The sequence below is a fragment of the Netta rufina genome, assembly GCF_964035555.1.
Source record: "Netta rufina genome assembly, chromosome: 12".
Classification (NCBI taxonomy): Eukaryota; Metazoa; Chordata; class Aves; order Anseriformes; family Anatidae; genus Netta; species Netta rufina.
This window is the reverse complement of record NC_140135.1, coordinates 6,166,761-6,238,849: the sequence shown is the minus strand read 5'-3', so window position 1 is coordinate 6,238,849 and position 72,089 is coordinate 6,166,761. Positions and strand designations below refer to the sequence as shown.

At 42.6% G+C, this 72,089-nt stretch overlaps 1 protein-coding gene across 1 annotated transcript; it reads right to left on the bottom strand.

Moving 5' to 3' along the window:
- Positions 1-28,664: 28,664 nt before the first annotated feature.
- LOC311213988 (uncharacterized protein C8orf48) lies at positions 28,665-63,691 on the bottom strand. Its single transcript, XM_084294343.1, has 9 exons — positions 63,661-63,691; positions 63,104-63,313; positions 61,337-61,595; positions 59,011-59,136; positions 53,270-53,502; positions 51,213-51,365; positions 49,748-49,838; positions 38,736-38,810; positions 28,665-28,785 (listed from the first exon to the last, which is right to left on the bottom strand). The coding sequence occupies exons 3-8, from the start codon at positions 61,584-61,586 to the stop codon at positions 38,752-38,754; spliced, it is 912 nt and encodes a 303-aa protein (XP_084150469.1). The 5' UTR covers positions 61,587-61,595; positions 63,104-63,313; positions 63,661-63,691; the 3' UTR covers positions 28,665-28,785; positions 38,736-38,751.
- Between the last annotated feature and the right edge of the window lie 8,398 nt (positions 63,692-72,089).

Genomic DNA, 72,089 nt, shown 5'->3' with positions numbered 1-72,089 from the left:
CAGAAATATCCATAGGAAATATCCAGGGACAAGCATGGAGATCAATTGTTTTTTCATGAACTGAAGGAAAGACAGTGTGAACAAGGCTGCTTGCTTCCTGAACAAGTACCAGCAATTCATTACATGCTTTAGAAGCTCCACCCTGCGTGAATTCTGACTTTAATGTTTTTATCTGCCTTCTGATTAAACTTTAAGATACTCACCACTATTGTTTTTTGTTTTTGTTTTTTATCAGATTCCCCTACAAGTATCTGGGAAGCTCCCTCAGGTCTGAGAGGTTGCCCTAACACGGTCAGGGTGAAACACTCCTTTTTAAAAGGAGCATGGTGCAGTCCAGAAGCTTGGAAGTCTCATGTAATCTACTAAGCAGGCAGAGGAATAAGGTACCTAGAAGGCCCTTGCCCACTGATTCCCAACCTCTCTTCTCATATCTTTATCTTCCTTCATCATCCTGCTACATTCTAATATCTCCACTGAATCATTAAAACTTCCTAACACATGGATGGGAGGTAAGAAGCAAGAGATACCTCAACTTGTGAGAAAAGTCACAGGTACTCATGAAAGCTCTTACACTCTTCAGAATTAAGACTAGTGGTCTTGGATTAGCTCGAAGAGAGCAGATTCAGAAGGAAAAGAAGGAAAGGAAAAATAAAAAGGCAGGGAGAGGCTTACTTTGAGAGCCTACTTTTTGCCTCACCTGAAGAGCCTGATCGTTCGTCTGAGCTTAATAGAAGTACTCTTTACAGGGCAGCAAGAAGAGAACCTAGCACTAAATAGGCTGAAATCTGGGTTCTAGGTATGGCTACATGGTGAAAGGAGGATAAGATGACATAGTAGAACTTACCATGTGAGGTAATTAGGATGAAATGCTAACAGCATTCTCACATGTGTTGTGACTGCAGCCAAGCAGCGCTTGGTCCAATGCGAGCTGCAGCAGAGTGCAGTGGAGCAGCAGCTGCAATTCACTTTGATGGCTGCCTGAAAGGAGAAACCTTTAATTGCCAATGAATTAGTCACCTTTCCTCTATTATTTTAGTGCACTGTGTAAGTTCTGCAAGAAATACACATGAGAAAAGTTTAACACACCTTTTGCGTCACGACTGGTGCTAGCTAAAGATAACAGACAGAGATGCCACTTCCTTCTGTCCCCATGTTTCAGGGTGGTGGCAGCCACTGGCAGGCAGAGGGCTGATGCAGACGTCTGTGTCGTTTTTCTGATAAGACCTGACAACATTAACAAGATTCAGGAACCACTAGTCACGGCGAAAGATCAGAAATGGCTTCGCTTTACTCCTGAATCCTGACAGGAAAAAAAATGTTTAAGTACTGAGAGTGGCATATCAGAATGGGAGGAGGAAAGAGGAAAAAAAAAAGGCAGGGGAAAAAGCTAATTACAATCTGCAGCCAATTTGAAACACGTCTCAGGGCCTCACTATCAGCGCTGTGATCAGACATTTCACCCAGCCCACAGTGCCTGATAAACACCAATATTCTGTTATTAACATACTGCCTTCCAGTATCTGTTAATGCTTGTTAATGCTCCTTCAGAGGCTAGGAGAGCCCTCCCTGTGATAGTATTTTCCCCGGTATCTTCATCTTTTCTTTTTCTTTTCTTTTTTTTTTTTTTTTTTTTTTTTTTCTTCTTCTGTGGCCCCATGGGAATCAAACAGCAAGAGTTTCTTGCCAGCTCCTTTTGACATCTCTGATAAGGTTATCTGGGATCCTAACGGTACATCCTAAACTTAGATTCAAAAAAGCAGAAAATCATTAATGGCCTCCTGTGAGCAGTGGAGATTCTGCTCTTTTTAAGGCTTTAAAGTTCCCTGCCGTGGATTGAGCCAGTCTGGTCTTCTGACATGGCACAGCTGCCAATCATCACAGTCAGTGCCCTCACTAAGCAAGGCATTTCAGAAGCCGCACGACCCAGCCAGACAAGACACCGAGCAGGGAAAGGCAACAAGTTGCTCAGATCTGCACGGCGTTATTAGGCACAGAGCTGGCAGCCTGCATGCTCTCAGACACAGGCTACTTTTCCCCCTACTCTTCACCTCTGCCTGAAAGGGAATATATCAACAAAGGGAAACTTTAGCAAGAGTTTAATCAAAGCTCCAGGCAAAAGGGCCAGAAGCCTGCCCATGTCTGTTGAAAGGCTGAGAAAACTTTAAGGTCTGCTGTCTGGCAGTGCTGGCACTCATTATACCGCCTTCTGGACTCGTTGTTGGGCTAAAATGGAAGGTCCATTTCTCCGAAGTGGAGGACTGGGAAGGAGAAGAGGATCAGGCCCAGTGACCTGCACACACCAGCTGTCCTTGCCTGCCCTTGGCTGTGTCGCTCCCCACACGTATCCCGGCTGCTCTGCTTGCGTCTGGCTCTTCGACAGCGGAGACACAGCACATTTCTCCTTTTTTGTCTGCAAAAGCGATCATCAAAGGAAAGGCAGCGTTCCTCCTGACAGGGTATCTGTAAGGATCAAAGGCAGACAGTTGATTTTCTCAAGCTGGCGTTTGAAGCAGAGAAAAAGCAAACAATCCTCGAGCAAAGTCGCTCTGCCTTCCACTCCTACCCCTCAGCTGGGATGAGGGCTGAGATCAGGGAGGTGAAAGGGCTCCTGCTGCTGAGAAGGCTGCTGTCCTGCTCAGCAGCTGCTTGGCACTTCGCATGCATGGCACGAGAAGCAGAACAGCACAGCAGCTGTTCTGAAGGACCCCGTGTCTATTTAGTGGCAAAAAAAAGTAGGTGGCCAGTCTCTGACCAGCCTGCAGAGAACACCATCCCCAGTCACATCTCACACCGTGGGTTCACCTTCACTGCTCGCATGCTCACTCAGGTAGCACCCACAGGAGGTACGGAGCGGTTTCTGATGAGGAAGATTTTTACAGAAGGTATTTTTAAAGGCCTCTTCTTCTCCCATCAGGTCTTGGCAGTCCCAGTGGGGAAGGGAGCAAGAGAGGAACGTGGAAAATGGAGAGGCAGGTAGCTTGAGACGTGCTAAAACTGTAAGCAAGTAACTGTGAGGAAATAAAAGCTCTAACTAAACGGAATTGTCTTGCAGGATTTGATGAGTTCTTGTCTGTGAATCTGACCGAATCTATTTAAAAAATCAACTTCCATCCCAGTATATGAATTTCAGAGTTCGTAGGAGCTACTTCAGTGTACACCATTGGTAAACACAGCTCGTTAGGGCTGTAGGACTGGAAATGCCCAAGCACAGAAGTAATTGCACAGTAACTTTCCTTATAATGAGCAAATCAGGTTCCTTGACGAGACCACTGGTATCATGAAACCTTCCTTGCCAGTAAATTAAAGAAAGCCATACTTACTCTGCTAGACTTGTGGGAAGCTGTAGGATGGGGTTCTTCGTGTATGGTGTGCACTCTGGTATTCCCTGCAGCCTTGCACTGTAAGAACAGTTCACCACAGCAGATAAGTGAGAGGAAAGCCATCACTACACTCAGTTTGTGTGCTCTGCTAAAAAGTAAGCTAATGAAATATAAAGCTGGCAACAATACCTAACCTCCAGACAAGAGTCCTCTGGAAAAAGATGTGATCAGGTAATTAATGGGTGTATCATAGTGTAAATGGGCAAAAGGGCTAATTACATTTGTAAAAACCAACCTCCATTCTGCTATTTTCTGATTGCCGAGTTCTTCAATTTGCAGCCTTTGTAACACCAGTTTAATGTAACTTTTTGTGTACAATAAAGAGCTTTCTTATTAGCTGTGCCTTGTCTAGTCTCTTACTTGCATGCCTGCCTGGATTGAGTCACAGTACAATGAGTCTCTTGCCTCCTGAAGTCATGTAATTATCTCAGGATCTTAAATTAAAAAATAGGGCTCTTGTAAACCTCTCTGCTCTAAAGAAAATATAAGTAGGCGCAGTCAGTATAACCAGTGTATTTGTGTCTTTGGAGAGCCTGGAACAACAGTTTTGAGAGACATCAAACGTCTTGTGTATCCTAATAGAAAACTAATTATTCTGGCAACTCTTTCAACACCACCCCATTAGGGAACTCTGTCATCCCAGCGGATATTTATGGGAGTAAGTACTTGGAGAAATCTTGCTGATGACCCTGCTGTTATTACTTCTGCTTCTCCTAAAGATAAATCTCCCCAATCTTCTTGGGAGAATAAACGAACCCAATGCTCAGAAGCACTCATGATCCTTGCCTTAATCCCCTGGCACACTCTTCTGGGTCTGGATTTCCAGATACCAGCTGCTAATTTATGCCCCGGCTCCTCTGTCCTTGCCGTAAGCTTTGTGGATACGAAGGGACTGAGGAACTACTTCAACTCCTGCAGTCGGAGTGTGCCTATTTGTAGAAGATGACACAACTAACTGCAGTGTGCTTGGGTAGCTCCTACCTCCAGGATTGTCCTCTGGAGTGTCAAGTGTGCTCAGCAGCACTGAGAGCAGAGAACCGCACAGAGAGAGGCTGCAGATGAGAGACTTCCAGTTATTTTTAAGCCATCTCTGACACACAGGCAGTTCATGTTTATGGAATATAGTGCAGGAGATAGCTTAAAACCAAAATGCTACTCCTGCTATGCATATCCAGGACAAACCTGAAGTGAATGATACCCTCTAACTTCCTTCCAGGGCCGTTTCAGTGGCAATCAGAGCAAACATTTCCTGCAGAAACAGTTCATATGAAATTTATAAGCCTTCCCTTGGGGAGGAAACATCCATTTCCTCTTCTACCTGTCATTCTTCTTCGTTTATTGAATCAATAAGGCATGAAATTTGGCAGGCTTTAAGTAAAAAATGAGCTGTTCATATCAAAGAGAGCCTGGATGGATTAAAAAAAAAAAAAAAAAAAAAGCTGCTAGAATCTACATCCAGTTAATAGGAATAAAAATAAATAGAAACAGAATCTAAATGTAAATGAACATTACATCACCACTGGCATTTAAGCTCATTTTCAAATACAGAATTAGAAACAGATTTAACTAGCTGAAACTTGCTGTGTGTTCATACACACAGAGCTGCTTTGGGGGGGACACAGGGCTGAACATTTTGTCTCTAAGTCCTGTTCCCCAAACAACGTGTAACTGGAAATTCTTACTGGCAAGGAGGAAGAGGGATTATGCAGAAGGAGCAAATCCCTACTTTCTGGTCAAAGGGATAGCTGAGAGGTTAAGAGGATTGTAATGAACGAGCTCTTGTTTCCCTCTTCCTTTGTAAGCTGCTGCAAGATGTCAGCCAGTGTGCCCTAAGTGAGCCTCACTGCTTCTGGATGGGGTCTGACCGTCTGCTGTGCAGCACCTTCTGTGCCTCCAGCCACTAAGAGAGGTTCTCCACCAGCTCTGATGAGGGAGACCCATTACTGCCATGCATTTGCATGATGAAGCTCCATCTGTTGAGGGCAATTTCCCTGAAATTGGTAGCAGGAGGGCAGTGCCCTTTCTGTGGGGCCATCCTTGTGTAATCAAAGGCAGGCAGGGGGTCTGCAGCTGAGACAAAACCTTCCAGCTTCATGGTGAGGTACTCTTCTGCCTGAAAGGGGCAGTTGAGTATCACACCACTGTGTCCTGCCCTCAGGGATGACAGCTGAGTCCTTGCTTGGCTTGCCTCTCTGCACCCTGAAAGTTCTTGCCTTTTACCTCTGGAGATCACTGTTCAAATACCTGTGTTTCCCTCCTTCCATAAGGGAAGAAATTGCTGGTAGTTGCTCTAAGCTAATATTATCAGTGGGTCACTGCAGCTTTTCCGAGCATCTTTGAGCTCCAAGGGCATTTTTCAAAGATACCCATCCAGTTCTGTGCTCTAACTGCCAACCTGATGAATATAATTTTCCCCTACTCAAAGATGAGCCATTCTGTTCAACTACAAGCATGGGGTCCATCATTTAGATGAAGATGCAGTGATAACATCTGAGTCTGGTTCTTCTGAGCGTGACTGTGTCCCACACTGCCTATTAAAGAGCAAAGTTTAACGTTCCTCTCACTCCCACTAATCCTTTTGTGTAATGTCACATTACGTATTCACTTCTACAGCTATTTTTGTAGTTCAAGGTCTTAAAACTTGCATCTTCCAGCTTCAATTTCCTTTGCAACTGCATCACATTCAGCAGTACAGATTTGTTCTTCTTTACTAACACATAAATACACAGAATTAATTTTTTGTCCCACTGAAATTACAACAACTACACATTTCTTTTCTTGGAGACACATTTGGTTAGAGATCTTTCAAGTTCAGGCAGACATGGCATAACAAGGGGGATATAATTTCTCCCTCCAGTCACTGCTACAGTAATAAGGCTGCAGACAGACCCCATACAGGTCCTAGAACTCTGTGAAGTTCTTTTACTAGCCTTTATTCTGCCTGGTTGATTTTATTAGGATGTTAGCACAGAGTCACGCTGTAATCAGCGGGAAGGTCTTGTTTATTGCTAGCTTGTTTGAAGACAAGCAGAGCATATAGTCCCAATGAGGTAGGATCTAATTACTAAGGTTTTAAAGAAAAACCAGCAGTGATGAGATGGGGTATAAGGTACGGAAAACCACACGCAAGAAATCAAGACTTTGCTGGCTGTGCTGTTATTCATATAGAATCGCCGTATTTGGTTGAAATACAGGACTAATTTTAACCTATTTTGTATTCTGATCAATTATCTTTGAAAACCTACAGCTTACTGTGATGACTGGAGAATACCTATTTATGAGTTGTTAATCTCTACTGACACAGAGATTTGTTCCTAGCACTCCACAGCTGCTCTTACCAGTCTTCAAACTCACTCCTGAAGTGTGGGAAATGTATTCAATTGTCAGGTTCACCTCAAATGGCAGATGCACATCGAGAGGCTTCCTACATTTACTGTTAAAACAGGTATGTTTCCTCTGGAGAAGAAGTCTGTTTTGTGTCTGCTAGCTTCAGTTCAATTTACTCAGCATCAAGCAGATTAAAGGTGAAAGCGTATAATTTAATTCTAGCAAAGAAAAAGGTTAAACCTTAATTATTAAATAAGAAAGAAGATTATAAAAAAAAATAAATAAACAAAAAAAGTAATTTTAGCATCAAATTTCTTTCCCAGCTGACATCTCAAACCCTTGAGGCATGCACCAGCCATACAAACTCAAGGCACAATTTTGCAAACTGAATATACACCATGAAAACTCTCTCTTAGAGTAAGATCATAAAAGTTCATGCACATGGACACCTCTGCAAAGGAGAAACCTGCTTAATTTCTTCTCCCTTCTCTTGTTAAAAATAGCATTCACACCCATTTACCCTGTCAACCTGGTGCATCTTTCCATTTGCTGGGGCAGAACGGCCCCTCCTGTACAGGATGTTTGGGGTGAAGCTTCTCCTAGTTACCATTCAATGGCTTTCTTCTCATTTAGGCTGATTTCTTCTACCTTAAATGGTCTTTTGGCAGACCACTATGTTTTGAAGACTGCAATGATAGAAATCATGAAAAGCACAACTCTGCTAACATTGAACAATTCCACTAATCCCACATGACAATTCTGCCAAAATTGCAGCCCAGCAGGATTTTGATTTCTCAGGAAGACTGCAGGATAAAACACGAATAAGATGGAAGACAAAGCAGGTTTTTCTCCCTCCTTTGGTCACTTTTGGGAGCTCACGCCACCACATTCATCTTTCACAGACCTGGACCTCATGGGTCAAAACCCTTTCCTTACAAATGGAAAAACCTTTTCCTTACAAAACCCTTTCCTTACCTGGGAAACAAGTCAACTTCATCTGAGGGAAAGCAAGTGTCTAACAGAAAAGGGTGACAGGAAATGATTCACTAAATGAGCTCACAGCTCATCTCCAGTGTTTTGTCCAGATGCTTGTCTCCAGCACCCTGTCTTCAGCAACAGAGCACTGACAGATGCTTCAGAAGTTGAAAAATTTGGAATAATCTGCCTAGGCGTTAGTCATTTCACTAAGCCCTAACCAGGAATAATCACCGTGTCCTCCCCAGGAGGAGACTCTTCTCCTGGGACACTGGATGCCTTCCTCTGTGATCATCATTGTCTTTCATCACATCTTTTGATTTTGCTGCCTGACTTAACAGCTGTGTCTCTTTATCACTCTGCGGAACAATGCTCAGGACACTGAATCGTTTGGACTTATGGATACTGTGCTCCACAGAGAGGAACACTGCATGTCCCTAAATTCAGATCAGCTTCTACAGATGCTGAGAGTTACACCGTGACTGCAGATCAGCAGCAGCCGTGGTTAAACTGGCTGGATTTCTGGGCAGACAGTAGCTGTGCAGCCTAACAGTGAGGCAAAGATATGTTGGTGATACATCAGGGGATTAATCAATTATTTTTAAAAGGGCAAGCAATAAAATTGATGTCTATATGGATTTTTATCTTACTTTGCTCTTCCTCATGTCACTATCCTGGATCACCTCGAACTGGAAAGTCAAATCTTGCAGAGCTGGAACTATCCACAGAAACACCTGTGATAACAACTGTACAAATCACTATCTGTTTAAAGATCCTCCAGTATATTTGGGTACAACCTAATTCGTAACACAGTAATATTAATACAAAACTACTGAATCTATAAAGATCTTAAGGAAAAACTTCTTGTTCCCAAGTTCTTACTGGGGAAGGAGGAATAAATCATCTGATTTCAAGAAAGACTCCTGACAGTTGACAAAAGGCAAATCTACGCAGAGCAGACTTCAGAAAAAAAAATGAGAAAGCCAATAAATGTTTCTTCTCTTTCTATGAAGAGAATTCGGAACAACTATATTTAGATTCGTAACCAGAAAACAACACTCAGTTTTCTGAAAAAGAACCGTGTCCATGAAGACTTCGCTTTGGTCTAATGTAATACAGGGTCAGTGCTGTTATCAGTTATCTCTAATTTCCACCTTTCTGAATAGATCTTTTTTCTGCCCAAGAAGTCCATTAGAAGATCAGTCAAATGCTGCTTTCAGCCTGAAATCATTATCTTGTTGCAAAGGACCTGAAACTTCAAAACCAAAGATTTTCTTCCTTTCTTATATACCCACCCACACACGCACAAATGCACACAAATGCACAAGCTACTGCTGGTATCGTAGGAAGCTTTTATCAGTGCTGGGCTTCTCACTTGATTTGAGATCATTCAGGCTTTCCTTCCCTTTGTTTCCATATGAATTGTCATTTCACCACGGAAATGTGTCCTCGTTGCAAAGGAAAGCCATCCAAAGCACAAGATGGAAGGGAGCAAGCAGGGAAAAAGGTAAACCTCATTATGGCAAACAGCAACATCTGCATTCAGCCTTCAGTGCACAGTGACACGCAGCAATTTCAATCTCAGCTGTGGAGCCTGCATGTCACATATTTAGCAACACAACAGGCACAGACCACCACTGATGCTGCTGCAAGCAGAGCCAACATCACTACAGGCGGGATTGCACAAGTGGGAGCGCACATTTCTGCAGACACTCTGGCAGGCAGCGTCACGGCAGGCCCGGCAATCTGCAAAGCAGAAGCAGGCAAAAGCACCAGGGACCTCTGCAAACGCTTCCCAGCGCTGATGTCACACAGACACTTAAGAAAGGCTTTGCCAGCTCCTCCAGACACTGAATTTTGGTGCTTGTCTGCCTTGCCTCTGTATTAAGGCACAAAGAAATGTTTTTCCATCCCCCACTGCTCCATGCAATATATCAGTAAGTGCCTTATATGGCGTTGCGTTCCAGCTGACCGCCGAGCAGGGTGCCTGTGCAGCTGGCCACCCTGCACCGAGAGCTCTGGGGCAGATTTATAGTGACACGTCTGGTGAGGAGAAGTCCTGAGTCTCCTGAGGGCTGCGTGCCTGTTTGCTTTTAACGATGAATAACTTGTTCAGGGAAAAACGGGGAAGTTGAGAAGATAGATTTTGTAGGAGCAGCACTCTCTGCAGCACTTGGTAACCTGTGAGATGCGTTGGGGTTGGAAACCAGGCTTGTGCAAGCACAGAAAATGATCTGTCAGATGGTTTTCCCTCTGCAAGGTGCTGGTGCTGGATGTGCTCGCTTCCTGAGGAAGTTCTACATGAAGACAGGAAGAATTATAAGGCCTCTTATTAAACGCGGTGCCTCTCACTTTGCATCACTGTAGGTAGTAGCAACTTCAAATTCATTACACAGACTACATGGGTGGCCAAGGGATATTTGAGGTGACTGTCCCTTATTCTTACATACCTTAGGCATTCAAATGATTTTGTTGGGACTAGGACTGGTACCTAAGCTGCTTGGGTTCCAAACAGAATTATTAGAGGTGGGAAGAAGAGGAGAGAGGGGCCCTTGTCTCTCATTTTGTCTCTCATTGTTGCGATAGATGGTTACAGGCTCTTCAGGAGGGACAGGCAGGGAAGGCGAGGTGGTGGGGTGGCGATGTATGTGAAGCAGGGGCTGGACTGTGTGGAACTTCAGGTCGGCGATGGCAAAGTTGAGAGCCTCTGGGTAAGGATCAAGGGACGAACGAATAAAGGGGATGTCGTTGTGGGAGTCTATTACAGACCGCCTGGCCAGGACGATAGCGCCGATAAATTATTCTTTACAGAACTAAGAGAGGCCTCGAGATTAACTCCCCTTGTCCTTATGGGGGACTTCAACTTGCCGGACGTTAACTGGGAGTGCCACACAGCTGACACAAGCAAGTCCAGGAGGTTCATGAAGCACCTAGATGATAACTTCTTGGTGCAGGTGCTAACGGAGCCAACTAGGAAAGGTGCCCTCCTAGACCTGTTGCTAGTAAACAGAGAGGGTCTGGTGGGAGATGTGGTGATTGGTGGCCGCCTCGGCCATAGCGACCATGAAGTGGTTGAGTTCAATATTTATGGTGACAGAAGGAAAAGTGCCACCAAAACCTCATCCCTAGATATGGGGAAAGCGGACTTCAGGCTGCTCAGGGAACTAGTCAGCAAGGTCCCCTGGGAAACTGCTCTTGAAGGCCTCGATGTCCACCAGTGCTGGTCACTCTTTAAGCGATGCCTCCTAGAAGCACAAGATCAGGCAATTCCAAAATATCGCAAGTCAGGCAGGCGGGGAAGGAGGCCGGCGTGGCTGACCAGGAATGTTCTAATGGAGATTAGGCGGAAACAGAGAGTGTTTTGCTACTGGAAGAAGGGCCAGGCGTCATGGAAAGAATACAGGGATGCTGTTCGTGTTTGTAGGGAGAAAGTTCGAGTGGCCAAAGCACAGCTAGAGTTGAAGCTGGCTGTGTCTGTGAGAGAAAATAAAAAGGGTTTTTTTAGATATGTAAATGGAAAAAGGAGAACTAAAGAATACATAGGGCCGCTCCTTGATAGGGAAGGTCTCCTCACAGACGATGACATAGGCAAAGCAGAGACGCTTAACGCCTTCTTTGCCTCTGTCTTCAATGCCGATGATGGGCTTCGGGACCGAGGGTGCCCTGAGCTGGAGGACCGGGACGGTGGGGATGACAAACTCCCAACTGACCCTGAACGTGTGCGGGATTTGCTACTCCACCTGGATCCCTACAAGTCCATGGGTCCGGATGGGATTCATCCCCGGGTGCTGAAAGAGCTGGCGGATGTCATCGCGGAACCTCTTTCAATTATTTTTCAACGATCCTGGGAATTTGGAGAGGTCCCGGTAGACTGGAAGCTGGCAAATGTTGTGCCAATTTTCAAGAAGGGTCAGAAAGAAGACCCTAGCAATTACAGGCCTGTCAGTCTCACGTCAGTGCCTGGTAAAATCATGGAGAAGTTGGTTCTCGGACTTATTGAGGCGCACCTGGGGGACAGAGCAGTCATTGGTCCCAGCCAGCATGGGTTTGTGAAGGGTAGGTCCTGCCTAACTAACCTGATTTCCTTTTATGATAAGATCACCCGTATGGTGGACCAAGGGAAACCAGCTGATGTGATTTTTTTGGACTTCAGCAAGGCTTTTGACACGGTTTCCCATAGGATCCTACTGGACAAAATGTCCACCATACAGCTAAATAAAAACATCATACGATGGGTGAGCAATTGGCTAACGGGCAGGGCCCAAAGGGTTATGGTAAATGGGGCTGCCTCAGGCTGGCGGGCGGTCACCAGTGGGGTCCCTCAAGGCTCCATTTTAGGGCCGGTACTTTTCAATATTTTTATAAACGATCTGGATGTAGGAATAGAGGGTATTTTGAGCAAGTTTGCTGATGACACCAAACTTGGAGGAGTTGTGGACTCAAATGAGGGCGTAAAGGCCTTACAGAGGGATCTGGACAGGTTGGAGAGCTGGGCGATCACCAACCGCATGAAGTTCAATAAGAGCAAGTGCCGGGTCCTGCACCTGGGACGGGGAAACCCTGGCTGCATGTACAGACTGGGCGATGAGACGCTGGAGAGCAGCCTGGAAGAGAGGGATCTGGGGGTCGTGGTAGACAGAAAGTTGAATATGAGCCAGCAGTGTGCCCTGGCAGCCAGGAGGGCCAACCGTGTCCTGGGGTGCATCAAGCATGGCATCGCTAGTAGGTCAAGGGAGGTGATTGTCCCGCTCTACTCTGCGCTGGTGCGGCCTCACCTCGAGTACTGTGTGCAGTTCTGGGCACCACAGTATAAAAAGGACATGAAACTGTTGGAAAGTGTCCAGAGGAGGGCTACGAAGATGGTGAAAGGCCTGGAGGGGAAGACGTACGAGGAACGGCTGAGGTCACTGGGCCTGTTCAGCCTGGAGAAGAGGAGACTGAGGGGAGACCTCATCACAGTCTACAACTTCCTCGTAAGGGGGTGTCGAGAGGCAGGAGACCTTTTCTCCATTAACACTAGTGACAGGACCCGCGGGAACGGGGTTAAGCTGAGGCAGGGGAAATTTAGGCTGGACGTCAGGAGGGGGTTCTTCACAGAGAGGGTGGTTGCACACTGGAACAGGCTCCCCAGGGAAGTGGTCACTGCACCGAGCCTGGCTGAATTTAAGAAGAGATTGGACTGTGCACTTAGTCACATGGTCTGAACTTTTGGGTAGACCTGTGCGGTGTCAAGAGTTGGACTTGATGATCCTTAAGGGTCCCTTCCAACTCAGGATATTCTATGATTCTATGATTCTATTTGCCAGAAGCAAGAATGACAGAGGAAAGGGAAGTTAATTTAACGTCTGACTGAAAGAAGGATGGCACACTGAAATTTAATTCTGCCTGACATGGCATACATATTTTTAAAAAAGGAGGGGGGGGAAAAATCAACATTTCACAACATATGCATTCTCTATGATTATCTGTAAAGCATCATAGAGGTGCTTGGCACTTCACTGACAGAAACATTGGCAGGTCTCTGCCTCAAGGCATCTATAATTAGAGCATAGCAAGGGAAGATGATGGATGAGAGTATAGGGGAGGACAGGGATACAACAGTGAAAGATCATGAAGAGCTTTAGAAATACTTCTCCAAGTTGGTTTCTGTTGTTGTTGTTGTTATTGTTGCTGTTCTTTTCATTTAAATGTGATATATTAAAAATCTAGGACTGAAAAATAGAAGTTGAGGACTGAGAAATGACTGAACTTCAGAATTTCTGTTCCGCAGACTTTCTTCTGTCCCAGACTGGAAGAGAAAACTGAAGTTTTGAAGTGTCTCATGCAACAAATACATTCAAAACAGGTGATCTGGAAATGGACTCACTGAACTGCCTTACTTTGCTAAGTGCAGGCATTTCATTCTGGCTTTATCGTTTTCAGAAACATCACCAAGAAGGAAAAACCAGTCTCTAACTGTGCCAGGGTGAAACAGCTGTACCCACAGCACAAGGAATTCAATGTCCGAACATTGGTTTGTTTGCTACAAAGTTTTGGAGAAGTAGATGTCCCTGTGAAGCAGTTTGGTGCAGCTGAATCAACAGTTCCTAGAGGAGAACAGCTTCTTGGGCAGGAATTTTTCCAAGTCCATGCTTCCATCAGGACGGAGAGTCAAGGAGAAAATCCTGGGTGTAGGACCATGCTTTTCATTAGAGGAAGAATGAAGAAAAAAGGTGACTCCAGAACAAGTACCCCGTCAGGGAGGACAAGAGCATCAGAGGGCTCCACTTTTTTCCAGGATTTGAAGCCATTTTCATAACTGAAGCAACTCTGTTAGCAGATGAGACAGCAAGGAACTGGCCTGTGGGGTCAGGGGGCTGTGAAAGCAGTCCTATGAGTGTCTTGAAGAGCAAGTATTAACGTGGCACTAAGCCCTCAGAAACCCCTCTCTGTGCAAGCACAGCAAGGGATGGCACATCAAACGTGTCTGTGGCACTGTTATTGCTGTGGTACTGAGGGAAGCCAGATACTAAGCAGGGGAGCTGGCATTTCATCGCCCCCCTTTAAAACATCAGAGGAGCAGAAATTGCTCGGCTTTGCCTTCAGAGGACGTCCCAAAGCCAAAATGTCCAGCAGACTGCAGTTCTGTGCTGAGCTTGGGGATGGTCAGCTCATCCTCTGCTACCAAGAAGCTGAGCCAAAATTCCGAGAGTTCCAGAATGCCTGAATCCAAGAGCTACACGCAGGATACTTGGATCCAGTCTTTCATTAAACGCCCTTACTGATTTTTAGAACTAGCTAGGGGAGTACATTGAATGCTGCTGCCTTCCTCTGCCTACATGTACAGTATGTTCCCACTTCTCAAATGAGCTGGCCTGTCCTTCCCAGTCCAGAGGGACGAGCATGTGTCATCTCCTCTAAACTGGTCATACGGAGTGACATCTGAAACCCTATCTAGTCAGTCCTGGAAGGAAATAAATAAATAAATAAATAAATAAAAAGAGAGGGAGCCACCTTTCTTTCAGATTCTGGCTCTTCTGTGGTTACAAAAGAGAGTAACAGCGATGAACCCACAGGTCCTCTGGGAGCCAAACAGCTCAGCTACTGACTTCCCAGAGGATACCACCAGCCTGGAGGTATTGCCAACTTCTGGTAACCAGCCACATGTAGGAAAATGGACCAGACCACACATTCCAGACCTTTTCAATTCTCTTAATACAGCTCTGAAGCATGCAGCTTTCCCTCAGACCCGTAACTGGGACTTGGAAGCCTCTGTCTGTGTCTTGCACATCAGTGAGTCACTCTGTATTTCCCTTCTGCCTAAGAAACAATCTGACACTGCAGGAATGGGAAAGGGAAAACAATTTTTGATCTTGCATCTAGATTCTCAGTCGAATATAACCTAGGTTAAGCATTTACTCGATTTGCACTCACTAGGATAACCCCTTGGGTGGTCCAATGTCACTGCTGGGGAGGGGGAAAGTGCCCAGCTCCAGGCAGCAAAGACAACTGCAGTCACACAAATACCTCCAGTAGATCAGTAAAACATACTCTGCTACAGATAAATCAAACCCTTCCTAAATGAGATGACAATAACTTCCCCTTGGAGAATAAATACATAATAGTTGTGAGGTACTAATGGGAGAGAATTATAGTTGTGCAGTAAATGCAAGAAATTATTTGAGAAAATATGTGGAGAAAGCTGAAGCAAGGGTGTGGAGAAAGGGAGGAAGTGTTTTGGGCAATCGTAATGAGCCCGATCTTTTTATAGAGCCGCGCTCATTCTCTCTGCTCAGTGTGCTAACTCTCTTAAACCTCCCCATTTTCCCTGCTTCCCCCCCGCCCTGCGGTTGTCACCGTGGAAGTAGTGGCTGCAGAGGATGCAGAGGAAGGGGCTGTTAACAAGAGGACTGGAGAAGAAGCTGGGAAAGTATTTAGCTCTCTGGCTCTGCATAAAGGTAACAACGACCTCCTAAAGCCCAGAAAAAAGAAAAACTGAATAAAATACATGTTTCATGCAGTGATCTCAAAGCTCTCTGTACACAAAGCAGTGTGCTTTCTGCACATCAACACACTCAGCCTCGTGACACCTCTGTAAAGGCAGGCAAGGCAAGCTAGGAGCAAAGCAGCAAACAGCCCTGACACTCTCCCTGTGCTGTAATCAGAGAGAGCACCCCGCGCCCAGCACCACGAACACTAATGGAGTATCCAGAAATCAGGAAAGTGGCAATGAATTACTCTCAGCAGGGTAAACTGCGTGTCTGCAGAGAAAGAATTGTGTTCTGTGCCATTCATGATACAAACAGTATCGAGTCAAAGGTTAGCAGGTGGCTGTTTCCCTCGGAGCTGTAATTAATATTATCTGAGCAATGCAAAGAGATCCAGAGAGTGCCAGGTGTCTCCTCTCAGCAACCATCTGTGAAAAAGCAGGATACTGGTCCTGGTATTAGAAGCTTTTCCCCATGAAGCAGGAAATAGCAAAGTTAGGAGGATAAGGGAAGCAGAGAATTTGAAGGAGCATCAGTTACTCATGTGATCCCGTAGCACATCTCCAAGTAGGAAAGGTGTCAGCAAAAGTAACCAACAATCAAACCTGACCTTTCAGCATCTGCTGCCATTCTTTCTGTAGATGGCAGACAGTTGCTGCGGGGATGCAGGGAATGGTTCTCATGCCACCAAAGAAATGTAATCAGCAGACCTGCCGACTGGGAGGTTGGGGTGTACCACTGTCTCGCATAATTTCCACTAAGACTTCTCATCTGTCCAAGGGCTGATGCATAGAAAGCCACCTGCTTCCCTGACAATTCCTTTATTTCACCCTGCTTCTGCCCAAACACACCAGAGCACCCTTTTATATCTGCTCTTGGAAACGGCCCAGCCTCTGCTGCTGTCGCTGACATGAAGCTGAATGCAAACCACCTACCTGCAGACTTCGGTGGCACCTACGTTACACAGAATAAAGGCGCTTCAGACTGTGTAACAGAGGGGACGGGTAGGAGAGCTTTTCACATTGCTTTTTTATATTTGCCTACCTTGGGTGTTCTTTCTGCCCTTCTCTGTTGCCTGTATGGAGACGAGACCCGGTGCTACAGGACAAGCCGAGATCTGCACCAACCAGCGTAGCAGTGGGGCTAAGCCAGAGGCTTCCCCGCACCAGCGGAAAGCCCCCTTTGATGCACTGACAGCAAAACTGCTTTGCAGAGAGACTGGAAGAATGAGAGACGAGTATGTTACTGTCTCAGATAAAAGTGAACAGATCAAAAAATGAAAATGTTCTGTGGATCTGACACTACCAAGCTGGAGTTCCTGCTTTGCACTGCTTGAGTAAACAAGCTCTGTATAAAAGTCACATTTTGATCCCATGCTGGTTTCCCCTACAACAAAATGCTTGAAGGTGAACCAAAAGGCTTTTAACTTACCTTCTCAACGTGTCTGCATTGTTTGTGTCTTGCTGCTGCTAACATCTAAAACAGTTCAGGGAGCGATTCTCCTTCCTTTGAAAGCGTTCCTTTCAGTTCCACTTATTTGCTCTGTGGATATAGAGACGTAATCCTGCTAATGGCCAGTTTGCAACGAGGCTCAGTGGAATGCTTTTCTTAGGAACTTTGGAACAGGTTTCACAAGATCAAACTTTTACCATCTCTTCCCTCTGAGCAACCACCTGCCACTGCTTGACATTTCTGCCTCATTCCCTCGCTCCCCAAGGGGCAATGGATTGTATTAAGGGCTGCAGTGGCACCACTTACGGAACATCAGTCCTGTAACATGGGCTCTGCAGCGCTCTGCCCAGAACCACTTACTGTCCTCATCCCACCCGATTCCAGGGATTGCAGCAAAGCTGCAGCTAGACATTTGACAGAAGAAAAATGCTTTTCATATGGGATCAAACTTCAAGGCTCAGGGGAGCAAAAATATTGATCTTGTGAACTATCAGCATTCAGAGTAACTGTAGTGAGCAGCACTCAGCAGCTCTTGAGACCATACTCCACAATTAATCAGCAACAGCAGCAACAAGACTTACCAAACTGAGAATATTGTGCTCAGCTGTCTTGGGAATGGAAGACCCAAGTTCTGCAAATTCCATGGCTGGACTGTGACCGTAAGGAACCTGTTCCTCTCCATTTCTCTTCTGAGTCCTGATTCACTGAACTTGAGCCTCACTCTAGATCAATACAGCTTCTTCTACTATTTACCTGTTGTCAAGTTCAGATGGCAGAAAATAGTGCCAAATTCACAGTATTGTAATTTTATTCTGTTTAAAGAAGAAGAAACCTATTTTAAACAAGTCTGATTTCCCTTTCTCTGTGAAGAGCTGGTATTTGGCAGACCCTGTAAGAGGAAACACTAAGTTAATAAAAAAAATAACTTCATACAGCTTCCCTCTATGCAGCTCCTTTCTTCTGTGCTATTTTCAAGAAGCAGATGAGAAAGGAAAAACGTAAATATTGGTTTACCCACCGCTTCCGCACTTTCCTGCAACCTCCTATAGGTTTTCTAGAGCCCAAGCTGTGTATCCATAGGTATGACGTGCTTATCCTGGGTGCGATCCTAAACTTTCTCAGAGCTCAAAATACTCAGTGAGCAATGACAATATTTTTCAAGGAATGAGTGAATAAAGGGAAACAGCAAGGGTCCTCTTTTCTGGATGGGCCTGCTTGATCTATGGCTCCCCCAGCTGCCATCATACTGGTTCACTCAGAGCTTCCAGTCAGAGTTCCAGTTATACCAGTTCAGGTTTATTCTTTCTAGCATCCTTTGGGTGCAGTAGGGGAGCTAGGGTACACCTTTCCTCACAAGTACCACCACAAAGCCAGCAGCAGCCATTCTGACCGACTGCTGCTGCATCACAACGCTGACTTCAGCTCCTTACCCACCACCATCCCGTGCCACGGTGGCTACGCTTGTCCTGCCAGAGCTAGCATGATGCACAAGCCACAAGGCCCTCAGCCAGTTGTTGAAGGAGGATTGATCCCATTAAGATCTTTCTGCAAGTGGTCAAACCCAGCATTGTTTAGCACACACGCAAAAAAAAAAACCAAAACTGTATATAATTTATAACAGATGTGCCTTATTAAAGAACCCAAAGCTCTGCAGTGCAGATTCCTAACGTGCCTGCCTCGGTACTTGTTAAAATCGTTAATTATAACTTTATGCAACAACAAATTATGTAGGACAGCTGTGCTAGCTGTATAGTAATTTGTGTCAAACCCCTATGGTCACATTGCAAAAAGTGTTCTAGGAATGCATATGCCAAAAAAAAAAAAAGGCACTGATTTTCTACTGGCACGTCTCACGGAAGGTACCATTAGCATGGCCAATGATTGGTATCATTTGGGTAGAACAAAAGGAGCAGCACTTCTGCTGCCTTTCATTCCTGTTGCCAGGGTTCTGCAATCATATCTCAATAATGTCATTTTGCTGGCGCCATCAGCACTGCTGAAAATGCCCCCCCTGACCTCGTAAGGCACCTCGTATTTAGCCATGTTCTTCAAGGGTACAGCAATGAGAGGAAAATATGCATTACTGCTGATCAGATAATGAGACGCTCCCGGATTATGACTGTCACTCCAGGCTTCAGCAGGTGCCACTTCACCACGTGCTTCTTTCTGTAAGCCAGCTGTTGGGAAGCAGAGGGCACGGACCATTATTGGCAAAATGCACGTTATTTCAGCTCGAGCACAAACCCACGTGTGCTGCACAATCAGGCCTGTAGCAGACACTGTCCTCGCTGCAATCGGGACTGCCTGCTCTTCCACAACCTGCCCAAAATATCACAGAGCCACCCCAGAGGAAAGAGAGTTTCCACTGAAAAAGCAAACGGTGTACTCAGCACCACCATGCAGTTTACACGTGCCACGGAGCCTCTCTGCAGTGTACGACCACGTGCACACTGCAGCAGTTAAAATAATCCAGTCTGCACCTACGTAACCAGTTAGATAATTTCACCAAATAGGCATGAGTAGTTTGGCTTTCCTCACACTTCAGCTGTGTAAATTAGGAGGGACTCTGGAGAACAGGCACTGCTGTAAAAACCCTGTGAAAGGAGAACAAAGGACTGGAATTTTTCTTTACCCACCTGCTGACATCAGGAATCCAGAGCAGCTTGCTCCCAGCAGCTCTTCTTCCCAGGCCAGGCCATGGGAACAGCTCTGGGTCACTGTTGGTATTTCTGTACTCTGACATGAGAGTCCCTCTCACCTTCTGGCCTGCTGCAACGTGTCTTCAGGTCATCCTGGAGACACCCACAAAAAATGGGGTCACCAGGAACGGGCTGCTTTACCCGACACAGCTGATTAGGAATAACATTCCCACACAGATCATCACAGCTGGGCTCTTACTCTCAGGGTACTCATCTGATACACAGCCTCTAAGGAGTTGTGTAATGTCTGCTTTTCTCTTAAGCACAGATGAAACACTTCCCATGCCCCGTAACAACTCCATTTCTACACTACAGATCCCAGAGCGACACCTTTAACGTAACACAGGAAGCCAGACAGAAGTGGATGCTGCAAGTTTACTCCTATCTTAGGGCGCCATATGCCATACGGTAATATTTTGGGCTTTTAGCAAAAGTGTTGGTTTTCTCCTTTCTTTGTGTGTGAGAGGAAGTGTCTACCACCCGGTAAGATTACTCCATTGAGCTAGAAGGAATAGGCCCAAGTATCCCTGGAGGATGATCGTTTTGGTCAAAATTGGGGTATTGCATCGCTTATTCTACTCCCTCATGATGCAGGGGGCACCCAGCAGCCAGCTCTGCAACCAGCTGGTGGTACAACATGGAAGATGGGCTGGAGGCAGCCTGATGACTTAAATTCCCCCATACCCATGGCACGTCCCAAGGTGCAGTGTCCCACGGACAGCAGGACCAATTCGGCTGCACTGCAGAGTGAGACAAAAACGCAAACTCCCTGAAATAGATTTCAGGAAATCGCTCGTTGGAAGGGGGAGCGGAGGAAGGTGGTGATCAGCAGACGTGCAGCTCACCATGGACTCGGTGCTCAGCTGTCACTCACCCACTCATACACTCCTGGGAACTCGAGGGAGACGTTCCCGTCTCTTGGAGATCGCATCCCTCCACATAACGTGCAAACAGGCATCTGGGAAGGAAACTCTTCTGCTTTGGTGGTCCTGTAAAAGCAGAGGGCTCCTCATCCCTAGCCAACTGCCTCCAAATCTACCCAGCGTCAGGAGGGATTTCTCCTCATGGTTACAAACCTGAATCCCCACCAAAGATCACGCCAGAATTCAACACACAGGTGCTGAGGGGTCCGTGAAGAGGACCGTGACATCTGATGATTTTTGCTGGACTTTTTTAAAACATTTGACTATAACCTACATTTATTTATTCATTTATTACTAAATTTAGTTCTATCGAGAGAACTGTATGCCAGTCTAATTCAAAACATTTATTGCTGTAGTACCAGGGATACACAGACTACACTTATGCTACAGTAATTCAGGCTCTTCTCTTTGCCTTGCTTATCTTATATAGTACAGATAAGCAATGGATCATTCCTAAACTAAAAGACAAAAGCTCAGTTTTGCTCTTTTGAGGACTTTTTAAGAGGGCTGTTTGAAATGTTCCAGCTTTATTTCTTAAATACCGACTAAAAAGCCCTGAATTCGAAAGACTTTAGTCTCTCTAGTCTAGATCTGGATTCCTTGTTAAAAAGGAGACCTCAATATATTTTCTCATCTTTGAAATATGTATGTGCACAAAGAAGTATGCAGACACTCTCATGTAATGAGATATACACGAAAGTAACACACATTTGTACAGCATATAAAACAGTTACGTTTCAGTTAAAAGTCTGTACAGAATCTTTCAACGTGGTGCAAAGAGGAGGCCCCGTTCTTAATTACACATTCTCTCTACAGCAGTGATCTACTGACACAGAGATCTCGAGTTCCCTTTCATATTTCCCAATTTTTGACTAATAAGCAGGATGGTACATCTCATCACTAAGAAAGCTCTTGCAGCTAGAGTAAATCAAAGTCTGGAGTGAACTAGCACAACATCTGGGTGCAATGATTGTTGCTGTAAAGTTACCAGATCTGGTGGCTCTAAATCCCAGATGTCACACCCTACGGTATTCCTAATATCTCAGCTCCTTGAATCTGAAAGAAAATTTTAGAAGAAATACCAAAACCATGAACTGAGAATATATTAAAGGCTTAGAAATCATCAAAAAGACACAGGCTTATTTTTTAAAATCTAATGAATTTTAAGTGGGCCTTCAGGTTTGTGAAAGGCTGGCAGTGGCAGGCTGCTATGGTGATACAAGGAGGTGAAGTAAGGTTGCAGGGACTAAGTGCTATTTTTCTTTTTGAAGGGCATGACAGGTGGGGTGATGTCATTCTCACGTTATGCGAAGTGCAGGGAAAATAAACCAGTTTCATACTAAATCTCCTGGCCTAGAGCAGAACAAAACAGCATCAACATGAGAACACTAGAGGGAGCAAGGACAAGAAAGCAGATGAAGAAGAATAAAGGTAGGAAAGGAAAACCCACACCAGTTTGTGAGACAGCCGTGAAGAGGAGAGGGATGGACAGAAAGGTTTTGTGTGTCTTGTGCCTTGAGCACTGTATCAAATCTACTGAGAAAATAAGAAGAGGATGCTCCTTTCTAAACGGGTAGGACAAAGGAACCAGCTGGATTCTCATTTTGCACATACTGTTAAGGATTCGAGTTGTTCAGGTCAAGCCGAGTCCTCATGCACAGCCAGGCAAACCCGCTGCTGGCAGTGGCTCTGCCCAAGTTCAGCTGCTCTTCGGGGAAGGTCAGATCCAATCTCGTTCCCCCGGTGCTGCACCTTGAGGGCAACCAGGCATTTAGAAAAGCACAACACATTTCATTGTCTCTCAGGGAGCTATGCAGAGAACATAGATCCATCCTAACTGGTTCTTCTCTTTCATCCCTGAACACCTTTAAAGCACACATGCTAGTCTGATGCTTTCTCACTAGCTTCCTCCAGTCAAAATACAAACAGCAATGCGTCCCAACCATGCTCCTCTTTAGATCATCAGAATATGTCAGAGTCAACCTTCCCACAATTTAATTCTCTCTCTTTTAAAGTTATTAGGAGTTATTAGCACTTCAGGACTCATTTTACAGTTTCATGCTTTGATCCCCAGCTTTCCCAAGTCAGTTCCCACTGAGCTGCTTCATAACTTGCTTAATAGCTAATTTGTTTGGACATCATTAAAAGCGTTAAGGCTTCAGGCAGTGAGGACACACCAATTACTGTGCCAAGCGATTTAATTCTGAGGGGCCAGTAGGAAGCAGCAGTTGAAACTGCTAAGGCTCGTACCTCTTGCCACTGAGCAACACAGCGAGAGCCCTAGCTGCTGAGGGAGCCTGCTGCTTTGGGTTCAGAGAGGTGTGCTTCTGGGGCGTTCAGGTTGGGTGCTCAGCAGATGCTGAGGCACAAACTGCGCGTGTGAAATACCAGCCTAAGCAGCTCTGCCACGCCGAAGCCTGCCTTAGCTCTACCACAGCTTTAAGCCACTACAACAGAAGGCTGGAACACCAGCCTTCGGAGAAGAGGCATTCCGACAGGATCTTTTTAAACTGTTGTTTGCTGGAGTTTTCCTTGACAAGGCTTTACTCCAGTGCTACACTTTATTATTTACATTCATTTTTGTGTCGACTCTTACCAGAAATCTTTCCTCAGAACAATGCGATACCTTACGTACCGACAGCCAGAACTATTCATTAAACCTCACACCCTTCCAGGGAGGCGATGCTGACAGCAGCCAATTGCATCCTTTGGTGGGGCTCTTAGGGCAATCCCCAGCTGTCCAGGGCTCCTTTTGCTGGTGCTAATTCCACCTCTGGCAGAACTTGGCAGCTTGGCAATATTAAAGAAAGCAAACAGATCCATTCTTCAGGTTCAGATTCAAGTACAGATTCATTTCTCAGGTTTAAATACGCATCCACTAGGGAGCCCTCGTAAGGTCAGGCCCACATTAGCACTACCTCACCGCAGTAGGACTGCGGTCTTCCTCGCTGGAGAGCTCCAAAGCGAATGAAACTGCCCCAGGAAAGCTGTACAAATAAAATAAAACTATCTGCTTGAGGAAAATACACACCACAAAAGCCTAGGTTTGCTGACAAACGGGCTTCTGCATCACACATCTTCTCATGTTCTTGGATGACACAGTTACCAGAAATCTCCTGTGCAGTCCTGACGTAGCTATTCCTGTATAAACCCTGTTGTTCCAGCACAAATGCAACTGCAGTAAGAGCTTCTATTAGCAAAATAAAAAGAAAAAAATCGTACCATGGAATGACACGGCACACAAATACCACTTTTCAGTTAGCTGCACGTAACAGCTATACAAAAGACTTTGACAGGTTTTGAGTGGAGAGTTCAGACATCCAGAAAATACAGTAGCATCTGGTGTGTGGATCAGCAGGAACAAAGCTTTTCAGAATAAATCAGAAAGGGGGAGAAACGCTAGGGTCTGTGAAATGTAACAAGTGATAGATACGCAAATGAGCCAGCAACACTTTTCACAAGTTACCACCACCAGCATAGGTTTGAAGTTACTTTTTTTTTCCTCATGTCAAGAGGAAATTGTGAATACACAGACTGAGCCACATGCAAACACAAATTCAAAGGCTTATGCAGATATAAGGTATATCTAGCACTTGGCTATAAAAATCCATCAAAGCTCCATACCTAAACAGCTTCAGATCAACTGCTGGGGAAAAAAAAAATAAATACAAAGAAAACAGAAACAGATCAAAAACTCATCACACTTGCTGTGTTCACAGGTAGATAGATACTACTGTCAATTAAAACCTGAATTTCCTGCTGCAGCACACCACACACCATGTAACAAACCTCAACACAACTGGCCACAATTTCAACTTTAACTATGCTCACTTATCATGTAGTAGAAGGAGCGCGGAGGTTCAGAGCTGAGATAAACTAGAGCCCAGGATTCAGACTTCCTCCCCTCTCGCTCCTACAAACAGCGAGGCTTAGTCCAAACATTTTGTATTTGTAGTCCTGTTTCCTTCGGCGATGACATGTCCACCTAGAACTGTCCCACTGATAAGAACTTCTGAAGTCACTGGCCAATTTAAATCCAGTTTCAGAAGGATTCAGAGAAAAATGACATTTCACGAGAACAAGAGGCTAGATAGGGCAAAGAGGCAGTAACTCACCTTATAGCAACCTCTTATAGAAAGGAGCTTCTGGACCAGGAAAGCAAACTCAGTGTTAGCTCATTTGCTCTACACCTAAGGACTGATGGAAGACAGTGATGAAAATGCACCCCTTGTCAAAAAAAATATCAACAGAAATGTGGTGTAAGATTGTATTGTGGCTTAAATGACCTTTAATACAAATATGGCATTGCTAACAGAACCCAATAAAAGCGCAGTATGATCTCACCGGGTACTTTAAATCAGTTTCTAAAGTCCTGTCTAGAGCCCTAACCCAATTCCTCTTCCGTGGTGGACAAATTCAACATTAATGCCACGTGTGCCTAGAATAAAGCCAAAATTGGGAAAAGATTGTTAAGCACTACTGTGATTGAATGCCACTGGCAGAAGCCATTGAGAAACCTTTTTGGTAACTTATAAATATGCATGATAGTTTCTTTTAAATACCCAGTGAAATGATACTGAGCACTGAATGACATCTCTTCCTACAAAGAGTCACCTTCCTTCTGATAAATATGCACATATATCATAACGAGATAGCACATACAATTTGTGACTTTTCAAAAGTTATCTCTAGGGCCATATTTTCTCATCCTTCCAGCTACAATCTGTGCCCCAGCTTATGAGCTCAGAACTAAGCCTTCTGCAGAAATCGAGTATTAACTTCTAGAAATGCAAGACATTCACTCCAGCAAAAGCACAGGAAATATGTGACATTGGTCAAAGAACACCTTAAAAAGCATTTATGTAGCATTTGTTACACCTAACAGGCTGAGTTTTGTACTGATAACTCAGTTCTCATTCTATTCTAATGAAGACTGTCTCAATGATATCCCCATCGTCACAGCTGGTCTAAAAGGCAGTTATGTTTCTAGGATATGTTATTGCAGATGATGAAAACCATAGCAGAGAAAGGCAAACCTTTTAGGTAGTGCAATGTGCTTGGCAAAACGCTCCCTCCTGGTTCTCCCTGCTCCTCGTCAACTTGTATTCCACTCCTAGAAGCAATCCTAAATGAGCTCTTTGAGCACTGCACACAATGAATACCCAACGACCATTAAATGGCAGATCCATTAAAAGAACTAACGTTATTTATGCCTTACTATGGTAATGGATCTACTGGTCTTCCTCAAGGAGTTAGAAATATATTTGCTTTTCTTTTGTGGCAATATGACAAGAAACAGCAAGAGAAACCGAACATTTATACTTCATGTAACTACGAACACACAAAACTACTGCTAGATTACAATTTCCTTAAGTAACTAAGGAGATGCCTTAAAATGTCTTTTGTAAACAAGTAAAATAAACAAATAAGTAAATGAGGAACCTGTGTTTTTTCTTCTTACTAGACCTGGGCTCTGTAGTCTAACAGGCACCTGCTCACTGTAATGCTCACCATCCACTTTGGGTATTTTGTATTTCTCATGACGGAGCCTGCGCAGCGATCCGAGTGGGAACTGGATTCTCTTCTGGTCCAAACACAACAAACAGAGCAGTTAATCAAATTCAGGTTACAGAATCTTTCCTGCTACTAACATTTGAGCCAGCAGAGCTCAGTTTGGCTCTCAGATGCCACACTGAGCTTGCAGCTGACAGTTAAGAAGAACCCCAAATTTCTGTTTATGAACTGAGAACACTGGACAGAGAAACCACAACCATGGAACCCCACCAAGCTCCTATTAGGGTTAATCACAGACTATGGACACAAAACACCCCACAGCAAATGTTTACACTTTGCTCCATTAAACACAATGGAGAAAACAGTGGGAGTAATCTAGCAGACCAAAAAAGATGACATCTTCTGTAAATATCTCCCTCCAACCACTCAGTTCCTAACCTTGCAGGATTTCAAAGTCCATAACTTCTTTTAGCACACCAGCTGCTTCTCCTTTAGAAATGGTGACAGCAGGCAGTGTGAAAATGACATGCCTTGGAGACAAACCAGTTTTATTTAAAAACAACATTTATATATATTACACACAATATTCCAAGTTAAAAGAGCATTATAGAGAATGCTAAGTCAAATAGACAAAAGTTAAGAAATTGCAGAATTAAAATTGCCAACGCAACCTTCATTTGAATCTCTTGCGTTATGCAGTGCGCTGCTGCCTTCACTTACATGACCACATTATTTTTTCCACGGGACCCTTGCCTCGTTCAGTGTGAAGGGTGGATGATTCTCAGTTAATGAGCAGCTTTTCAGAATTTGTTTTCTTCTTGTTGTTTAGCGCGTAGCCCATTTCTGATGGCTTGCCTCCACAGGGGGTTACTCAGAAACAGTTGAACAGCTCCCTGATTGAATGCTTTATTATAGAACAAGATCATTTCATCTCTGCTTAGTTTAACCCACTTTGTTTCACCAAACTCCAACTCTACTCTGAGAGCACATGATAAATGTATTAATGGCTTTTCTAAAGGTACGCATTAGTAATACATTTTTGATTAATTTATTGTCCCAACGCTTCCATTTGATCTGGATACACTGTTGAAAAAGCGATTAGAAAGTTTCTGTGTTGTAAAAGCATTCATTAATGTGGATATCCGATTTGGAAAATGAGAGCATTCTTTTTGTAGCATGCTTAACATTATATGGTGCTTTAAATGCAGAAACCTCAGTTCCAGCTGAAGACCTAAGTATGCAGATCTGCTGCAAATCAGGTATCACCTTAAATTGAGTATCCGGAAAATGGGGAACACGCAGCTAATGAACACTTCACAAAGATCTCATTTTCAGCAACTTGGCATTAGAATCTCAGTAGTAAAGGCGGAAATTAAATCAAGTTTTCCAAGACTGCATTTAACTGTGTTAACAGTGAGACTCAGCGACGTGGTTATGAAGAGAATAAGCAGTGCAGATGAAAGCTGTCCACAAGGGCAGGCTGTCCGCAAGGCTTCTACATTGCTCTAGAAAACCGAGTTTCCTGACCTTCCTGTTGCTGCCCAGAGAGAGCTGGTTCCTCTACGGTCAATTCAGAGTGACTAAACCAGGCTTCCCCCTGCAGCTGCCCTCGGAAGGAGGCTGTTTGCCATAAGTTGTAGGACACCAGCCTATTGATCCTCACAGGCTAGCGATAACTTTTTAGAACAACTCACTGTCTGCACTGTGCTAGTGTGTGTAACTTGGCCAAACATGCTTAAATTTTAATAGAGGGGGAACAAAAAATGTTGACAAACGTTACCACTGTCAGCTTTCAGTTCCACCCTTCAGGACTAGAAGCACTAATACCTTAGAAGGAAAGACCAAAAAAGCTGGAGACATGGACAGCTGACAGCGTTACGTTTGGCAAACTGCTACCGACCAATTGCAACTGAAAAGCAGAGCTGAAGCAAAAAGCTTGAGGAAAGCTCAGGAACAGAACAGTTAACCAATAATTAGTCTAGTGCTAAGGGAAGGCATACAGATTGCTTGGCATGGGAAGGGAGGACAGAGACGGATGCACAGGAAGCAGAAAACACAGAGTTTCTGTTTGCAGACTGCCCCCGAGGCATAAGAGAAAATGTGCTGGGAGGGTGGCATGGGTTGCTGTGGGTAGAAGCAAATAGCAGGTACAGCTAGTTCAGCCTTCAAAAGAAATGATGCAAGGAACACCAGAATACAAACACACAGCTGCTCTCCAGAAGCAGAGGAGAATTAAAGTGGTTTGAGCATTCTTGGTGCCCTAACTCCGGGCTCCTCTCAAGCTGGTGCAATCAGAACAACCACTAAACCCATCAGTGCACAGCTCCTTCCTCTAGAGACTGTCCCAGAGATACAACAAGCTCCTCCTCTGTTAATTAAGACAAAACGTTTCCAAATAGATGGGTGGGTAGAAGCAAGATAAAGAGACGGAGAGGTGGAGTTGACCAAACTCCCTTTTCCTGCAGTCCCGCAGAAGAGCCAGGCCACAACGCCTCCCGGCTGGGCTTACAGGCAACGTCAGTGGGGGGCAGCTGCTGCTGGTCTCCTACTGAAAGAGAAGGAAAAAGACTGTTAGCCTCGGTCTGCCCAGTACTGAGCATGGCCTTCTCATACTCTGAAAGCTTCTCTATTCCCATTTTAAAAGAGAGGCGGAGCTGGAGAAGAAACAAAACACGGGAGGGATATGTATAGCACACAGAAGTCCACTGACGAGAGCAAGCCTCTACTTCACGACTGGGAGGTATTGTCCAGAGACACGGCTGGTGGTTAAATTTAACCGGCACTCCACAGGAGGCAAGACAGGCAACAAAAGAAAATCCAAGAAGCGACAAGTTAGAGATCTATTCTGGGATTTCTCCAAGTCATTTCAAAGATCACGACAGCTTCTTTAACAGTTCTGACCTTTGCAGTACAGCAGAAAGAGAAAAGATGTACCTATCCTGCGTGCATCAGAGTGTGCTTATTGTATTGCACACTTCCAGAACAGTCCTATGTGATTCAAGCTGTTTGCAGGAGAGTTTTGATCCTGTAGAAGAAACGTGTTGGCTCTTTACCTGCTAGGCCAGGACTATATGCAGGAGCTGACCTCACTGGCAAATCCTAGATTTATACTGCTGTTGCCAAACCCAAAGTTATTCCTCACCTAGTAGACATGAAATGTGAGGACAGTCCAGAACTGCTTCACGGTAAGAAAACTAAAATCACAGCACAGATCAAACGTGTCTGTGTAGCCCAGTGTCCTTACACTGGTTGGTTCCAGATGCTTTTAAAAATGCTTTCACGCTTACAGAGAAAAGCCAGAACAGGAAACCTGCCCAAAAGGGACTTTGCTCTTTCCAGTTGCAAAGCAGCGTGCACCTTACAAATGGAGGCCACAACAAAGATTCCTGTAATTATGGATGCTCTCATTACCACGTTACCATTGACACTTTCACTGAAATCCTTTGAGGCTTTCAACCTTAGTGGAAGTTTGCACCAACCAGTTCTACAGAACAACATGCTACACACAGAATCATTTCCTTCCGATAATACCATCTGCGATGCCTTCCAATGTCACTGCATTTCTCCCTACCCTCCAAAAATGGTACCGATTAATTAGGAATTCCTAATTTACTTCCTCAGCTTTACCGTGGTATGCCATTTTTACGTTACGTGCTCATCCAGGAAACAGCCTGTTAACTGAGGTTTTAAATAAATTTTTATCTCTCCTCATAAAATCAAACTTCCAAGTTCGGACTGATGAAAAGAAAGCACTGAATACAAGCACCGAGACTTTTTGCATAATGCAGATTCATTTCATTATGTTTGGTAATAAATTTTGCTCTTTGCTCTTCCACTACAGTCAATGTTTATAACTTGATCAGACGAAGAGGAATTTGATGGCCTGGCTTCAATGAGAAATTTTGCTTGTAATAATATATATATAATAAATATAAAAATTTTAAATGTCTGCCTGCTCAGTTCTAAATCCGTTCTCACTGCATCAAGGTGAAACGGTGACCTATTACATGTAATGGTCTTATTTCAATCTCTCCACAATGAGATCTTTGACAACAATATAAGCACTGGAGGTAGGAAGAGAGAAGACATTACCTTGGGAGTAATCTCTTTGTATCAGGTACCTACATTATGTTGGTATCTGATGTGCTTCAATTTATCACTGTAGTTTAAATTTCTAAGAGAAAGGACAATCCGGAAGCATGAAAAATTGCTAATTATAACATTTAAAATAGAAGCAGCGACGGAAATGTCAACAATCCGACTGGGCCATCAGAGACTTTGCAGTGATGAATAAGGAGCGTTGCACTACAGATTGGGGGAGAAGCTTTGGGCCATTTTTCAAAGCTTGAAGAAGTTCTCAAGGAGTTACAAATGTTCATTTCGTTCCTATCCCTTCAATTACCATCAGGGCATTTTGTGGCCTTTCTGATGGCTCCACTGAACCTCCAATAGCATTTACTGTCAAGAGATACACAAGCTCAGAGATACTTTGGCCTAACTCAGCGGGAGCTGGGTGTTTATATGTCACTGCTGACTTGGATCTGTGGGCCTAACCATAACATGAAGCATTTACTGAACCACTGATTCCCTGGAAAACGTGTTTTCCTGGAGGAGACAGAGACCACATAAACACTGGTCTTGTACTTGGCCAATAACTCTCTGACAGAGCTACAGCCTTCATAATGTCTGATACAGCTTCTGACCAGTTCCATGCCTTGAAGCAGAAGAGATTCAGGAAGTACTAAATCTGACAGCGTGAGAAATCTCAGTTTATGAGACATACAGGATTAAGGACCAGTAGCTGAAAAAAAGACCTGATATAGCATTAAAATATATAGGACCATTTTCAGACATTCCATACTGGCTTACTTATGAGTTCCTAGGCAAAAATATTGGGGAAAGTTAAACATAAATAAAAATAGAGGAAAAAGATACCTTTGCACTAATACAAAGTGGTAGAAATTTGTATTGCCTGGGCTTTGCATATATATATATCTATATATATATATATAGATTGACTGTGCATGCATATTTATGTATATGTGAGAGAGAGAAAGCTCTGTGTACGTTTACATACACATTTTATATATAGCTTTCCCAGCTGACATAAGATATTCGCTAAGAAGCTGTGTGTAAAAAAGAAATAAAAAAGGAAGCTTTCTAAAACACATGAGAGAAAACTTCAGTCAGTAAGAAAAAAATAACTGGGGGGATGAAAATATAAATAAGGACTAACCAGACCTGTAGAAGCCTGTTAGGCATGTTTTCTTATTTTTCATTGCTATCTGGCAAAACAGAGAAATTATTAAAGGATAAAACCAAAGGAAATATCTCTAGCTACCCTTAGAGAATGGATGACAACTCTGTTGAAAAGCAATTGTCTGTCCACCTGAAATGAAAATTATACACAGAGGTCAATCTCCAGGTAATAAAACCCAGGTTCTCTGCAAGACTAGCTCAGAAATACACCATTTTTGAATTTAAAGCACAGGGACAGTTTCAAGCTGCGTTTTCAGTACATCTATATCGTAGTAAAGATGTAAAGTGCTTTTTCCTCCACTCCATTGATTTGCCCTATAAAGGAACCAACTGCAATTCTTCTCTCCTCCAGTCTCAGCAGCTGCACTCCCCCAGTTCCTTTAAGAGACCCCCAATAAGCAGGCAGGGCATGGGAAATGGGAGCAAGGAGCCTCAGCTGCACCCTAAGGCTAACACAGCAGGGAACTGCGCTGCACACCACAGAATTCAGAGCTCCATAGTTTGATTTATGCCGACACGAGGCTGCTTTTCTTGGTGTGGTATCCTGACCGATATCACCTCCAGTCCAGAGGCTCCTACGGGCTGCACTGAGCCCTTCATTACCTTGCCAGGAATCAACATTTTGCCTATTTCAGCCTTTAAATGCCAAAGCTGGCTAATTTTTTTTTCTGCAGACTGGAGGAAGGATACCTACTCTGTAGGCAGGTGCCACTCGTTAGGTGACAGTCATTTCTGGGTGCGCAGCAGACCAGCTCTCCTGTAGCTCTATGGTAAGTGGACACGTTGGGCGTCGTGCCTTCACAGGGGCAACCCACCTGGCTACTGCTTTTTCCTTTGTCTGGTATCACACGTCTGGCTTCTTTTGGGCAGGATGCTTCTGCAAGCAAAGAACAAGGCAGCCTACTTTCCCAAGTTAACGCCTTTTAAAAAGCGTGGACAACGAGGAAGGTGGCAGAGGGTGGGATGTGACGTAAAGGCAGATGGGAATGCAGAAGAACAGTTGCTTAGCACCTATAAAAGTCAGGCCCACTTCTTCACAAGATAGAGACGTCTTTCCGTAACCACAGTTAGGAACCCACGTTTGAGTTTTGGCCTCTAAATAACCTGAATCCATCACGGGCTTTTTGAATGTGCAACTGATAATTAGAGAAACAAAGATACTGAAAGTCGCATGATTCTTCCTGCTGCAGTCCTGGCAGCGAGCAGCAATTCGGCACCAGGGGACAGCTTTTGTTTTACCTCTGCTCCTGTCGGGAGCTTTGCCATCTATTAATGAATGACAGGCAGATCAGAAAAAGGCGCTGCAGAAACTTCATTCTCAGCCAGTGGGACAATATGGGATCAGGCAGCAGCCTTCCTGCCTTTGTCTGAGCTAGAGATAGAAAATAAAGCTTGGAGTCAGAAATCATTATCCAACCCTAGGTTGTTTTATGTGGGCACGAGGGTGTTTTGGAATGGGTCTGTAGCATCTATTTATCAGGGACTAAATCGATACAGCACAGCAGGGTAGAGACAAACCAAGCATTTGAGGTATTAAAAAAAAAAAAAAAAAAAAAAAAAAAAAGCCTGTGGAAATGCCAGATTGACAGCCAAGAGGAACGTGCTCAAAATCATTTGGAAGCCAAAAAGATTTCTTTTATATTCTGCTCTATTTCTTACTCAATTAGGAAAACTCACCTGATAAAAGGACCAAGAGATTACCCTGCTTAATGACACAGAGAAGGGAGCAAAACAGAAGCGTTTAAATCCCATAAGCACCTCTCGTCTTTGTCTCAGCCTGCTTTTTCTGCCTGGATTATGCTAACACTATTAATCTTTGTGCCTGTGACTAACTCCCGGGTTTTTATGCGAGTGACCTGATTCTGCACCGCCACGCTCCTCCCAGCTCAGTGAGCCTCCCCATGTGATCCTTTCTTCCCCCTAAATAAAGTTGAAAAATTTGGCTGGGAGCAGCGAGTGCTGCTGAGGCAGCGGGTGCGCGGAGCCGTCCCACCCTCCCCACATCTGCAGCACAGCCCAGGCGCCCGCTCGGCACCGGCTGCCTTCAGGACAGAGGGAGATGAGGCTGGCCACTTAGCCGGGGTGCGGGCTACCTCCATGCCAGCCTTCAGCAGGGGCTCCCAGCCTTGCCAGCCCCTGCTCGCTCCCCCTTTTTTGAGAGGAGCCCAGCGGGCCGAGGACGATGTGGCCGGAGAAGGTGAGTGCTGCATGGCTGTGATGAATCCTTTGTGCGGAACCGAAGCCTCGTCGGGAGGAGGAGGAGGGAGGGAGAGGGCAGCAGTTGCAATTTTTTTTTTTATTTATTTTTAATGGACACAGTCAAAAGCCTCCTTTCCTTCCCTGTTATGCTGAAGGCATGAGCCTCTTGCTGAGGGAATCCACGTAACAAGCTGCCTTCCCGATGAAGCTGCTTTTCCCAGCACGGGGAGCAAAGCGCAGCAGCAAAAAAAAAAAATTAAAAAATAAAGCCCCAGCATCTGAAGGCGCCTGCTGCAGACCTGCCCTCTGCCTGGCTGGGCATGCAGGTGCCTTGCTGGGCACAGCTCATCCTGCTCCAGCCCTCCGCAGCCTCCCACCGGGCACAGCACAGCACCCGCTGGGTGCCCGGCGCGGTGCCCAGGACCATGCCACCCATCCGGCTGTCCCCTAAGCCAGGAGCCCCAGCCTGGCCGGGGGCCACTCGTGCAGCTCTCCCCTGCTCCCAGCAGCTGTCTGAGCAGGAGGCAGCACGCGTCACTCCCCACAGGGCCACCGAAGGTGCTCGCTCGGGCACCCCAGCTCCCCTGTGCACGCACTCCTCTTGCTGCGCATCTTCCTCCCCGTCCCTCGGGGGGCTGCAGGTAGCCCTCAGCCTTTCCCATTCATCGCCTCCCGCTCCCCTGCACGCACACCAAGCCTCCCCCTCAGCCACCCATGGCACTCGGCCCCCTGGTGCACAAACAGGAGCCCCCCGCCCCCTCTGTGCTCCTACCTGGTGGGTGCAGCTCACCCTGGGGTGCCCCTCCGCGCCCCCTGCATCCCCTTCCAGCCACGGCTCAAGCCGTGCACCCACTGCTCTCTGGTGCATTAACTCCTCTCAGCTGCATTTCACACAACTTCTCCCCTGTCTGGGTTGTGATTTCAAGCTGAAAGGAAAGTCAATCTCACTAGTAAGTGCTGAATGACCAAAGAAAAGTCTCCCTTCCTTTCTCCCCCACTGCTCCTCTAGCCTTAGTGCAGGGACCAGCTCACTGCACACCGGCTCGTTACCCCCAGAGATCCCCGTGCTTTAATTCTGTCAGAGGGGAGAAGAGGGCAGGGAGCAGGATGGGTGCTCACTGCTTACCTGCAACTCCCAGATTTGACAAACGCTGTCCCAGTCCATGCTGGGGGGAAATAAATGGGATCTTAGTCCAGAACCGTACAAAGTAGCTGCATCTAAAATGACATTCATCACTCCACCGTCCATCCCTCTCTGCTCCCTCCCACCTTTTAACTTCGTATTTTTCTTGCACAATTTTAAAGATGAAATTCCCTGCGTACTGAAGGTATTGTAGTCCTAGACTGTGACTATTCATCAAGAACAGACATACTGGCTGGAAGGAGAAGAGTTTCCTTTTTAAATGAGTTGGACGAGCACTTGAATGTTCAGGCAATCTTCTGCTCCTTGACACGTTTAAAAAAAAAAAAAAAAAAAGCAAGCTATCCCTGTGGGAGTTTCAATCTTGGCAGATTTCAGATCCAAGACAAAGGCTGCTAAGCGTCCCATCCATAATTACATCCCTTACTAGCAGTAGGGAAAGAGAAAAAAATGAAGAAAGATTAAAAAAGGAGGCGGGAGGGGGATAAAAAAGCAGACGTCTTTTGTTCATCCCCCTTTTATAGCCAATTAGCCCAGAATCAGAACCTTCCTTCACCTGCAAAGCAAATGAGAATGTAATAAAAGAGCCACTGATTGTCTTAAAATCTTATTTTATGAAGCTTCTTAGGATTTTGTTCTGTTCATTTTAATTCAGCTCTAAACTGCTTTCAAGTTTTCATTTACCCTGTAACTCAAGAGAACAATTAAACAATCCACTTGGACCTCGACTGGTGAGTACCTGTGACCCCAAAAATGTAATACAGAGCATTATGACAAAGTGGCCCTGGAAACAGACAAAAATTAAAAAACACTGAGTGAATTTAAGTACCAGTGGAGGCTAGGGAATTGTTTGTACCTCGGGATTTGTGTTTTCCCAGAGTAACATTTAAAATATAGACTAATGGAAGAATTTACAGCCTGCCTCTGCAATCACAGGGTGTAATTGCCCCTGATTTTGAAAGGAGTGTGGGAAGAGCAAGGGAAAATGTTGTGCGAAAGAAATGAACGTGAACTAAATTAGCAAAAAAGTTAACCATGAAATAAATTTCAAATGGAAAAGAAGAATCCCTATTTTATAGGATACACTTTTCAGCTGCTGCTGTGAGATTGCCTCCTCTATTAGGAAAAACAAAGGGTGGCTTATCTGCAAAATCCATCCTCTGAAAAGAGGTATATTGAGTGCTGCTTTGAAAAAAAAAAAATCAACATAGGCTTCACTGCATTTTAAAAAACTGTTTCTAAGTGAACCTCACGAAGGAACAGATCTGTTCAACTGTTTAGAGAACAGCCCCGTGATACAGCAAGCACTGTTTCCCAAATTCAAGAGGGAAAAAAACAGAACTCCAACCCCTGCCCCAGCTACACGCACCTGAAAGAAGTAAGACTGCATCTCTTCCCAATGTGTTTTATTACAGCATTCCTAAGCCTCAGCCAGCACGTCCATTGGGAGCATTTAATGCACAGTTTCAAAGCTACCCTAAAACCAGTATGCTAGGATTTCATTGATCACGTTGATAAACTTTTTTTACACCACTATATAGACACGGCAGCTAAAATATGTATCACAGGTACATTTTGCTAGCATTGATTTGAGGAGGGAATTTGTCAAGCATTCAGTCTACAAGATTTACTTGCAGTTTCTTCCTGGTAACAGGCATCAGCAGCATCTGGAAGGATTTGGACTTTGCACACACAAAACCCAGTGCTTACCAAAACATGCAGTTTTAAGAAGGCTGCAATCAAACCTGAAAAACTGCTGGCACTTATCAAATCACAGCTATACCAAATGAGCATCTTACACTATCACGAGAAGGCACCAATAAAATCAGTGGGGTAAATATCAGTTTCAGAGAGTTTAAGTCTACAACACAACAGGTTTGTTGCTACAATTACCCTACACTTCAGCAATGACTTAATTAAAATTAAAACCTTGAGAAAAAGAAAAAAAAACACACACCAGAAGTAGCTCCATATAGGTTCATATAGGCCCAGGCAAATAGTATGTAAATAATGAATATAAATTCAGTCCCAGCCCACATTAAGCAGAGACACCTGCCCACAGCAGTTATTCTGAAATAACTGAAAAGCAAACGTCCTGAGTAGTGCTCACAGCCTGCAACTTCCACCTGGATCCATGGAGGCTGTTTGCTCAGCATCCCTCAGTGCAGAGGTAAGGGGGTATCAGGATCTGGCCTAAAGTCACTTCTTTTGTCATGCCCAGTCTGTCCCTCAAAGTTATCCGAGACTATCACTGCTTTAAGGACAATCAGGATCCCAACGGATATCGTTCCTTAATTAAATCTTCTGTTGACTTACAGATCTGATCAATGCTGGAATGAGGTTTTGCAAGCGCTTCCAAAACTTGGAGCCTTTCCCTCCTCCTGAATCAGGGAGGGGGAAACCTCAAAACGAAGCCATCAGACAGTCAGGAACACTCACATTGTATTTCCAGAGTATAATGCAGACAGAACAGGCTGAACAACTAAAAGCAGAGGTTTTTTTGCTCACCAGGATATAAATAGGGTAAAGCATTTTAAGAGACTAGGGCAGAATTTTACAGCCTTAATTAAAAGACTAATTGACTTGCTTAAATCTGCATTTAAGTTGCCTGTTATATCATAGCAAGGGTATTATGCAAATTAAGTTCCTAAGGAATGATTAAGTATAAAATTTAGTCTAGATCAGTTTTGGATTTTGGTTTTAGATTAAGAAGGAAGACAAAGCCAGAAGCTGGGTCCTTTCATTTTAGGATCTCTCCAATAACTCTATGGTGTTTAACACCTACGAATCTGGTTACACATTACAACCATACCCACAGTGGGCTGCTGTGCTTTACCGACCCAAGGTTTATTCTTTAAGCCCATACCCTCAAGGACACAGAACCTACTGGGAAGTACGAAGCCTAGCTGGCTCTCAGCTGAAAGCTGAGCAGCACTTTGCAGACTTGAAAGCTCAGGATTTCCAAACGTGTTTTGAGCACCCAGAGATAGACAGATGTGTACCAGTATACATAGGCGTTTTGAAAATGGCTATGGTGGACTTACATACATATTTAAAACACCCATAAAATCTGGCCCTTGGTTTTTACACAAGAGTTTCTAGAATATGCAGTAAAGAAACAGTGAGATATTTCAGACTTGCTACTTGTGTGCTTCTTGAAGTCCTTCCTCCCTTCTATCCTTCTCCCGTTCCTCCCTCCCTCCTTGTCCCCACTTTCATTTGCTCTCACTCCCACTCTGACTTTCATCTCCAATTTTGTGCACAAGTGTATTAGTAGATGTCTTGCTACACTAGCTCTGGAGGAAGAGAAAAGAATCATCTACATATCAGGTTTAGAACATGATACATTTCATACAAATGTTTTCACATCAAAAAGATGCAAATCGGGAGAAAAGAGGCACATTCTTCTGTAATGCAATAAAAAACAGAAAACACACTTTGAAAGGCAGCAGAAAAATTTACAAGCAAGCTGAAGGCAGAAAGAAAGAAAGCCTGAAACTACATTAGAAAGCCAATACATATTAAAGATGATATAAACGCTAGAAGGAATTCAGCATTTGATTTGAAAATGCAGTGTGTGTGTATGCATGAGTACTTGAAAGAGATACACGCAAGACAGCAACCAAAGATTCTCCTACTGGAATCAGAGATTTTTAATATTAATTCACAAGGAGCAGGTTTATAGTTTTATGCCAGGGATCTTTAAAAAGATGTTTTTATGTTCATTTGAAAACAGTATCATAAAATTTCCTTGCTCACTACTGGTTTAGATGTGCTTGTCAACCTTTCTCCCTCAAGGAAAGAAACCAGAAAGTCACAGACAAGAAGTCTGAGTTAACCTAAAGGTTAGGTATGTACAATCGGCTTCCTATTAAAATACCAAAACCACAGCACCTCACCTTTAATTTCTGGCCCTCATCCTTCCAACGAAGCTGAAGATTTTGGACGTTCACAGAGCTCAGTCCTTCCTTCAGCTGCAACAAAGAATCAGAAAACAGTTATCCTAACAGAAAAAAGCACTGGCAACTAAAACTCCACATAAGCCTGGCTTTCCAACCCAGTATCTTGATTTTATTTAAGGATTCAATATAAGTTGTCAGTATTCTTTTTTATATAACACAAATAGTAGTATTATTAATTACTAAGTCGCTATCAAACAGAGACAAGTTTTGCCCATGTAAAATGGTAGGAGGCTCAGTGAAATCAAAAAAGGCTGTTGATCCACATTCATCTCTCTTTTCAGCAATTCAGCATTTGATAGCCAATAACCGGAATTAATCTTTGAGATCAATTTGTCCCTGTAATTTCCTTTGTTTCTCTCATGTAAATTGCATGAAACTTTCAGAGATCAAACTCGGAAAACAAGGGGAAAGACAACGGCCATCGCAAGAACATTACAAAACAAGGAGCGGATTTTGGCCTTCACAGCTTATGCCAAGTGGTACTTCACTTTCCATACTTTGTACTTCACTTTACATATTTTACACTTCACTTTACATATTAGCTTGCTATACCAGAAAGGTATGAAAATACGAGCCATGGTAGCAAAGTCCATCTCTAGGTAAGGGCACATACCATGCACTCAGCTTGCAGATATTTTAATACACTTTCATGATAAGTTTCTTCCAGGACAAAAAGCTTTTTTTTTTTTTTTTTTTGAAATACCTGAATCATTCTAATATGTTATTAAATGTTAATGGGAATTAAATATGCACATTCCTGAGATATTAGTTTGCATGTTCTTAACGCTCAGACAAAATACACCGAAGACTTGTGACTCACACATAAAAACAACCCAATAATGTAAGAATAATTTACGATCTATTTGAATTAAATTAGGGCACAGCTATTGAAGAACATTTGTTTTTTTTTAATGGAAAGTTTCCTCACGAGAAAGTGTTGACACTGTGGATGGAAACCTGAAACGTGCACTCTGTGTACGTGTGTATAAATACAACGATTAAGGATAATAGGAAGTCTTCTCTAGACTGAAGCACGGTACCAGAGGTCCACCTCTGTCTCAGAAACTGAGATCTCAGTAGGACATTGCAATCTGAGTTATGCTATTACATTTCCCACTACCGTGGTCTCTCCAGAGCTGTGTAGAAGTGTCTAAGCACCTCCCCAACCTGCTGAGGATGTTCCTCCCGATGCAGCCCATGGTGCCCCTGACCTTTACAAAAGCTCCCTGCTGGCTCTCGTTCAACTCGGTGTCCACCTGGCCCCCCGGAGCCTTTTCTGCAAAGCTGCTTTCCAGCTGGGTGGCCCCCAACACACATTTGGGTGCGAGGTTCAGCTGTTTGTTCAAACATTCCCTAACTCAGTACTCCCATACCAAAGCTAAGTCCTCTCCGTGCCACACTTTCCTGCTGGTCTCGGGGGGCTGGGATGGCAGAGGGCGACTCTTCCCCGCACAGACTGAAGCGCAGAAGTCACTGAGTGCCTCTTCCTTGCTCACCAGGCCCCCTGGCCCATTCAGCAGGAACAGGTCCACGTCTGTCCTAGCCTCTCTCCTGCAGAAGAGGCATTGCCATTTACATTCTTTTCAAGATTCATCTTGTGATGAGTTTTGACTTTCCTAACCCGACCCTTGCGTGCTCAGACAGTCGCCTCTCTGCTTTTACCACTTGCACGCCCCCTTTTCTGTTCCAGCTTTGTCGGGAGCTCCTCACTCATCCACACAGGCCTCCCGTGTCTTCGCTTTATTCCTTGCACTTTGGGATGGGCCGTTTCTGAGTCTGGAAGAAATGATCCTGGCAGGTCAGCCAGCTCTCCTGGACTTCTCTCTTAAAGTCCATCTTCCATCAGAATCTTCCGAGCAGGTCCCTGAACAAGCCAAAGCCTGCTCTCCTAAAGACCGAGGCCATGATCGTGCTATTTGCCTTGCTCCCTCCTCTCAGGGTACTGAAACTCCATCACCTCATCGCCACCACAGCAAAGGCTGCCCCCAGCCTTACCACCCCCAATCAGTTCTTCCTTGTCCGCAAGTATGAGGTCCAGCAGAGCCTCACTGGCTCCTGCATCACCCGTGTCAGGCAGTTATCACGAACACAGCCCCAAAATCTCCTGGACTGCTTGTGGCTTGCTGTGTTGCTCCTCCAGCAGATACCCAGAGTGCTTAAAGTCCCCCATAAAGACACATGCCTTTCAACAAAATTAATCTTCCACCTGCACGAGGAAGTCCTCTGCAAGAGCTTCTTCCCTGTCAGGCAGTTTGTAGCAGGCACCCACAACAGATACAGCAGACACAACACCACCCCTGGTGATCCGCCTTCTAATCCTGACCCACAAGCTCTCCACTGCCTCCTTACACATGCTCAGCCACAGCTCCAGGGGCTCCAGCTTTAGGATTCCTAGTATTTAGGAAGACCTTACCAGCATTTAACATTCCTGAGGGCCTCATATCCATCCATGGCAGCACCCTGGTCATGTAAGCCATCTCTGAACACACTGAGCTCGTCGCCTTGTAACTTCACAAAGACCTCAGTCCTCACATTTCTTCTCCATGCTGTATGCACAAGCACCCAGACCCTCTGGGTCAGCACCCAGTCATGCTCATTTCCCAGAAAAGCTGAAAGCCTCTCCCATAAAGCTTTCCTGGCACTTGCTCCCTGTGTGCAGACACCCGAGAAGATCCCCTTTTCAGTCTCTGGCCCACATCACCCTGCACCCTTTGCTCACCAACCTGACCTGCTATCACTTGCCTGGGGGTCACCATCTCACTTCCATCTCGTTCCTAGTTTCAAGTTCTCCCCCTAGACTAGCCAGTGTTATGGCAAAGATGCTTTAGCCCCACTTGGTTAGGTGGCTCCCAGCTCTCCCTAGCAGTCCTTGGTCTTCAGATGGGGTTCCCATGGTAGTAATAACCAAATCTTTGCTGTTGGCACATATTTGTGCAAGCAGCTGTTGATTCACAAATTCTGTCAACTTCTCCTCAAGCCCTTGTGGTCCTTGCATTAGCGATACAAAGTGCAGCGTGGATTAGAAAGCTCAGCTTTTCTTCCTTCTGTTGTTCCATTTCAAATATAGCACACCACACCATTACTGCAGAGTCTGAGGCTCTGGATGATACCATAGCCCTCACTGAATAAGAATGCAGTAATATCAGGACTGGGTGAAGCATTCTTTGCCCTCAAGAGGTTTAAAAGTAAAACACACTAAAAAGTAGTGGTAACAGATACTGATTGTGGCTCTGCTGTAGACTACAGCCAAACCAAACTGAACCCTCAGTCAATCTGTTTTGAAGCCCATCAAAGCAGCCTCCTTCTTCCCAAATGCAGCTAAGCACAAGCAACACTTGGCAGATTTAGATTTTACAAGTGTTTTTGTTGCTATCTGAAAAATGTGTACCTGAGCTGAGAGTGAAATTGAGTTACAAATAACATCCACTCGCGTTTTTGGAACAGTGCTGTCCGGTACCAGATGCCTAACGATTTTACATTTTCCCTGTAGGAATCTGATAGCTGTGGATACAGATGAGATGAGATACAGGTTCAGGCAAGTATGACGAGATCTGAATTTCATTACTGCTGAGACATTTCACCCTCCTGGACTTTCACGTGGGTGGTGGACACTTAGCTACTCCATAAACCACAAGGGCATTTACTCAGTTTCTTCAACTCATTTCTTGAAGTTTCTTTCTTCAGGCTACCTGACAAAGCTGCTGCAATACATAACAAACTAACTAAGTAGTACTAAAATATTCTATTGCCCATAACCTCCTGATATACCCCTTGCCAGTAATACAATATGTAGACATTCATTAAAGTTATGGTTTGTTGCACTTGTTTTCTTACATGAAAAACTTTCCATCAGCTTTACAAACACTTTTTTTTTTTTTGTCTTAAACTACAGTAAAATCTGGCTTTTAAACTTTCTTTAAAACCAACATTTATTTTTGACTATGTGAACATATTGTTCCAAACTGGCAAGAACTGCTCATTTACATCTTTTAACATCAACAGAATGCTAATTTATAGTAAACAGTCTTTATTACAAACAAGAATGTGCTGCTGAAAATGCTGCTAATTAGTAAAAGAGACCTTAGCCTGAGTGGGATGAACCACAGATTTCTATAAAGAGGATGAATTACAATTGCATCCTATCAAACAGAGCATCTCCGAACAAACAGTTATGCTGCAAGATCTTTGAAACCTAATTTTGGCCTCAAAGCATTTGGGAGTAGGGTGGAGGGGGTTTAGAGCAATCTGTTATTTGAAATAAATAGCTTTGAAAGTGCTTACAGCTCCTCCAATTAAAATAACCCGGGGCCAAATCCTACTGTCCTGAGTGGAAGCAGAAACCAGTAAGAACAGGCCAGCTGTATTCCTCGCTGGGTTTTAATCTAAGACAAGACCTGCAACGTGGGGCACAGGGCAGATAATGCAAACCCAGCTCTTTTAGCTCCCGAGCTGCTCATATGAGTAATTTTTTTAGAATTCGTCACACACAGCGTGTATCAAAGCCAACTGACTTAAATGTGTTTGAAATGCTGTCAGAATTATTACAGCTCGCTGCCTTTAGGGGAGCTTACCTCTTAAGTAACACTATGCCATTTTTTACCCAGGTCATTTTTCCAGGTTCCAGCTTTGCAATCAGTGAGGACATCTCCTAAACTCCAGTATAACAAGGACAAAAAAACCCAAACCAAAATCCTCTCTGGACAAGCCAAGTCTGAGGGCAAATAACAAAGAAGTGGGAAAAATTAAAAAAATCATTAACATGAGAGCTCCTGTTTCGTAGCTGATTTTGTTAATGCCTATGATGTTAGCAAAACCAAGCCTGCCCCTCAGCAAAAAAATCTGCCTTTGATTTCACACTCTTTGGGGAATATTTGGGGGAAGAAAAAGCCTCTTACTGAATGAATTCGTAAGACATAAACTACGCTTGTTGCAGAGCTTGTTTTTCTTTTAAGCCTGAGGATAAGCCCTGCCACCACAATGTTACTGGAAAATTGATGTGATTTTTTTCAATTATCTGCTCAAGAAAACAAAGAATCGCAAACTGGCAGTCAACCAAGCAGCCTCTCCCCCAAACACCTCTCAGCAAAGCAGCCAACAGTGCACGTAAGCGTCTGGCTTCCACGGCTCTGGCTGTAGATGACCTGTGCTGGGCACTCTGCGACACGTGCTGCCGTTCCTACGCTGCCTGGCTTCAAAGGCAAACAAAACTTGTGAGCCTCATCGATGTCTGGAAAACCCGAGGAGAAAACTGCCTTCCGAATGCCACAGGTGACGAGGGAATCATAGCTCTTGCTTCTTCAGGAATTCTGACTGAGTGAGAACAACCACTGAATCCCAATGAGGCCGAAGTTCAAAGAAGCTCCTGTACCCACGCTTCTGGCCTCAACAGAGTATGAGAACTTTGCTAAACTAAACACAACAAGAGACACTGAAACTAAGCAGCTAGAGGGGTCCCTCTCATCCACTATTGCACTGATAATAGTGCTGGTTATTATTTTCTCTTTGGTAATGACATCCCTAGTGACCTACTGTTTTCACAAGTGGAAACTGAGAGGTAAAAAACTGCAGAGAGCACAAGAGGAGTACCAGAAAGACCACGAAAAGAGCATTTTTCAAAGCACGCCTGGACTTGTTTCATAAAAAAATCCAACACAAAATATTCTTGCATTACCTGAAAATAATAAAAAGAATGGCAACTATGAAATTTCCAAGCAACTATATCCTTGTTTTATCTCATTTCTAAGAGTTGTTAGCAGTTTGGAGATTTCCTACAGCTTTATTATATATATTTATATATTTAGTCTCATTTGTGCAAAGCAAAACCAACACAATCATGTATTTTTAACCTCTATTGTATTACTAAAACCGTAAATTAAAATCTAGTACTCCCATCCTTTCAAAAACCCAGAGGCCTGTGGAAGGCAAAGGGTCAGATTTTGGTTAATGCTGCCAACACAGCTGCTAAAAATCACTGACGTTGTGTTGCCTTGCACTGATCCAATCATCTGGCTGCAGATTTGGAAACCCAGTTGTAGTCTTAAGTAAATCAGATTCACAGATGTTCAGCGAGTAGCAGCCTGGTGCTGAAGGTCTGTGGCTGAAGAGCTCTCCATGTCTTCAGCAAGGGGTACGTGCAGACAGCGTGCAGGATCGAGCCCTAAATTTGCTAGCAGGCAGGCAGTCAGGCTTTCTTTCACTGAACGTTCAGTGCTGAGAGGTGCTAGTGGCATTCCAACCACAAGTGAATTAAAGACATCCAACGTTAGTGGAACCTATCTTACCAAGAGCAAGCCTAACGCACTTTTTTTAACTAGGCTTGTAATTATTTTTAAAGCAACCATACAATGGTGTGTTTCTATTTTCATAGCCTGTAATATGTCACAGAAAAATGACAGCTCTATTGTGAGTAGCATATATAAGTAATATTTTCTAACAAAGTGATGGATGTAACACTAATATATGTAATCGTTTTAAAAAGTACAAAACATGTAAAATTACAAAAACCCTGCTCAAGTATACAGCTTGCTTGCAATTACCATTGATGCTCTATGTATTTTTAAACAAGCTATAATACTGTGATGATGCTGTAAACTTACTTCTGTAGGCAAAAAATGTTTTATTTAAAAATGTCAAGATGAAGGATGTAAATGTTCTTAAAGTGCTATCAACTAAAAATATGAGTTTTCACAGAATATTCTAAAGGGTTCTGTTACATGCTACAGATATATTTTACAACGTATTTATGGATCATACACACTAGTCTATGTGAGAACAAACGGTACTATTTTACTACAAAATAAATAAATGTATAAATAAGCAATGAATATCCATGCCTAGATGCTGGATAATGTTTTTTTAAGGTACCCTGCCCAATTCTACAGACACTTTGAACGAGAGAGGAGCTCCTACCTTACCGACAGCAGGGAAAGGCCCCCCCATGTCCCAGCCTCCCCCACAGATCACATTGCTGGTGGTGCAGACGAAGATCTCTCAGTTGCCCAGCAAAAAGGAACAGTTAGCTAGCTGCATGAAAACAATGCAAACTTGGTATTCACAGGATTAATGGATGTATTTCCCCCACCCTTATTTTTTTTTTAAACAGGGGCATTCAAAACACAAGTCTGTTGCATGCAGTAGCAATTTGCATTTATTATAGCTAGCATCTAGGTTAGTTCTCATTGAACAGAGACAATAAAAAGTAGTTTACTGAAAATCATACTGAATATTAATAAAATCACAATCTAAAGAACACAAGTATATTTCCAAATGTCTTAAAAATACATAGCTGAAAGCACTCTTCTCCATACCCACATACATAATTTAGAATAGTCACATGAAAGCAACAATTCAGATTTTTAGCAAAGAAGAATCTGGGTACTGTGTCAGCTAACAGCTTCACAGAGAGACATGATCCCTTCCAGCAGCAAAACCTCATCCTCAGGGCCACCAGTTCAGTTTTTGTAAAGCTCCCAGTACGAATAAAAGGGTTCAGATCCTCTTCTTGGAAGCTGATCAAATTGGCTGTACTTAAAAAAATTCTCGCTACGCAACAGAATTATGACAAGGAGATGGATTTATGAAAAGGCAGTGGCTCCAAGGGAGCCTGAAGCATTGCAGTTTCTAGTATAGCTTCAAAGAAAAGATTCAAGATTAATGGAAGGATTACTGGGCCAGTGGGACCAGGGCCCACCTGCTCTGCATAACCCTGCTCAAGCAGTGGGTGGATACGGTGCCCTTCCAAGCTCAAGCATTCGGTGACTACATATTTCACAGGTAACTGGAAATCTCTGTTTCTCCCCCAGAATCTCACTCAAAATAGGTTACTAGAGAAACAAGTACACAGTCCTGTGCCCCAACAGATGGTTGGGAACAAGACTAAGGAATGTCTGAGCCTAGAAGCCAGGTTCAGTTTTTCCTCAGAGAAACCTGGGGCAAGCAAAAGTGGAAATTACATTGCCAAAGCACACAAGAAACTGGCTCTAACAGTAATTTGAGGAATACAACTTTATCCAAAGGGCCAGCAATAAAGAATAGTATAATAAAAACCAGTTATCAGCATATATAATATCAACATATACATGAAAAACCCTTCCACGTCTGTGCAAAGTTCACACGCTGTACCACGTCACAAATCATTCGGATTAACTAATGCCAACACGTGTAGCATGAAAGCTAGGAGGCAAAAGCTCCAAAAGGACTTCTTACAATAGGCAGATTAATTTCTGTCAGTACTTCAGCTGCTTAACATATGAATCACCCTTGATCCACCTCACTCCTTCTATGTCCCAGTAAGCACCAACAAGGGAGCATATTAATAAATATTTCTTGATCTGAAATATTTACAGCTTTACAGAGTTCCTTTGGATCAAACCAAAAACCCACTGCTGAGGAAGGTACAGGAGGGGGAACCTCCTGTGAGCAGAAAAAGAAGCGACATGATCTACTTCCCCCAGCATCCTGCACATCAGAATTTTGGGATTTCTAGTCTCAAGCACTTCAGGATTATGAAATAAATTATTTAGAGTCCCAGATCATTCATTTTGTTCTACGTCCTTAATAGCCGCTACAAGAAGACAAACACTCAGATCTGAGTCACTCTCGATTTAAAAAAACGGTGAAAGAACCATAGTGAGCAGTAGGAAAAGGCACACAAAGACATGAGCAAAATACGCTTTGACTTTTTCAGAGGAGCTACCTGAGATGCCTTTCTGACATTTATGCAAACGAACAAGAACTGTATAGCCTCTGTGCAGTGGGAGTATGAATACTATTTTACAGACACAAATGTTGTCAGACACTAGTCCAAATAACTCATACTTCAACGTATTTACAAAAAGGTTTGACAAAAGAGTTGGAAATAAATATTTCAGTATTTCCAGTAAGGAACTACGTACTGAAAGCAAAATATCATAATGTCTTTTTTCCTATAAAATGAATCAATTTATCTTTTGAGTCTCAGAATTTACTATTGATGTTTTTTTGTTTTGTTTTATTGTTTTGTTTGTTTGTTTTCTAAAGGGGTGAAAAATGTGTTCATTGGCAACAACAAAATTACATTTTCAAAGAATCCAGCTCCCAATTACCACTTCCATATGTGACAGCCCACATGAGGATTCACTGGGAGTGCTGGGGGTCTTTAACCTAGTGTTAAGCACATCACAAGAGACTTTGGAAGATTCAAGAGAAACAGGGAGTGTAGTCCAAAGTTACCTGAGGAGCAGAGATGGAGAATATAAAAAGAATAGGCTTAAAATATTGGAAGGGAGGAGATTTAAGGGATTCAACCATTTCTAATCATCAGAGAGTAACGAGAAGAACCAGGCAGGAGCTTTCTCATTATATAAGCAGCTATGCAACCTGTGGTGATAAATTAAAAATTAAAGCCAAGCTTTGGGGAATATTCAGTGGACAACTAAACCCACCGGCTTACAAGAAAACAATCAACTGCAAAGGAAGCAATGACAACCAGCTTTGTGAAGCACCAGGCTGCATTGTTTTCACATTGGGCCTGACCTGCTCAGGATGAACCCATTCAGGACAGGTTTTTAAGCACCAAAAAGCAGGTATCTGCTATGACGCAGGTGGCCTATTTGTACATCCCAACATTTCTTTTTAGGTTTTCCATTTGTTTGTGTGAAGGGAAAATAAGAGGCTAAACATCCCCCTAGCACTCTTAGAACAATATGAGACTATACAAGAAAATGATTAAAAGGATATAAAATACAAAACCAACTTCAACAGTACATATTCTTTGCCTAAAAAAAAAAAAAAGTTTTTAAAATGTTTTTATCCTATTTTTCATAGAAAAAAATAATTGAGGTATTAAGCAGTGAAATCCTTTATTCACACGGTTCATAGACAAGGATATTCTTCAAGATTTCCACAGCCATCAAGAGATCTAAATTCACAGAAACCAAGAAGCTGAAAACTGATGAAAGCCACTACCTGTGACTCGTGCAAGTCCAGCGGCCACAAGGTCACTGCACGAACAAGGCACTGAGCTCTTGCTGTCAGCAATGGTCAGAAAAGTGGGGTGCATTTGTGCCCACAGCACAGCAAGTATCTTTTGAGGCTACAATGCAGATAATGATTCTGTTCCTTAGCCCATTGAGCTCCCCAGCATAAAGCCATTTTATTTGGATGTGCACTGAATACTTAAACTTTCATCTGGATATACTATTTGAAAGACAGTCTTTGCCATTTTGAAAATAGCATAAAATAACAAATACCAAATTATATTAAAGATCTGCCAAAAATATTACTTGACACCTCGTGCCATTTTTAACCTATATTGTTTTTTCTCCTTGTAGACAGCTATCCCAGACAGGTTCTAAGATTAATTTATTACCTTTTCATGTCCTGTTGGCATCCTCGCTGTTGCAGATTAATTTCTGTTACAGTCTCATTATTTCAGTTCTATAAATACCCTGTTTCATTTTACTTTTTTCTCCTGTTACTTTGCAACCTTCTTCTCCTTCACCTGGGACTCTCACTTTCAATTTGACATGATACAGTGGGCAAAGATTGAGCTGAAACACAGTAATTACAGCTCCCTGCCCCAGAAAACAGAATCATTTATTTTTCTTACGGATGGAAGCTGCTCTGAAATCCCACAAGCACAGTCCCCCCCCCAGTAAATTACTTGTCAGACTAATAATAGAAAATGCAGGCTTTCATAATTTGAAAAACATATTTAGTTGGATTACAAAGAATTGCAACGTTTGTATCTGGGGTTGAGTAAAAAGTTGAATCTTAACCCAGACTCCAGCACACTGGGCATATCTGGTTCCACCTGCAAGAATATTAAACTGTCACTCCATTTATCACTGACAGAACAAGTTATACCCACAATAGCTGGCAATCAGCACGTAGCTGCCCACAGAAGACTCTCCCACCACTTTATGTCCTTGACTTATGTTTATTATTTTCAGGCCTTCAGGTTTTCTGACCTTTGTCTTTCAGCCTTTGCCATAAGTTCCTGGGATCCTCTGAAAGTTTGGGAAAGCTTCTGAGTGTTTCTCCTATAAGCGTAAGCGCATCCTGAAATAAAAAGGAAACAAAAATTATTTGGATTTGGGTTCCTGCCATCTGACACGGACAGTGTCACGGGTCTGCCACCAGCAGCTATATCCAGTCCCTCAAGAGCAACTAGGTAGGCTGTTCCCATCAGAATAATTTTGCTGGGTTTTTAAAACATCTTGTTTAAAAACTTTGTTGAACGGTGTGGCCAGTGATCTGTCCCATACAGCAGGCGAGCAGAAAGCTATGCTGGTCACTAGAGACCAGATGTCATCCCTACCTTCTGTGGATGGCTGCCAAGAGAGATGACGGAGAGCTCAATAATGCCATGCAGCTCATACACTGCACTGGCTACTGACCAAGGGTTTCTTCCCCAGGGAGGGGAAGGAAAAGGCCTTTTCAGAGAAGCTAGGAGAAGAAAAAAAAAAAAAAAAAGAAAAAAAAAAGGAAAAAAGAAAAATGAGGCCTTACTAAACTATTCCTGAAGAACCAACAGAAAACTTGCTGCAAAGCCACATTTTCTCTCCTCCTCTGTAATTCCTCACAAATGTTTAACTGGGCCTGACTTTCCTCTGCCCTGTTCAGCAGGGAAGAAGTGACAAGCACCTGGCAAAATTTTAAACCAATTTAGAGGGGGAGGGGGTGGAGAAAGCACACACCACTAGAAAAAAAAAAGCCCACATGCACAAGCATGTACAAAGCAAAAGCTCTAAAACTGATGTCACTGCCCCTCAGAGCAATAAAGTCTTAGGAATTCAAAGTGAGTGTACTGTGCATCCTCTACTTGTACCGTGACAGGAAAACTTTGGCATTCAACTGCATAACCAGTAACAACATGCTGCCTTTACAAATGATCAGATCTTCTACCAGAAGCCACCTTTGCAGCTTGCTTACATTCAAGCGACAAAGATCACATCACTGCCATGCTTAAGAAACAGCCTTAGAAATTGTCTCCAAGCAGCAAGCTTGAGCCTGAGCCTCCACAACCTGTTGCTGCACCTTATTCTGCAACTCTTAAGCCAGAGGACTGGGAGGAAGACTGGTACAGACACGCCTACTGTGGCATGGCTTTGTTATTTACTATTTTGTCTTGGACAGCCCATCAGAATTAAACTGTGGAGAACTAATCAAGATGTACCCAAAACAGTTTCAGGACATCATGAAAAAGACCTTCAGCGTCTATAAATCAGGCAAGCTCAAATTACTTGATCAGCATGCTAGTCCCATGTCTCCATAACGACATGGAGCCAAATTCTATTTTGAATTGTTCTGCATTCAGATCAATCTGATTGCATTACCATAAATTAGGAGAAAATCTGGCTTACAAATTCTTTAGATACAGTAAATATAAAATGTATCAAAACACTTTTTTTTTTTTTAATAACATTTGCTTACTCTGGAATAAATTTGTTCTTCCAATTTTTCCTGGAGTAAAGCTCTTTCCACTAGTGCCTTCTTTTGTCTGAGAAAGGTGATCTCGGCTAGCTCTGCCTTCTTCTTCTTACAGTCAGGGCACTGTGAAGATCGGTGCACTTGAGCTTCTGTCACCTGAAGGATGAGACTTTGATGTAATGAGCAGTGTCTGTCCCAGCAAGATGACCACTCCATTAAAAATAATCAATAAAGATACAGATAGAGTTTCTAAAGACAAAGGCTTGCTTTTTCAGGCAGCTGCAAATTATTTCATAATTTTTGTCACTGTATCACTTCAATGAGCCTGTCTGAATGTCTTCACACTAAAAATATTTGCTTTTTCCGATGTATTGCCTCCTCCAGCACTGATAGGTGATTTTAATTGAAATGAACTTATCTGTATCTCAGACCCATTGCACTGAGCTGTAACAGACTGCTGCTTCTTGTAATAGGCAAGCTTTCCCTGACACTTGAAGCTGTGTGCACACTACCAATTTCTTCTACAGTAACTAATGGTCAAAAAAAAAAGTACTTGATTGCTACCAACACATAAGCAACCAAAGCCAATATTGAAGATGGTTTTAATGGGGGGAAAAAGTAACTCATTTGATGTGGGTGGATGCTCAGTATAAATTGGTTTTATCAGTGTAAATCTATACAAGCTTTGCTAGTATCAAATACATCAGGAGCACCACCAGTCGTTAGTTCCTCTTGCTTAGTAAGCAGTTGATGTTCTGGAATGCCAGTCCGTGTGTGCTAACCAGCCTTCCACAACAGCTAATACACTCATTCCTGAAGGCTTGATTAAGTGAAACGAAGATGCTTTATTTCACGTTCCCAACAAGCTAAGAGAGTACAAATACTTGATCATCACAACTCTGTAACAGCAATTGTTTATCAGCAATAATTCCACCATATATAACTGCCTGTCTGTAATGAGGCTGTCATCAAGTTCCTACACTGATAATCTATGTAAGGCCTTAGGTACAAACCATGAAGGTTATGATATCTTCACAAATTTTAAGAGGAAAATGAACTCTGAAGCATTTGGTTCAAATATCTATATGCATCTCAAAGACAGAATACGAAGTTCAACAAGCAGCTGACTTTGTTAAACAAAATACACTTATTAATTCCTCATTTACCTACCATGACACTTTGACTATACTTAATAACATTTCACAAAACCCCGTATGCTTATTTACAAATTATCAATAATTTTAATCTGATTTAATTTACACAGATTCCATCTTGTTATATAGACCTAATAAGAGCAGTGGAATCAATCCTAGAAAGCCATGTCTCAAGCCTCTGTCATCTTACTCCTTGATTTCTTCTCCTCTGCATAGGAGTATTAAGTGGTGGTGAACACAAAAATGAATAGATGTAGCAGTCAAAGTCACTTTTCTTAAAAAAAGGTATTACCACACTAATACAAATAAAGAGGCAGTAAGAATTCTACAGAATGGTGGATTGGTTTATGCTAATAAAATAACAGAATGTAGATTGCTGAAGTTGCAAAACAAATTAAATAGGCAGGAAGCCTGAAAGAATCATTATGCCAGGACTGACTTTAAAGTATTTTTCCCTGCTCACCTGGCACAGGCTTAACAGAGGAATATGTTAACAGTCACTTTCACTATGTTATATGGCCATAGATTAAAGCCAGCATACATGATGGAGAGAAAGTAAAATAAATGACTGTAATTACTATTCAAAGGTGTTTTTTTTTGCTTTATCAGAAATGCTTGCCCAGATGCAGACATTCTGTACCAATTTCAAACAAAGCAAAGGCATTTGCCAAGGCCCAGATTTATGGGTAAAGGCATCTGTAGGTGATGACTGCTATAACTACATATTCAAATCCTTCTACAAGCACAAAGCAAGAATGCAAGTATCGCTGGCCTAAACACCAGACTTGACACTCTTGACAGACTGCAGGCCCCCTCGTTCTGGGGCTTACTGTGGGCTGCATTTACTGCCCATCCCAGCCTTGCTCAATAACAGAAATCGTTACCATTTTAATCACCACACAGTACCTGTTTAATGGTCTCCCTGATGTTCTTCAGGCGGATTCTATTCATTAACCGACCAGGAACCGTGCAGTTCAAGTCACTTGTCTCTGATTTCTTTGACGTGAATCCATGCTGCAGCTTCCTTGACCTGACACCACTTGCCTGCTTAGAGATCAGCCCCTGATGCATCCTTCTGATCTTATCGGTGCAAAAGGTCCGGAGAGCATCCAGTTCTTCATCTGGTAACTCAGTAACTTCTGTTAGCCACACATCAACAAAGCAAGTGTCAATTACTATAGCAGGGAAAGAGAAGAGTTACTGGTCTTCTATCTGTGCAGCCTCATATTAACTATTTAATAAAAAACAAAGCCAATGTCAAGCCCAGAAGCAATGACAGTAATAACAGAAATACACAATTTAAATCAGAGCATGGATAACAACTACAGGAACGTGCACAACAAATACCTCTTTGAATAGTCCCCAAAGAAGAGAGGGGATAAAAACCCTAAAGAATCAGACAACTTAATGATACAACACAGATGTATTTGTAAATCTGTTTCTCCAATCCTATGAGTATTGAACCAGAGGCAGTGGCTCTTGTAGTATCTCTGGAAAACACCTATAAATTTGTAGGTTGGTTTTGTTTTATTTGGTGTGTTTTTGGGGAGGGTGGTGGGTTTTTTTGGAGGAAGGGTAATTATACTAGAAAATATTTTCCTCTAAAGCGTCAATGATTATTTAAGGAATTAATAAATGAGCTTGTTTAAACCAGGTATTTATTTCACCCTTTCACCTCCTTCCTTCCTAGTGACACCTAATAATAAAACCAAACAGACTACACTTCAGATGGGCACGTATGGATGGATTGAAAAGTTTAGTCAATGCTCAGAGGAAGATTTTCCACTGACTTAAACAGAGCCAATCAATACAGACAGCTAACACAACTCAGTTTTTTGTGTTACTATTTCATTATTGCATGAGCTTAACTGTATAACAATGTTGTGCTGTTCTGCATGGTCTTATGAAATACCACTGTTTTCAACTATTTAAACAGGAGACAATACCTCTCTACCTTTATTATACTAATTTTGCTTTAATGCAACTACTGAAGCCCAAACGCTTAAATGTGCACAATTAAACGAGAAGCGAGGAGGAGACAAAACATTCCAGTAAGCATTACTGGAAGCTCTTTACACATCTTTGCATATAGCTCATGCTAACACAGTACTCCCCTCTCAGGGCTCCACTCTGACTGCCAAAAAAAAATGTCAGACAATAATGACTACACAGGTATGGTGTGGTGAGGTTTTTTCCACTCAAAGTACTCAGTTGGAGAGCATGATTATATCACTTAAACTGTCCTTTCCTTATTACCTGCTTCACTCATTTTCAATGGCTTCCCTTGAATGAAATTTTATTTTTCTAGAGAGGCACTGCATATTTCAGGGTGCTTCTGTGACAACCAGTGCATTGTCATTCGGGTCCTGTGGGGTACCTCGACCTAACCACAACGCAGATCCACTGAATGATATAAACGTAAACCATCTCTTAAATATGCTGTGATTAATTTAATCTGAAGTAGGCAAGCCTCTGCTGTGGAATTTTGTAAGGAAACCAGGCATGTCTTCAGAAATGCAGTCAATCCTTATAAAGATTAAGTGGATCTACAGTTAAGACTAAGCAAAGTAGAAGTCGGTGAGCTTTGCCTTACGGACAAAGAAAATGGGTGATTGAAGTGCAACTGCCACAGTTCAGAATCAATCATCGTACTGCAATTTATTCCTCCTTACAAGCTGCTGTATCAAATTCACCAAAAACAAAGACGCGGTGATACTTTATAGACAGATAAGTAAGAATTATCAATACTTGAAAATGCAATTTAAACTTTTTTTTTCTTGGATAGGATCACGAACGTTTGCATGGATAAACTCCATCAGGTCGTTTTCCTTGCAAGTGTAATACACAACCCCTGCAAAACAGCTTAAATCATGTGCCAAAATTGGGTTTAATTGCACTGATAAAATGGATGCAGAGGCATCTATGCTGCACATAGATTGAATAAAAGCATTAAAAAGCTACTGTTGTAGAAAAAAAAAGAATCAGAACAAAGCAATTTAACACCCAAACCTGAGTACTCAAATGCACAAGTAAATACATGGGGTCTGCTGAATGTTTTGTCACAATTTAGTGCCAGCCTAATTCATTCACTGAAGTTTCTTCTGACATATAGAAGCACAATTGAATTTAGAATTGGTTTCTAATAATGCACACATGAATTGTGTGCTGCCAGACACCCACCTATTGGCACATACGCACCCACAGCCATTAGAAGAGACGCTAGCAAAGAAAAACAGAAAATTTTAACTTTCAAGTTTAACAGTAAATAAGCTCAGAAAGAATAAAGGTGTTCATGGATCTAGACTATAATTTAACTAAATAAAAACTAAAAGTGACAAGAAAAGTCAGTGCACAGTTAAATTCAGAAAAAAAAGTCATTTAACTGCACGATGATTATTTATACTTCAGATTTTTTTCTAGGTATAGAAGTTTTGCTGGTCCTTCAGCTGAAAGTAAAGAGATGCAAACAACAGGATCCTTGGTGGTGTTAGTTTCATTTTTTGTCTTTCACTTATTCTTTCCATCTTTGGATTCACATTACATGCTCAAATGCTCAATCTCCATTTGTGGTGGCAGATTTAAATGTCACTGCATGTCTGTCTACAGAGAATCTCTGCCAGTGCCAATTATTGTTCCAGAAGCATGCCTCGTTGATGCTTGGTTGCCCTGAGTCGTGCTTTCCCACACCTTTTTTCGAGAAGAATAAGGCAGGGACAGGTGACAAGAAGAACAAAACTAGACACTGGAACAGACATGAAATCAGAACCCTTTATCCAACAACAACAGGGCTACAGAGTGTTTAGAAAATAAAGCACAAACTGAAAAAAAAAAAAAAAAAAAAAAGACACTTCTTTTATTATAGAAGTAGTCAATGTGCACCGTTGGAGATAAACTAATCTCCACATCTACATTATAAATCTTGCTGCGTGGCTTATAACTAAATGACCTACCTAGATTTTGGATTCTGTATGCAACTACATCCTAATTTGTAAGATTTTAAATCTATACAAGTGAGGGGAGGAAAATAAAATCTACTCTTTTCTTGGGTTTCCTTTTCCATTGATGTCTAACTGATTAAATAGAAAAGACTTGGCAGGCGTTTTGTTATTACTAGGCTCTATCTTCTATTTTAAGAAGAAAAATTGTGAAATGAGTGAAGGAGGGAATTAGAAAAGGCAATAACTGATAACTACTCTTCAGAAAGATTAACTCCGCATCTCAAGACAACGTTCTCATAATTCTCTAAATTGCATTGTACAACTGAGTGCAGCAGTCCAGGTTAACATGCTGATGGCCCAATCAGCGAACGTAGCTTTTGTAAGGGTTGTGTGTGGTGGTTTTACCGTGCTGGGCAGCTAAACCCCACAACCGCTCTCTCACTCCCCCTCCTTTAGATAAGGAGGGGGAGAAGTAAAGCAAAGAACAACTCACGGGTTGAGATAAGGATAATTTAATTAAAGGGAAATAATTATAATAATTAAATAAAGACTACCTACTAGCTGTCTAATAACAGCTAGTTGCTACAAAAGTGAGGTGGAGGTTCAAGGAAGAGACCAAGAAGCAATTATGATAAAAATTTCTCACTTTTCCTGAGGTCAACATCTCGGCTTTTCTTCTTTCAGACCATAAATAAAACTATGAAAAACAAGAATCATTTTCCAGGGCATTCCTATGGGCAAATCTGGATTTATTTTTCCTTATTTAACAGTATCAGTAGTAAGATATGTAAAAACCCTCTTACTTTATTAGCTGCAGATGAATTCAAAAGTAACATGCATGCACCATTCATTTTGCTAAACTTACAGAAGGGACCAACTGTGCAGCAGCCTTGCTCTAGGTGAGCTCATCTTCTATTGTGTTTAAAAAGTTTCCAAGCTGATAAAATAATAAGGGGCACAGTGTCCACTGAGTGATGAACTACTAAGTCAAAGAGAAGACATTTATAGATGTCAGCATATGAACGTTGCTGTGCTTTTGTTGGATATATGTCAATAGCGTCCTGTAAGAAAAAAAAAAGTGAGTAATATGCTCACAACTAAGCTTAACTGATGCTGATGAATTTGGGGATGTCCATCACTAGACTGTGTTCTACGTTTGCATGAAAGCAGCTTAAGCAAGAAGCTTCTTATTGATAGTGGTTGGAAGCACAGTAACAATGGATGTGCCTGAAAAGTGCTTAGCTGCTACGATGACAGGAGACAGGACAGGTAGAAAATGTTGCATCATTTCATACATCACCATAAGCTAAGGAAACAGAACTGGCTTTTCAAGACTCAGTGACCAGTCTGACTCTTCCCATTCGAATTCCATAAACCAACAGCAGAATGTTTGTTTGTACGGCAGTACAGAAATACAAATTTCAGGAGGAAGTCTGCCCAACCAACTCTCAAAGAAAACCCTACAAAGAAGGAAAACCTCCTTAACTCTACACTGCTCTTTTGTATTCATTAAATGAATCCAAATTCATCAGGTCCTCTTCAGTTTCTCTGCATATCAAACGGTCACAAGATTCAGATGTATTTTAGGAAGACAACTGCAGAGGAGCTGGTCAGAAGAAGCCTCACTACTACAGATGAGATAATCTACTTTAGCTGCCTCTTCACTTGACTACGTGAAGTCTTAGAAACCCAGTAACAGGAAGATAAATGCTGAAGATGAGTCAGGAACTCATAACACTGACTCACCACTGTTGTGAATGAGCTATGCAATTAAGAAGAGCCTAAAAATAATCTCAGGTCATGTTCTCCTGCAGTACATGGAGTTTCAGGATGTTTGGATGTGAGTGCAATGCCACAAAGCACCTGGGCAATAGGACCTACTTGATTAATTAGTCTTAGAAGGGCTCTATAAAACTTCTGAATTTCTTCATTTTTCATACACATGAAGGAACATGAGCAAAAAAATAATTGAATCAGAAGAGGAATCTTCCTCAACTACAGCTTTCTTGCTCTTTTTTAATTAAAAATAGTATCTCTGACCCACTTTTCAGAAAGACTTGAGCAGGACTTCCATCCCACCATCTGCTCTCACAGCTCCTTGTATAATTAGTGCACGCGAATAGCATCCTTCTTCCCTCCCAACCCCTCTCCTCCTCCATGCACTACATCATTGTGTTGGTTAAAGCTGTTCCATTGTTCTCGTCAAAGTTGGTGCCCTGCTGCCTCCTGCAGCTTGGGAAAGGAACTAGAACATGGCAAACACGTAATTCAGTAATTAACAGAAATGATCAACAGGGGGGAAACATTTCACACATTCTGAAGGCAGGTTGATTTTGGAGGAAAAAACACAACCCTCGTACAGCTATAGAGAAAAAAGAGAAAAAAATAGCCCAGTAAAATTTGAGGTTTTCAGTTAAATTTAAGATGTAAATACATTTTTATGTAGATTTATCCAAACCTTGTGGTAATGCATCACTAATGTAATGTCTCTGTGTCAGAAGCAGCAAAGCCATGTGTTACAGTTGACAAACTGTTTTTCCAAGAAGGCATAAAAGAGAATCTTCATACTTAATTACATGGCTAATTAAGTCAGGTTAATTACCTGGCTTAACTTAATAGCTTATACATAAAATTTTAGTCGTTAAAAATTCACATCCACTTTGTCAAAACAATAAGAATTATAAATTCTACTAAAGTTAGTGAACTCACCAGAATGAGTTTTGAGGACAGAGTTGCCTTGCTTAATGACAGCTTCCTTATTTTTTAGAACATCCATCCATTTTCTCATGAAATATCTTTCCACAGCCACAGAACCAACTACTTCAGACTGCTCATCTACAATGGGAAAAAAAAAAAAAAAAAAAAAAAAAAAGGTAGCTTTGGACATACATTGTAAAGAAATCAGGAATGAGAAAAAACAAATCAGGAGGCAATCACACTTGAATTTGATTGAGTTTCCCCTGGTGAGGGAAAAGAAGCCCCAAACCATCGGGGCCTTTACAGATGACATCAGAGTTTCAGGCTGAAATACAGAGCAAGCTTCTGTCGCTCCACTGAAAGACTAGAGGATGAGCTGAGAAAAAGAGACTCACACATTCTGTTTTGTCTGCAGTGCTAACAACCTCAATCAACTCCCCCCATTGCTTACTTTCAGCCCTACGCAGGCTCTTCTCTCATGGCAGTACAAGTACTCACGGGAGCTTTGGTGAACTCTATCAAGGTATTGATCCAAGTGAAAAAAATAATGGGGAGGGAAGGCAGGAGGAGAATGAAAATCTATATAAATTCCCTGTTCTTCAACTTGTTCCAGTACAACTCCAGTTCTGCAGTAACTAAGGATCCAGCAAAGATGTGAAAGCGAAGAGCTGGGTGAAGAAAAGACTTGAGAGGTCTGACAAGCCAGTGCCACTGACAGGAAGATACATGGTTCCAGTTCAAAATACTGAGCACATCGAGCAAGCACCTGACTTCTCTACTCTGTTTTCAGGATACTAATAGCAAAATTGAGAGGGCTTACAGAATGAAATAATGTGTCCCTATGGAGATACCAGCATGACACGTCTTCTGTAGTTCTTATTATTTATATATGCTGCTCTCTGTAAGATATATACTGCAGAGAGATATCAACTTCCCAAAATATTTCCTGTGAATTATTCCCTGGTTTCCTCAGTTAACTAGCAGCATTCAGAAGACTCCATAATTTTATGAAATATTAACCTTATAAAGATAATAAGTGTTAACACTTATTAAAAGCACCTCTATACACACAAGGTTTCCTCCTAGCACATGCTTCTGGATGCCAACAAAATAGATCTTAATGGTAAGACATGGAATAATTTCTAAAAGTTGCTATATATCAAGAAAAAAAAAAAGGTTTATTAATACCTAATCTTTGTAAAAACTATAAATTCTGAGCCAAACTGTTAAATCTAATCCATTAGACACTGCTCAATTACATAAATGTAGCATGAATAAGACATCAAGGCGATGATAATCTCTTTATTCAGATTTTTGAAGCACTGATCTCTAAGGCTATACTCTGTGCTGTGACAAATAGGGGTTACATACACGTATCTATATTTGACAACAAGTTTTGGCCTGCTTTGTTGAGATTTCATGCCTCAATGTTATTTTAAAAGGACTCCTAAAAAAATTGTGCTGGTTATTATTGCAGAGGTGGGGAGGGATAAAAAAAAAAAAAAAAGGCAGTAAAGCAGTAAGGTGCTGGCTGGGTGAGGAACAGAAAGAACATCTCTACTGGGCTTGTCTACAGTAAGAACAAACAGGTTGTCATTTTTAAGTATAGACAAAGTTAATTATACATTGGTATACAGCAGCTGATCAAATTGGACAAAGAATCAGATTACAGCAATGCCAGCTAACAGACATTATATATCTCAAGTCCACACTGTTTTTAAAAAACATATTAAGTGCCTTAGTTTTAAAAATTATACTGTTTATACATGCTGACAAGCTCCCAAACTAAGAACAGAATTTTTAAAATCATGTCTTCAAGTACTCACAATATTTCTCAGACCAGATTTGAAGAAAAGGAAGAAGAATGACAGAACCCCACAGACACAAGGGAAAAAAGAACTAACAAACAAGAAAGACATTGAGACAGTTAGCTTATTTCCTGCTGTCTGCTTCTTTATCACTCCGATGCAGCTTTAAGGTGCTATCCAGCTCTCTTATGTACACCCTTGGAAGAATTACTACACAGCCCACATGCTTCTCATACGTGGTTATGAAGCCATGGTATCTTGCAGAAATTTGGAACACACCAATAGAATTTAAGCATCACAAGATTACTATGGAAGGATTTTCATGGCGAATTCATAACCCCCCTACACGTAGTCATCAGTGAATCCTGAGAAACCAAGATACAGATCTGAGCATACTGAGCTTCTGTTGCTTTGTACAGTGGGCACATGGCAAAAATAAAAACTTAAAAAACTGCATGCAAAGTCAAATCTCCACTGCACAGATCTAAAGCTGTGCAAGACAGGTCTCAAGCATGGTAAGCTCTGCATACCTGTGTGATTTTGGCCTGCCAGACATGACATGCTTTCCAACCCATCCGACACGGCAGAAGACTCTACATCCTCTACAGAACAACACGGTTCAGGTGGTTTGCTCTCATGCTGGCAGCAGGCTGCTTCCTCCTCGCTGAAGGACTCAAAGGTATCTTCTGAGTAGTCAAAAACAGAGCTCCTGGAACTCTGGCTCAACTCCACCTGCCCCTTTTCATAGCTACCAGAACTATCTGCTGAGGTAGTAGCCATGGTGCAGCACTACAAATTAAAACAAAAGAAAACAATTAACAGTTTCAGTTATGCAGGATAAATGACTGCATTACTTACAGCTATAGCAGGCATACAGAGGAATATCACAGCTCAGCTCAAACCCAGTTTAGGTGGCTGAAGTAACTACTTAATGTGCTACATCAAGGCAACACCCGCCAAAGCACTACTGCTGATTAAAGTGATGCATCATTAAGATCTGCTGGGTAAGTCTACAATAACAATTACCACTGAGCATTTACAATGAATTTTGATCAGCACTCCTTTCAACTTCGTTGTGAATTACAGGTAATGCTTGGACAAAGTCATTTATGAAAACAAAAGGTGCTTTAAAAAGAAATTATTTCTTTTGCCTTAAACCTCTCACATCTCAGAAAAGCAAAGCCTCCTTGTTCTGCTTAGAGTTTGTCCAGAAAATTAGAAGGAAACACGACAAGTATCAGCCAGATGATGCTCTCAAAATGATGGTCATGCTCTCAGCATGAAAAAAATAATAAAACTCGCCAGAACCAAATTCCAGGAATAAAACAGGCCTTGGATAGGTAGCTATAATGTAATGCGGATACACTTTAAAGCTTTGTGTGTGTGGTTTTTCTTTGCTCCCTCCCCCCCCCCCTTTTTTTTTTTTAAGTTAGAATTATATACTTTCCCTTCTTCCTTTGAATCTAAGGAGGTAAACAACTTTGTCCTAAACAATTTTGCCCTTTTTTTTTTCCTCTACTCTAATAAGATAGGAAGGATAAATGTGCGGGTGATATCCCTTTGGAAAGATACCTGCAGCACTGACAACTGTGGTTCCTCCATCAGAAAAAAGGGAACCCAGTAAGTAAACAAAAACATTTTCTCTCATGCCAGAAGTTCACCTATACCACTCTGCTTTGGTGTTTGTTAACAGTTTTTTGATAACTTTGTTTTAAAGGTGCTGACTTTAGCCATTTCTGTACTGAACACACTATGCTGCCTATTGTCCATACCATGTTACTGCTGAGGTCCATCTGTGCACTAAGGACCCTGAGCCCCTAACACAAATTCAGGCCTTCCTTCCCAAGACTAGGCTCCAAAAGCAATCTGTAGTGCCAAATTTCTAGGCCCGTAAGTTTAATTTTCTGTTTTAACATGTGCCCAAAAGTCAAAAATAGTGCTTATTAATATTTACAGGTTACATCAGAACTAAACAATGTTTTATTCACCGTACCAACCCTGAACAGGCTGGAGACTGGTTAATAAGATCAAATCTCCTGGAGAAAACCAGTAGGAAATGCAAACAGAGGCAATTAGTGCTGCAGCCCGCAGCTGGCCTGAGGAGCTGAGGCTGCACAAGCAGCAGGGGGAGAGAGGTGGAGTGGGGCGAGGACGCCCAGGTAAGGAGAGAGCAATATTTCAGATATGTGTGATAGCTCATTTTCACAGCGAACATGAGGTATTTGCTCCAAAATGAGCACAAAAGGTAACTTAGAGTGTGTAAATATACTTGTAAATAATAAATAAAACACATTTACAGACTGCTTCCAAGCGGCACCCGGCGTCCTGCAGCTTGTACTCCTCACGAGGCCCAGTCGGTACCTCACAGGGTGCAGTGAGGGCTCTGAGAGCTGCTCCTCCAGCAGCCCCCGGCCACAGCCCGGCAGGGGGGGGCTTCAGGTGAGGAAAAGGAAGGAAAAGGGCGGCGTGTCTGGAGAGAGCCTGAGGGAGAGAAGCTTCATCTCCTCCTAGGGGGCAGAAATGGGAAAAGCTATGTTACCACCCGAAACGTGAAATTACCAAGGGACAACATTAGCATAAGAAATGTGAAGTTATCGCCAAGTAACAACTAACAGCCCCCTTCTAACTCACAACCCAGCAGCCCCTCTGCGTCCCCCTTCTCCCCAACACCCCACGGCAGCAGGCGTGGCGCCTCCCTCACGTCACACATCGAGTATATTTTTACGATGCTTCCTTTCCTTCAAGTTACGGACAGAATATCTTTTTTACAATCCTTCCTTTCCAGGACAAAACCACTTCCTCCAGCCTTTCACGGCCAAACCCCCTCGCAGCGAGCCGGGGCCCAGCTTCTTACCCGCGGCTGGCCCCCAGCCGCCCGCTCCGCGCTGCTCCCAGCCGGCCGAGGCCGCGGGCCCGGCCCCCAGCGGGGAGGGAGCCGGGGCTCCGGGGGAGGGCCCGCCCGCCCAGCCGCCGTTTCTGTCGTGCTCTGCCTGCGATATGGTGTCGCGACAGCGGGATCTGGCGGGGGAGAGGCCGGCGTTGCTGCTGAGGCAGCCAGGCCGAGGGAACAGCAGGCAGAGGCAGGGCGCTCTGGGAGCGCGTCGTGATGTGAAGTTAGCTGGTGTGCTCTGCCTGCTGGATCCTGCTTTAATATTGCGGTTGCAAGGTAGCTGATAGCCCTGTATTTTCTTCTAGGGAAGTCATTGATCAATAAATACATACACTTCACTTGCAGGATGCGTAGTGTTTTCTCTATCACGTAGGATTCGCTGAGGTGTTTTACCACAGTAAGCACCTCACGCTGGATTTCGGGTGGCCTGCCCAAGGTCTTCGTTTGATTTTCAGATCTTGCCTTCTCTCGTGTTTCATCAAGAGCAGCACATGGTTTTTGCAGCTCAAGCAGTCTTTCTCTTGAAAGAGAGATGGCTGTGTGTTGCTCTTATAAAGAAACAGTTTGGGCAGGGTGAGGAGGGGAATGCACGCTTGCAGAAGGGTAAATGATTGCATTGATGCAAAGTGTAAGGCTCAGAGGAATAAGCAGTTCATATTGTTCTGATGTTTTAACATCCAGTGCTTCTTTGCTTTCTGTAGAGTGGACTGCTAGCTGCTGGCCTTTTTGTTTTCATTTGGCTAGCTACAACATACTAAAATAATTTACACATGATGAGTATTTCTTGTATATTCCCCACCGATACAAGCCAGCAGTAATAAGAGAGGTATGCAGCTGTGAACAGAAGGGGCATTTATCCATCCTACAGAAGTGGGAGTAGGCTGAATACCAGTCAGAGCAGAGATCTGTATAAAACTTCCTTTACTTTAAGCTGTCAACATTATGAAAGGAGGAAAATGTAATTAAGAAAATACCTGCCGTTTAGATGAGCAAAATCTGCATTGCGTACTAAACCTCACCAACCTAAACATTCACCTCTCATTGATTGCTTTGTTTTATTTTTCTTCTCAGGAAAATAATGTTGGAAACAAGCTAGCAAGTACCCAAACTGAATAAAAACACAGCCTGGAAGAATCTTAAGAGGTAGGCTGACAGTTCTCATGCTCTGGGTTATAAATGATTGTGGAGTTGGGTAGGGAGAAGCATTACCTTTTCTTTAAAATTCTAATCAAGATACACAGTAAGTAAGAATAACACAGATCCTCACAGGTCCCACTAAATACCTACCTGGCAGCTTGATACTTCATTATTTATCATTGTCCATTTTTTATGGTAACAGTTGACATTAGATTATTACTGACCTGGTTGGTATTTGAATTTATTCCCCTGAGGTTAAAGACTTTGTAGTTTCGTGTTCTCAGTCCTTTTTAAAATTCATAATTTTAGAGCATGGAAAATATATTGTTCTATCAAGTTTATTTCTCTGACATTTATTCAGTGGAAAGTGTGATCCTAATATTAAAGGCATTTGATTTGAAGCCCAGGATACAAATAATTCTTTTTAACCGATCTTCCCTAAAACAAGTCATTTCATTGCTGCAGTTCCTCTCATTGGTGTCTTGGAAGCTAATATGTTGAACAGCATAATTATTTGAACCAGTATTTGTTTTTGAAGGATTTGTGGGTGATAATAGATGGATCAACCCAGTTGTGTCAGAAGGTATTAAGATTTCTGACCGCTAATGTTGTGGTGTTGGTCCTACACAGAGCCATAAATAATATTGTGTGAGAAGCGGTGACAGGCTTTTACTCCAGCTCTTCTCTTTATCATGTTATATTAAATTTAAACATAATTGTCAAATTTCTTTGTGTGGGTAAATTCTTTTTTGATGCCTCCTTCTATTAAAGTTGTAATATTCCTTTTAACTAGAGGGCTGCGTAAGAATTCATACTTGCTAGGTGTGTTTCTCACATAATCGTAATCTCATTAATGTTGCTAGCAGAACTAATTGAGCTGTCACAATGAAGTTCGGTACCCAGTTGGAGAAGGATGGTGCGAGGCCGATGGAATTAAGCATATTCTGATGATGGGTAAAGCTGATGTGACTCATTAGTGAAGTGCTCCTAAAGCGTTATTCTCTGTGAAAATGCAGGTGTTTAGACTCTGTAAATATGAAGGTCAAATGCAAGAACTCTTTTGAAATTTCAGAAGCAAGTTGTTGACGGTTCAAGATACAATAAAAGTTTTCTCCTTTATCAGCACTGACATTGAAAGTACTGCCAAGTAGCACCTAGACACCATAAATCATTGATGAGAGTGGATAGTTTGAAAATATTACAAAGGAAATGCTCTAGGGCACAGGGCATGTAAAGAAGTCATTGTCTAGGGCCTGCCTTATTTAAAATGGTCATTCCAGTTCCCATTAATTCACATCTCTAATTAGGAAATGGATTGATCTCTTGCTTAAAGTTGCTAGTGACTGGCTGGTGTCCATGGCACATCAAAAGCATGCATACAAATGCAATGTTAGAAGCGACCACTGTCATATAAGTTTAACTATATATAAATTGAATGAAAGCTGGGGGCTGAGTTTCACAGGCAGAAACAATATATATTTCAGACCTATAGTTTGTACGTGGGCTCTTGTTGCTTATGCCCTGGTTTGTGGTAGCAAACCACAATCAGCTGCGTTTTCAGTAGGCCTCCTTGTGAAGAAAAGAGAACTAAAAAATGTTTTGGAAAAACAAAAGATGACTCCCTCATCCTTGGTCACAACAGTATCTCTGCAGGCAGGTATAATTTCATCTGTGTCAGACCCAGTAACCATCCTGGGGAGAAATATCTAATGAAGAACCAGGTTGTGAAGCGTGTGGCAAGTGTCTTTGTAGGGCAATTTTTGTGCACAGTGGTTCACTGAGTTGCTAGTTAGCATTGTATTCCAGGGGAAGTTTGTCCTTAGGATGAGACATAAACAATAATTAACACTTGTGCCTGTGAAGGAGCCACAGCTGCATTTCCAAGGGTTGGTATTAGTGCATAGGCTGGATTCCAATTAGCATAATTACACTCTGTCTTCCTAATTTTGCTTTGTACTTTAAGATGGATAATTATTCTTAATCACTGTGCGTCCTAATGTGCTGTTAAATACCAATGTCCACCTTCCCACGTTTGGGTGCATTTCAATGCAAACTGCATACGTAGTTTGCAGACTGTCTTGTGAGTCTTTTCTCATTATAATTGCAACAACTACAATAAATTGCAATAACCTTAAGAGAAAACATCTCAAAATGCAACAAAGTTCCATTGGCCAGCGTTCTAAAATGTGTATTCGTGTGTGTGTGTGTGTATAGAGAGATGGATAGACCCATCCAAACTCCTCAGCAGAGACACAAAGGCCTGTGGAGAAGAGTTAGAATGAGCTCCACTTGTGATACCTTGAAATAATTCACTTGAATTTTCTTTCCTATTTTCTTTCCTGAATCCCTTTCTTGATAGTCTCAATCTTTTTTTTTCTGCATAAATTCAGTGCTGCATACAGCAGCAGCTTGAGCACAAGAAAGTTCCCATGTGTGATCTTTTGCATTTTAAGACACGCCAAGGTGTTGTTTGTTCTCTTAGTCTGCACCCTTATCTACTTAGTGCATCAGTTCATTTTAATTTTTCACCATGCAAAGTTATTGTAGGTGCCTTCAAGGAGACGCTTTAAATAGCTGGGAATTTCAGACAAGTGCTTTAACAATGTCATTCTGAGGAATAATGCATTCCCTTGGATGGACAGGTTGGGGTTGTTTCTGAACATGGCATTAAGTCATGCGAAAGAAGTGAACTGAGAAACTCTTATAGTAAATGTTTGAGATTTTCTTCATTTTGTTTTCCCTTTTTATTATGTTTGCTTAATGATTTCCATGTGGACCATCCTGAGAAATTGCTAGTGTTTTGGTGTGGGAAGAAATTTCCAAGGGAAAGGCAGACTCATCATGCACTTTCAATAGATCGATACTAGACTTATTAATCAGTTTTCTTCGGTAATAGGTTGACTCTTTTGGGAATCTTTCAGAATATATTTCAAACTGATGAGTCATTTTGACATTTCAGAAAATGCCTTCATTTAGAAATTACAGCTTTTCACATTCTATTTAACCCATCGTGTATCCATCTGTTGTAAAAGCACAGTATCTATTCATTTTTTGGCTAGATTTTGTGATGCTAATTGTGTTACTGAAGTGTCCTGCAGGTGTTGTAACTTGTCTTAGCAAGGTTCTTTCTGTTTTTCTTCTTTTAATTTTTCTTTGCTAAAGTATTAGTTCTACTGGTAGAGGTGGGGTGATTTTGTGGGTTGCGGACAGTGTTTTGAGATGTTAGTAATCTCCTCTGAAGATGAGTTTATTTCTGAGAAATCTCATGCTCCTGGAAGAAGAAATACTGGTGTTGCTGCTGAGCTTTTCCTGCTGGTAGGGAATGAGTTGTTTCAGGTGATTGTATTTATGGAGAAAGACCTTTTGTCTTAATTTTTTGGGGCTGTTTGTGATCTCAGCAAACTGACACTCATTTTAAGTTTGGCAACCAGTTAGTGCTGTGTGTGTGTGCAGATGTTTGAGAACTTTATTATCCTAGTCTGAGGCAGAACTTCTCAATAAACACAGGCTTTATAAACTCAAATAGTGATTTTCATTGTATTGGTAAAGCTGTTGTTCTTCTAACAGCATGCATATGCCTAAATTGTCATTAAAAACTTAAAATTACACATATGGGAGCATATTTTGCACTGACTCATATAATTTCAAAGTTCATTCAATACATTATTTGCTTCTAAAAGACACGTAAGATGAGTACTAGTGCTGCTACCCCATAGATAAGAAAACAAATGCAGAAAGAGTAAACGACTCCTTTCAGGTCAGACAAAACGCACCAAAGGTTCTTGGATTCTTATCCTGGCACTTCTTGCTATGATATATCAGATATATAATATACAGATATATCCTGATATATCAGGATATACAAGATATATCCTCTTACTCATCATCTCTTTTATTCTCATCCTCTTATAATGAAAAGTTGTCTGGTTGGTGAAGTTCTTGTTTGGAGCAAATCGTCACGTCGTGGCATTCTCAAGTATGTACAAGATCAGGACTTCAGTCTTTCACACTCTTTTCCCAAGTTGAGTGAGCTCACTGATGGGTGTTTATGAAATAATTACGCACCTTTTCTGTTGCTAAACCAGCTGCAGGGCGAGGAGATAGACGGTAGGAAGGTGACATCGAGGTTGGCAGACAGGTTCAATGATGACGTGCATAGGGGATTTCCAGCCTCTGTATGAAAGAGGATTTCCAGAATAACTACAGAGTACCTCACAACTACTGGCAAATGCAGCTAATGTCTCGGTATGTCAGCCAGGGAGATTTATTCTCTCTCTGTTACAGAAACTGAGTGTAGGCGGACCATAATCCTCTCCATTTGGTATTGTATTGATCTTTGCTATCAGAGTTTGGGGATAGAGGGCACTCTATAATGAAAAAGGGGGGGGAAAAGCAGAGATTGTATCTTTGTGTCTGATCCACTCATCTGGAGGCTCTGTGTCTGCTTGGATTATGGAGGAAAATTAGAGTCTGATTCTTTCTGCCTCCATACGTGGGCATAAGCCAGAGTTCTCTTGGTGGGAGTTGCTAGCCCATCTCTAGCTACCAGAAGCAGTGCCCGTGAACTTTCTGCAACTACCAAGCTTCTTCCAGGCAGCTTCAATATCAGAAGAATTCAAAGACTACAGACTTGGCTCAGCCCTGATAGGTACTCTTCGGTAAATCATTCTATGCCATGCCAGTAGACCAAGTCCCCAGCAGAAAATGAACCTGTTGCTGTGATTCTAATTAAGTTATCGATTTAATGGCAGTAATTTTATTTTCATGGTGGCAGTCATTGTCCCAGCTAGCTAGAATAATACAATTGTTTTTTCTTAAAGCCTCATTTATGATGTATCCTCTGTTGAATCTTAAGCAACAAAAAGAAGAAGAAGCCTATAGCTATTTCAAAATTATGGTGTTTGTATGATTAAAAATGTCAGGATATCTTGCTTGAGACTAGTGACTGGGAATTGCTAGTAGAAGAAAATGAACACTCATAAACTTAAAATACATTCTGAATCGATTCCTCTTCATTCCGAGAGGGTCTTCTCTTTTTTAATTGTTGGTTTAAACACCTGGAAGTTAAAGTTCTCATAAAATTAAAAACAGGTAAACAGAATCTTTAAGGAAATTAAGCAGCTTGGGATGTGATATGTTTAATTACACCAGTATAAAGCCAGAACAACTCCACAGAAGATAATTAAAAGCAACTGAAACAAACTGACTGATCTCCTTAATAACCTAACGGGCTGTGTCGTTAAAGTATTCTTTCAGTTACCTCAATTTCATATGCTTTTGAAAATTATCCTTAAGCTGGAGAGGTATAAGAACATCTAGCCTTAGTTACTTTCCCTTTCAACTTCTAAGGGTTTAGCTCTCCACAGCTAGACCAGAACTGGGTTAGGTATCCTCACACCGCAGTGCGTGTTGTGTTGTAGACTTGAGAGCCTGGCAGTCTTTATTTGCAAATCCCGTCCTGCTAGCAAATGAATCTCCTGAATGGTTATAAGCCACTGTTCGTTATCAAAATGTTGGTGAAGGAAAAGAGTGGTGCTGCCTGGCAGGTCCGTGGTACAGGGCAGATGTATGGAAAGGAATTCGGGGTGTATCAGGTGTGAATAGGTACGTTGGGAGGCATGTTGAACTTGATTCCATGGAAGGCAATTTTTTGCATCCCCCTATTACCTGCATGGCTCATAGATGGATTCAAATGGGGAAAGTTACTTATCCAGCAGCACTGAGGGGTTTGGGTGGTCTGTCAGCTTCTTGCCAGGTTTTAGTCCCTTTTGTCCTTTTGTTCTGCATTAACTGGAAGTATCCACTATTGTTCCCTGCACCTACTTACCTCTTTGAATCCTTTGAAATAAGGGACCAGTACGAAGTTATGAGGCCCTGAGCTTTCAAATCCTTTATTCATTGAACATCGGCTGACTCCTGTGATAGCTCAACTTAAAAACTCTGTTAGATTGACCCTGAATTTTGGAAAGAAATGTGTATTTATAGTCCCCTCATAGTTATGAATAATAATTTAGACTGACCTGCTGTGTACTTCTTCATGTATTAAGCATATGTAGTCCCTTGAGGAGCATTTAGGAAATAAGGGTTACATTCATCCAGTGTTGTCTTTTGTGTATCAAGCATGGAATATTTAAAGTAAAATAACTGTAAGGATGGAGGATGCATTTTGAATGGAGATTGCGATGAAAATACGTGAAGCGGGAAAAGCATTACACTGCAACGTGCTGCTGGTTTTAATAATAATAAAATAAATAAATAAATGTAAAGAAGCATATTTTGTTAGGAATTTGCACTCATGTTCTGAAAGGTTTCCAAGTTCTGGACATGTTTAGATCATGTACGCTCATATCCATAATGTGTATGGATAGCAGTGAAGAGATTTTCAGTTTGCAGTGCTCTGTTATAACCAGCTGAAAGTGTCTCCAACAATGTATTGCCCTGAAGTGCAGTTCAGAAAAACAACAAAGAACAAATCATAGTCAGAACAGAGACCAAGATATTAAAGTCATAATTCAGCTACAAAGTTGACAGAGTAAGATGAGGGAGTGAAACTGTGGCACCATTAGCATGTAACAGGAGCCCTTATGTGTGTTTGAATGTACTCTGCTGAAAAGAATTGCCTGTCCTTACAGCAGTGTCTTATTATCCTTTTGGTCCTCTGCAGCGTCAGGGAGCATTAAACAAAAGAGCAGGTTTGGGTGTCCAAAAAAATAAAAATAAAAAAATAAAGTGGCTTTGATCCAGGCTGATATAGTGCCGGGAGCTCTAGGGGTCTGTTTTAAAAGTTCAAAGCTCCTTAAACCTTATTCTCTGCCCTCACAAATAAATGAAATATTGACAAAATCCCTTGAGCTGGCTGCTGTGAGGTGCCGGCTGAAGAAGCTGATCTATATCCCAGGATCTATATCCCAGGCTGCCTTCCTGGCAGAGCCCAAGCCTTCCGATGGATCTGCTTGCCCAGTTCCCCATCGGTGGGCAGGGCTCGCGGAAGGACAGGCCAGGTGTCCTGATCTTCCTGACAGCTCCTTAGCAAAATTTCGGTTATCTCCTACAAATTGCTTCCGCTCCTGGACTCGTTGAAGGAAATCCTCATTTCCAGGTTAGAATTATAAGGGCTGAGGGGTGCTCCCTGATTCCTGCCTTGCCACAGCAGCTCTTTCTGCAGCACGAAGGGCCAGTGGAACACACTTTGGGGTTGTAGAGCCCTTCTGGTTTGGTTGCTGGTTCAGCTCCTGTTCATAACAGCATCAATTTAA

Excerpts from the sequence above, each read along its gene's own strand:
- LOC311213988 (XM_084294343.1), bottom strand. The coding sequence starts at position 61,586 with ATGGCTACTACCTCAGCAGATAGTTCTGGTAGCTATGAAAAGGGGCAG. Across the intron at positions 59,137-61,336 it reads GGCAGGCCAAAATCACACAG|ATGAGCAGTCTGAAGTAGTT; the intron begins GTATGCAGAGCT and ends TTCCCATTGTAG. Across the intron at positions 51,366-53,269 it reads TCAGGGAGACCATTAAACAG|GTGACAGAAGCTCAAGTGCA; the intron begins GTACTGTGTGGT and ends CTCATCCTTCAG.